Source organism: Fopius arisanus, unplaced genomic scaffold, assembly GCF_000806365.1.
Source record: "Fopius arisanus strain USDA-PBARC FA_bdor unplaced genomic scaffold, ASM80636v1 scaffold00025, whole genome shotgun sequence".
Taxonomy (NCBI): Eukaryota; Metazoa; Arthropoda; class Insecta; order Hymenoptera; family Braconidae; genus Fopius; species Fopius arisanus.
In genome coordinates this window covers 1,287,592-1,353,946 of record NW_011887764.1, presented here as the reverse complement: position 1 = coordinate 1,353,946, position 66,355 = coordinate 1,287,592, and the positions used below count along the sequence as shown (strand labels likewise).

At 37.8% G+C, this 66,355-nt stretch overlaps 4 protein-coding genes across 5 annotated transcripts in view; 3 read left to right on the top strand and 1 right to left on the bottom strand.

Moving 5' to 3' along the window:
• Positions 1 to 1,212: 1,212 nt before the first annotated feature.
• On the top strand, positions 1,213 to 2,586 carry LOC105264835 (keratin-associated protein 19-2; the record flags this gene model as incomplete). Its single annotated transcript, XM_011301982.1, is given in 2 exon segments — positions 1,213 to 1,375; positions 1,476 to 2,586. Coding segments are annotated over 2 exon segments (497 nt in total), but the record flags the coding sequence as incomplete, so codon positions are not given.
• A 30,937-nt stretch (positions 2,587 to 33,523) lies between these two features.
• LOC105264834 (esterase FE4) lies at positions 33,524 to 38,775 on the bottom strand. Its single transcript, XM_011301981.1, has 7 exons — positions 38,570 to 38,775; positions 38,066 to 38,207; positions 36,967 to 37,303; positions 36,197 to 36,559; positions 35,438 to 35,601; positions 35,053 to 35,366; positions 33,524 to 34,505 (listed from the first exon to the last, which is right to left on the bottom strand). The coding sequence occupies exons 1-7, from the start codon at positions 38,752 to 38,754 to the stop codon at positions 34,319 to 34,321; spliced, it is 1,692 nt and encodes a 563-aa protein (XP_011300283.1). The 5' UTR covers positions 38,755 to 38,775; the 3' UTR covers positions 33,524 to 34,318.
• A 6,572-nt stretch (positions 38,776 to 45,347) lies between these two features.
• On the top strand, positions 45,348 to 48,491 carry LOC105264833 (popeye domain-containing protein 3). Of its 2 annotated transcripts, none has more exons than XM_011301980.1 (7): positions 45,348 to 45,472; positions 45,543 to 45,680; positions 45,821 to 46,002; positions 46,083 to 46,322; positions 46,591 to 46,743; positions 46,827 to 46,971; positions 47,680 to 48,491. In XM_011301980.1, exons 1-7 carry the CDS (start codon positions 45,418 to 45,420, stop codon positions 47,850 to 47,852), a joined length of 1,086 nt encoding a protein of 361 aa, XP_011300282.1. In that variant the 5' UTR covers positions 45,348 to 45,417; the 3' UTR covers positions 47,853 to 48,491. The 2 variants fall into 2 exon arrangements, with proteins under 2 accessions (XP_011300282.1, XP_011300281.1); XM_011301979.1 differs by having other exon boundaries at positions 47,677 to 48,491.
• An 8,251-nt stretch (positions 48,492 to 56,742) lies between these two features.
• LOC105264830 (blood vessel epicardial substance-like) overlaps positions 56,743 to 66,355 on the top strand; it is a 30,339-nt gene continuing 20,726 nt past the window's right edge. The window contains exon 1 of the mRNA XM_011301975.1: positions 56,743 to 57,047. The gene's annotated coding sequence lies outside the window, so the exon portion shown is untranslated. The remainder of the gene's footprint in view (positions 57,048 to 66,355) is intronic.

Below are 66,355 nucleotides of genomic sequence, written 5' to 3'. Positions count from 1 at the left end.
TTCTTCCGTATTGGGGTAATATATTTCATACTCATTTGAAATCTCATTAAATAGACTTGAAAAAAAAACGTGACTTATGCCATTTTCACCAGTTGCCATCGAGTTTGAATGTAACAATATGATTTTCATGTTTAACATACATTTCAAATTTTTACTTTTAAATTTCAATAATTCGTTTGTCCGAAATAATATTTGTCTCCATAAAAAAACATTTAAGTAATAGTAACGGCGCGTAGATCATTTTGAAGGGAAAATGGAACATTGAAAAAATTTGGGGAAACAGAACAGATTTTCGAATGGAACAACAATGTTTTTGTTTTTTTAACGATCAATTAAATGTGGAAAGATCGTTCAAGCGACATTTAACCCGAATCGTGTGAATCGTTAAACTATTTTCGTTTACAAAACCAGACGCCAAAGCGTCTACAAACTGTCAAAACAAATCGAAAGTGAAACTAGATTCCCGTTATCCCGCTCTTCATAGATACTCTGCCCCACATTGGTGTTTAGTTAATGACTAATAAACATCAGTGGATCCTGACGTCATATCCGTTTCCTTAGAAAATGCAGCGTATGAGTATGAATATGGTTGTCAGTCAATGTCGGTCTCGTCAAGCTCCGGTGATTGCCGTGTGCATGTGATACGTAATATTCATGTTGTTGGGAAAATTCTACTGCGACTGATGATCACCACCAATTAACCCTTCCCATCGTTTTATTATGACCCGGGCTATTAAGAGAGACTGTTACTCCTAAATCCGCCACTCATCCTCCACAAATCAACCATTAATATCTGTGAATTTCCTCTTCTCAAATTATAATGACAAAACATTACGTTCACATTGCGGATTTTTATTTCGAATTGTAATCACAAACGGACTCGCCATAATAGTTCAATTAATAAGGTTCTCTCACGAATTTACCTAAAAAACAATTGATTATAAATATTTTTTTAGTAAAAATTGATTAAAGAATATTAAGATATTATAATAAAAGCCTGGTTAAACGAAATGAAATTGTCATAGAGGAAATCTGACGGTTGTCAGTTCAAGCTCCACCTGGGCATCTTCAATATTTAGTTAATTCAATAAAAAATTATTGTCTTTTGAACGTTCACCGAAATTTCGTAGAGATATCTCGTGTCTCATCTCTCTAGTTTCGAGCGGTTACACAACAGAAATTTGCATGTTCTTCAATGCCCTTTACTTCCAGCGTTCTTGATCGGCCGGGATTACGGGAGCAGTTACGGCGGGGGATATGGCTATGGAAATTATCCAGGAGGCATTTACAACTATAACCGTGGCTACGCTCCAAATTCCATCTACCGAGGATATTCGTCCGGGATAAATGGAATCCTGGGGGGCGGCAATGCTGGGTAAATTACATAACTGTCTCAACTTTTCTCATTTGTTCTGCAAATGACTCATACCTGAATAATCATTCTGAGATGAATCATTGTGTTGTTTTGCTTGCAGATATGGATACGGTTCGGGCTACGGTGGCTATGGATCTGGGTACGGTGGTTACGGATATGGAACCAGTGGTTATGGATATGGAAGTGGACTCTCGGGGTACGGAGGGTATGGAGGGTACGGAGGGTATGGAAGCGGTTTAGGCTATGGATATGATGATGGGCTTCTAGGAGGAAGAGGGTACAATCGCTGGAGTGGATTGGACAGCTACGGATACTCCGGACTCGGAGGCTATGGGGGTTATTCTGGTTATGGTGGATATGGCAGTTACCCATATGCCAGCAGAGGCAGCGGCTTCTATGGAGGATCGCCCTCTGGGTACAGAGGGTACTCATAAAGCGACTCATGAACTATCCATCATTCATATTCTTTATTTGACGTACAAGTCGTACGCGTCCCATAAAATTATTCTAAACAACTGAAATTTTCAATACTTTTTACAAATACATTGTTATTAAAACTATCTTCTGCTGTTTATATCGTAGGAGACAATCATGAACACCCGTTATCATACATAGCACGTATTAATGTTAACGTTAATATATACAATTATATAATTTACTTGCAGCACTGCGAATCTCGAAGATCCCCAGTTACCGTTATCTTAATAATCTCAGAGTAATGAATCATGGTAACTAACATCTAGGTAAATCTACGTAAAAGGAGAACGGACACAATGTGCTAAGAAGAAAAATCCATTTCTAGGGCCGAGTTCGGTCTTGCGATGAGAATTCATTGTTTCCCCAAAACACGTGATAAAATTTAATAGAAAACGTTGGTTCTATTAAATTTAATAAAAACTTAGAAAACATGTATTTCTCTCTGAGCGCACGATTATAAAAATCTACTTTCGAAGTTGAATGGATCGTCAGTCGGTATTAGCCCTAAACCTAAGATTACGAGTTCTCCTGAATCACCGAAATGAGCAAGTGATGTAACAAAGCTGATGGTAGAGGAAGGGAGGATAATGGTTGTACTCAGCAGCACGACGACTAAAGTACCACATTGATTTCTGTCGACCAGCCAGCAGTCGAAGTTTAATCCAATTCACTTACGATTGCGCTTGCTCCGTACACTGAGTACAAGTCTCCGTTTCCACTTCTAACGGTATTGGCGTCAAGTCGAAGAGCCGGGAAAATGTGGTACCCATCAATCGCTGCTTTTCCTCCTCTTGACTTTCCGTCTGTGGTTTCGTGATCGAGGACTTTTCACCGCAACACCTGGAACATTCAAGTAACCAAGATTTGCCTCGCTGAGCACACGCCTTATGGCTTTGATGTTGCTGAGCTGACTGAGATCGAAGTGCCTTCCACCGATTATGGGATTGTCCTGGTGACCATCGCAAACATTGCACGGATATGGTACAGGTGTTGCTGTTGGAAAAATGGCGCGAGTCATGCTTTCATCGTCAGGGTCATCACCTGGACAATAGGGGACAAAAATAACGGGGATGAAACCCAATTGACCGTACACGGGAGTTCCATTGATTTCTTTCTCTATGATTGCACTCGGTGTCGTGGTGATTGGTGCAGAGATTGATGTGTTCTTTGATTCTACGATGTAACAGGGACACATGTCGGGGTTTGGACCGACTGGAAGGGGAATTGGCTTGATTTTTATTGGCCCGGGTGGTCGGACACCAATTGTTGAGAATTCTGGACTTTCCGGCGATGTATTTACCTGGTCTATTTTCTGGGCGGGGTCACTCGGCTTTTCAGGAAGAGTTTGGAATTCACTCAATTGCTCTTGTTCGTGATGAGGTGATGGGGGAGCTTGTTTTCGACTTCCTGATTGAAATTCTCCGTAATTTTCATCATATCGAGATATCTGATGCTCTAGATCTTCGAAGGGTGGAGTATTTCGGAGATCGTAGTCGTTTGGTTCCTTCTCAATTTTTCGGTTTGAAGGCAATTGGATTGATTGGTTTACAATTACTCTCTTGTCGTTTTCGGTGTTGTCCTCTGCGTTCACCATGTTGGCTAGCATCGTGCGCTGGGAGTTACGATTTTTGTGAGATTCTGCGTAATTGTTTGGGTTTGTTTGTACGGGTGAGTTTTCTGTCAAGCTGAATGGCGCGGGTTGACGAGAATCAGGGATTTCAATTCGCTCTGCGTATGGGTAGTTCGTTTGGTCGTAGTTGTCTTGTCCGGCATAAATGTTTGGGTTCTCTGGTTGAGGATAGAAAGGTGGAGGAAGGTATTGGTTGTTTGGATACGGTGTTCTGAAGGTACCTTGAGGTGGGAAGCGAGGGTCACCGGGCCATGGTCCGCTAGGTCCTGGTGAACCTGTTGGCCATGGGCCGTCTGGTCCTGCAGGACCGATTCCTCCGTCGCCTCCGATTCCACCGTCACCTCCGATGCCTCCAATTCCACCATCACCTCCAATGCCTCCAATAGGTCCTGGATTTCCAATGCCTCCTACAGGGCCTGTACTACCAACGGGACCGCCCGGGGCTTGAGGATAATTGGGGTAATTAGGATTGTCAGGATCAGGATATCCGGGGTATGAAGGCGGAGCTGCCGTTTCTGGCTGTTGAGGATAGTCAGTTGCTGGGTAACCGATACCCGGGGAGACTGGATAGCCAGAAGATGGCGGATAACTCGGTAAGCTCGGACTGCTTGGCGATGTTGCGGGCTGACAAGGAGTTGAATCACAGCCTGGGTGAATAGGAGCACCGGAAGGAGGTAAGATCGGCCGTGCAGGACTTCCTGAATTCGATGGTGGTTCATTTCCTGGACGATTTGGACGGTGTGGAGGACGTGGATGAGGTCGACTCGGCTTCGGAGGAAGGTATCCGGGTCCATTTGGTGCATTCGGTTTATTGGGTTTTCCTGGACGAAGCGGATGGCTTGACCCAGGTTGATAACCCGGTTTTGAGGGGACGCTCGGGCGAGAAGGTTTACTAGTTTCTGGTCGGCTTGGATACCCAGACTGTGATGGTACTCCGGATGCAGGTGGACTACTTGTTCCAGGGTGACTTGGATAACCAGACTGCGATGGGTTTCCAGGCGATGATGGGATATGTGTTCCTGGCTGATTAGGGTATCCAGACTGTGATGGTATTCCGGATGCCGGTGGACTACTTGCAGGGTGACTTGGATGACTAGGCTGCGAGGGGCTTCCAGGTAATGATGGGATATGTGTTCCAGATTGCTCAGGGTAGCTTGGCTGTACTGGTGTGCTGGGTCTCGATGGACTGCTTGTTCCATGATTTGACTGATTTGGATAACCACTTGTTTCTGGTCGGCTTGGATAGCCAGACGGCGGTCTGTTGCCGGGGGATGATGGAATGTGTGTTTCTGGTTGAGTAGGATGGCCAGGCTGCGATGGGCTGTCCGGTTTTGGAGGGAAATTAGTTTCTGGCTTATTAGGATAGCCAGGCTGTACTGGTACTCCGGATGCCGGTGGACTACCCGGGGATAATGGAATATTTGTTCCTGATTGACTAGGACGGTCAGAATTTGCTGGCGCACCGGGTCTCGATGGGCTGCCCGTTCCAGGTAAACTTGGGTAACCAGACTGTGACGGTTTTCCAGGAGACGTTGGAATGTGAGTTCCTGATTGACTTGGATAGCCAGGCTGTACTGGTGTACCGGGTATCGATGGAGTGGGGTGATCGGGCTGTGTTGGCCCATTATTTTCTGGTTGGCTAGGCTGCGGAAGAGGGAAGGGTCGCGATGGAGTCGTCGATCCTGGCTGATAACTCGGTTTCGGTGGGCTTGGACGAATTGGTATACTCGATCCGGGTTGATTTGGATAATCAGGTTGGGATGGCCTTCCACCGTCCAACGGACGACTCGGTCTAGACTGATCCGGATAACCGGGATGAGACGGAGAAATAGGTCGAGCTGGAGCATTTGCGTCGGGGACCGAGGGCCGACTGGATTCCGGATATGCGGGAATGTTCGTTCCTGGTTGATGCGGGTAGCTTGGTTGTGATGGAGTTCCAGATCCTTGAGGTCCGCTAGGTTTCGATGGAGCACCCCCTGCAGGATTTGGATAGTTAGGATTTGCTGGAAATCCGGGCTGAGTAGGAGCTCCCGATGCCGGTGTTCCAGATCCGGGTGTCGAAGATGCAGGCCTCGATGGGAAAGTGGTTCCGGGTTGAACAGGACGGCCAGGTTGAGGAGAGTTGGGAGAGGAGGGTTTGTAAGAAGAACCCGGTCGCGGAGGAACTTGTCCTCCAGGTGGGTTGGGATAAGCCGGCTGAGATGGTACTCCAGGTCTGGATGAAGTACCAGTACTCGCCGGGGGAATAGGTTGTACAGATGGGCCTGAGATACCTGGATGACTGGGTTGTAGAGGAGTACTAGGTCTTGATGGAGTTCCGCCTTCGGACTGATTTGGATAACCGGGTTGGAAAGACCCTGGCAACTGTGGATTCACACCAGGCTGATTTCCATAACTAGGTTGTGACGACGAACCCGGTCGCTGTGGAGTGCTTACCCCAGGCCGATTTGGATAACTCGGTTGTGAAGGTTCCTGAGACGTACTCGTTCCGGGTCGACCTGGATAACCCTGGGGGGCTATATCTGGTCTCTGTGGTTTGCCGGTTGCAGGCCTACTGGGAATATTCGACTGCGAAGTAGATCCGGGCCGAGCCGGGTGATAACTCGGTTGGGACGGTACTCCGGGTCTTTGCACTGGTCCAGGCTGATTTGGATAACTCGGTTGTGAGGGCGTAACTGGATTCTGTTCAGTACTTATTCCTGGCTGGCCAGGGAAGCTTGGTTGGGGCGATGTTCCTGGTAATTGCACAGAGCCAGGTTGATTAGGATAGCTTCCAGGAGCCGCTATTCCAGGCTGGTTTCCATAATTAGGTTGTGACGGAGATCCAGGTCTCTGTGGCGTGCTTACTCCGGGTTGATTTCCATAACTTGGTTTTGACGGTGAACCCGGTCTCTGTGGAGTGTTTCCTCCAGACTGATTTCCATAACTAGGTTGTGGCGGCGATCCTGGTCTCTGGGGAGTGCTTCCTGCGGGCTGCCCGGGGAAACTCGGTTGTGATGATGGGCCTTGGGTAGAGCCAGGTTGATTAGGATAACCCGAAGGAGACGTTTCTACAGGTCTCTGTGGAGTGCCTACTTCTGGTTGGCCAGGAAAACTCTGCGGGACTGTTGTTCCAGGTCTCTGTTGACTTCCAGGTTGATAAGTTGGTTTGGGTGGCACCCCTGGTCTCTGTGGTGTGCTCCCTCCGGATTGACCAGGATAACTCGGCTGCGAGGGGATTTGAGACGTATCCGTTCCAGGTTGACTTGGATAACCCTGAGGTGGAATATCTGGTCTGGGAAATGCACCGGTCGCAGGCTGGTTTGGGATATTGGGCTGCGAAGCCGTTCCGGGTCTCTGAGGTGTGCCTTCTCCCGGCTGGCCGGGCTGAGGCGATTGAGAGGGGCGTCCTGGCCTCTGAGATGTACCTGTTGCAGGTTGATTTGGCTGAAGAGGGACTCCTGGTCTCTGAGGTGCGCCTGTTCCAGGCTGGTTGGGATAGGTTCCTTCAGGTTTCACAGGTTGACTCGGACCTCCGTTAGAGCTTCCGGATGAAGGAACTGTAAAAAATATGCATAATCATCTTTTGACTAAAGCAATGCCTACAAGAAAATATACATCTTGGAAATATAGGGGTTTTCTATAATCTTACATTCAGGTCTGGACGGGCGCATGGTACCTCCTTCATATCGATTACAAGTTGTCGGAAAATGTAAATCTCTCCAAGGAGTGACAACTCCGTGATGTTCATGATGATCATGGTGGTCATGATCATCATGGTCGTTGTGTTGATGATGCTCATGTTTGTGGAGGAAAATTTCGATATCCTCCCTGGGGCGAACAACTCGATAACCCCAACCATCACTTATATAGAAAATTGCCACCATTTTTCCAAATGGATCAACATATCCATAACATCCGTAGGTCACGCCGTCAGGACCAAGCGTTTCATGGTGAAACTGTTGGCCATCTGGAGTGACGTCATATCCGTAGTTATATGAATCTGATAGAAAGTAGAACCAAGCATTAGCGAAATTTCTGACGACCAAGAAGAGCATGCATAAAAAATTGACGGAAAAATGCAGCGATTTCTCTAACAAATTTTATTAAAATTCTATCTGATTTTTGCGTCATTCGTGGAGAAGCTTATGTAATTTTATGGTGTGATTTTATTGAGATATTTGATAGAATGAAATTTAATAGATTTTTACATTTCCGTAGAAATTCTTGGGCGTTAATTTTCCACGTTCTTTACGTTGTATTTCATTTTTATTGTAATTCAAACTCAAGGAACAAATGTTATTTCAATAAAATTTCAACGGAACTCAAATGGAATTTATTAGGGAAAGTGCAGGATTTTTTTTTTACAAATTGATTATACGTAAGAAGAACAATACTAACTCGTTTCGAAGTCTTGGTTTAAGTACTGGCTCTTTTGATCATCCTTGATACTGAGAAGCAGTTCCTTTCCTTGTCTGATCTGTTGTCCCTCTGCAACTTGCAGAATACCCAGTGCAATCACCTATTGACAAAGAATAAATTAGCATGTATCCGCCCTACGAGTGAACATTAACATTCAAAACGCATTTGGCTCATTGTTCTACCGTCTCTTCAATTCCAATCGCCAACGATCTGACACCGTGTGCACTTATAAGCAGCAGAACCCTTTTTTTCTGTTATTTTACAAGGGGCATCCGTGTCCAATTAAATACTACGGAATTTACGAGGCCTCGTCGATGGGATAGATTGACCACACGTTTGCCATTTGATCATATCCATACGGGTCATAAATTCTCTTAATCCGCAGGTAGTCATTATGTACGCAATATAAACGAAAAAGGTGCGAAATGTCATCGTGACATAGATCAACGGCCCATGCAACCTTCTCAGCGTCAGAGAGACCGCGGGGGTGCCGTATGGAATTATTGCGAAATTCAGTGTATCCAAGGATCCGGTTAATGAAACTATTTTGGGTCAGAGTGGTAATGAATAAAATTCGCGTAAATACTCAAGACAGCGTGAAGCCCTGACGTCCGGCGGAAGGCCCCTCATTTCGTTGCCTCTCCTCAAGGTGACTGACTATTAGGATTCATTAAGACAATTCAGGCCCAGATTTGTGAAAGTAGAATCGCATGCATTGTTAAAAATTTCTTGAAATTTTAGGTACGAAGTCATCTGAATTTTCAATTGTATGAGTTTGAATTCAACTTCAATTATAAACGGTCACTAAATTTTTCATTTTTCTTGCAACCATTGGAAATTATGTTTTTCAGATTAAATAATGATTGATTTTCGCCATTAAAGGCTAGTGAATATCTGATAGATTGAAAGTTCAACGAAATTTTTGTTTGAATTTCCCACAATTTTCCCAAAAGCCTATTATAAAACTAATAATAAAAATATATTTTCACTATTTTTATTAATATTAATTATCGGTTTATAGATCGAGAATATTCGGATTTTAACAACAAAATGAGCCAAAGTTGTATGTAAATTTCTGATTGTAAAAAATTTAGAGTATGCACTAATTTTTTTCTTGAAAGTGTGTTGAGTTTTTACTTGAAATTTCGAGAACAATTTCCAAACAGTATAATTGATGTGTGGATCTTGATTTGAGACCGTGTTTTTTGCTGTGATGAGGTTAATTTGCATGAAGTGTACCAGAAATTTCAGTGAACATTTTTTAACATTGTCCCAAATCGCGGGGAACGTTAACTACTTCGAACTGCCTGACAGCGATACTTTTGCTTTCCTTCAACCATCATTATTGCTACTCTCATTCCCCACCGATTCTACCCTCTGGCCATGGATTCTCCATCTGTGGACTCTAGTGCCAAACGAATGCCAGTTTTATGCTCGTAAAAATAATTTCTCACTCTCAAGAGAAATCTTTTATTTGTACAAGAATCCGCGATGCTTCGTGTTTTTTTCGTCCTTTGCTTTAAATTTGAAAAATTAATGACTGTTTTTTTTTTATTTCCATTCTTCGAAGTCCATAACTCCACTTGTTTAAAAGTTTTTTACATTTTCGAAGAATTCTAATTTACCATAATTTTCGATTCTTCAACCTTTTTCTTTGTAAAAGTAATGATTCCATTTTTTTTTAATCCAAAACGGCTTTTTGCGTTCGTCAAATTTCATGTTTCGAAAAGATCTGCAAAAATTCTGTATTTTTATCTACTCTGAAAATACACTCAATCTACAATCTGAAAAAAATATCTCTATATAAATTCTTTTAGTAGTGTATAAAACTTTGTATAAAACTTTTCCCCCACAAATTCTTTAAATTTGTTCATCTCCATTATGGAAAAAAACTTGGAAAAATGGGAAAAAATGCAGAGTGCATTGAATGAAGATAAAAGCATAAAATTTTTCTCGATTTTTTTTTGACATCATGAAAAAATCGGATGGCAGAATTGATCATGTTCATTATTTTTCATGCATACTTGCAATTATAGAATTGAGTGATTTTCCTTTATTCTTGCAAGTAAGCTTTTTTCGTCTCAGTATTTACCCGGGTAATATCAATTAGGCACGAAAGACGTTTATGTGACGTGTGTATAGTGTACTTAATACCCGGTAGCTCGGAAAATGCTGTCCAAATGAGGTAGAGAGAAGAAGTACTTGACCCAGCGAGTAATCGGCCCTGAAGTAATTAACTTTGTTGATTGAAATTAATACGAGTTCTCTCTACGGCCCCAAATAATTACGCAAACCGAAAGAACCCATGGTTATTCCCTCGGGATTTGATATAATTTGCGATTTCTAAAAAAGCCACTCGACGTCTGATGATGTCTTATCACGAATAAATGTTAATTCAAATATCTGGGAGAATTATCTGGGTTAATTAGCATATTTGGAAGGTAGTTTGGGATGATCGAGTGAAAGTCATCGAATTCTGGTGGGCGCGGTAGCACAGGTCAGTTCCCTTCCATCGATTGACTCTCGCCTATGAGGTCGCCATTCTACTTCATGGCCCCACGGGTTCATTAACGCGGTATCTCTGACGAATTTGATGCCATAGGCGAATTATCTAATTAGGAATGATGAAGAATGCGGGGAGGAGAAACTTGGCTCGTTGATGTAATACAAATATTGCAAAAAAATGCTAATGTTCTCAAACAGAAGTTCAAACTCATGTTGTAACCTTTCTACCGATTACGATGCCCAAAACACTGAATTATTGGAAAAAGTTTTGTTACCTAATCTTGAAATTTTTGATTTCTCGTTGGAAGCGAAAGGTCGAGCACTTCCGGGACCATTTCTATCGGATAAAAAATTATATTGAGAAGTCGTTATTCGTGTTCTTTAGGCACAATTATGTTTTTATTTTACATATATTAAAAGAAAAACTATTTTTAACAAGAATTCAATAAAAATGGTGCTGATCGTGAAAATTGAACACCAAATATCACACAATTTTCGATGTGAAATTGAGGGAAATGAAAGGTTGAATTTTTAACATTTTCACGAAAGATTTCAGGTGACAGATATTTTCGCCATCTTCGATATTTGCGAGTCCTTCTCAGTGAAGTTAGTTGAGAGAGTTGACGGCCCCTCCAATTACCCTCGGTGAGATCCTTTGATTCTGTAACAAGCCAATGATCTCACGCGCCACCCACGTAGAAGGGAAAGTAACAAAACTCATTGAAATAAGTTCGTAATGGGTTTTTGGGTGTCAATAAATATTCACGTGGGATGGATGCGCGGTTTTCGTCATTAAGAGATCGAGAAAGAATTTCTCCGACAATCGAGTGCGATAAATCACGGAGATATGGATGGTTTAATTGTTTTATTATTACGGAATGCCCTCACACGGGAACGTGGGCTAGTATGGATGCCAATTTTATTGCACAGTCGGTAGTTCATCTGTGAAAAGGTTAATTCATTCTAACGCGGCCATTCCAGACACCGTGCAATGAATCAACACTTTTCACTCAGTCAATCACTGATTATTGTGATTTGTGTCACGTAGTTCGATGCGGTGAGCATCCGGGAGGATTTTGGATATGAATGATCGACTCGATGATTTAATTTGATGGAAATTCCAGGAAACATGAGGAGTCCCCCTTCAGTCAATGGGTCGTAAGGTTTATCTGATTATTGACGCGATTCTTTCGGCTATTTTTGGATCATTGGGCTCGTCATGTCGCTAAATATATACCTATAGTCTAGACCTTTGGATCATAAACCGTTACGAGGAAACCTCTGATATTTGATGAGGAAAAAAAAATGCAATTTTGAGGTGTCATATGAAGTAATCTAAGTTTTTATTTTCGATTCCGGCGAAATTGATGAAATCCAATTTTTAGGAGAAAATTTTGATTAAATCCAATAATCCCAAGTATCTCATTCATTAAAAAATTATTTATTAACTACTTTCATGATTAAAAATAAATAAATCAATAAAAATGTATGAAAAAAGGGAGAACCAGAAATTGTTAAAGTTTTTAAATAAGAATGGGCAAAGCCAATAATGTAAGTGAAAATAATTTATTGCGATAGAAAGTGATTAACGTATTGATTCAAGTGATAAAATGATTCTCCATAATGGAACTTTTATCTGTCAAAACAGTGATGATTAATGCAGATCCGGATAGTAAATAAAAATTCCCCACCGAACTCGGTTATGGCATTCAAACGGGCCATATTTTTCTACGCGCTTGCACCCAGAGACTGCCATTAAATGTCGTTGCGCATCAGTATAACTCTCCGTAAAATCCATCACCGTTAAAATATAAAATCCATAGAAAAATAAATAAATGTGCGGTATACCGTGCTTCGGGACGCTTTCTTACCGCTCATCTAAAATTCCATGAATTCCAGCGCGTCCTCTTATGTATCAAATATTTATGCTAAGCCTTTGGAGTACAGGACAAGTGCATTTAATCCATGAATTCTCAAGACGACCCTCTGGAAATTCTCTGGAGTTGATTCATTTCTGCTTGTTGCCGCGATAAGAAGTCCAGTGGGAGGAATAATGCCAGGAAAATCCATTTGAATGTGGGAAATGATCTTAACCTTAAGGATCTCCGCATAAACGATCGCGCCAGACATTCACCTTGCGAATCGAGCGTGAGGAAAATGCAAAAGGCCAATCAATTTATTGCGCTTGCGTCGGGCGAAAAGAACGGCAGTCTCTGATGTATATACATATGTATTGATTGCTTCCATATCGATCATCAATTATTCATTAAATCGTTTGAATAGCACCTGCATTTTGACGCCTCTCGATCGTGTGCCGATTGAACACGTCGCGGTCATTGTTATTCAATGCGCGAAACGCAAGTGGTATTAATACACCTGTCGAGGACAATCGCGGCTCAGATTTTTTTCCCTTTTCAAATGCTTTATCTCAATTTTTCTCGCGGCAGCTGGAGATTTATCGAGCTCGGGGGCTCGATTTGATTGCGAAATCGCAGGCCCTTATTCATGGAAGCCGACAATGGCCTACGCCAGACGCATCATCTTTTCAGTGAAAGTACATGCCGCCATGTTATTGTTGCGTAATGAATCCATCGTGCTTGCTTGCCACCCCGGAGGCCAATGAAGGTTCCAACGGGGAACAAACGGGTTCGGTTTCCATTGGCTCCAGGATTTCGGTGACACCGTTACTCACGGTTGACCCAAATAAAAACTTGGGATCACACCCGCCAAAAATATTTATTCCAATCAAATGAATTCGCTTATTTAAGTATTCGTACGAAATTTAATAGTTTTTTTTCATGGAATGCCAATTTTTAATTGACATTTTGTTTTTATGACGCATCAAATTTTTTTGCATTAAAAAACAAATTCATTATAGGTATTATATAAATTGTTTTATTAAAGTTAATAAACATGTATTTGTATAGTACTTCACAAATTAGACGGAACAGTGATGAAAAAATGAGAAAGTCCATTTTTCGAGAGATTTATTACACGAGCCAGAAATTCGGATTTTTTTAGAGATATATTCCTATGAATTATTTATAGAAATCAGTTTTTCCCCCTTTTTCCAAATTCTAATGGATTTTCGTCCATTCAGAATAGAAAAATACCTTTTGAAAGTTCAATAAAAAAATACAAATTATTTATTTCCGAGGACTAACGTAATAAAAGAATCTTTAAGAAAAAAAATGGAATTCAAATGCCGCGAAATACTTGTGAATTCTATATATTTTTTGTAATGCAAGTTGATTAACAAATTTGCGTTTAGATTGTAACCAATATGATACAATCGTAAAAAGTGTTTTAATTTTCCGATTTTCTGACTGAAACAAATATTAGGAACGAAAATATCGGAGTATTCCTTTGAGCTATTGGAATAACAGAATATAATCCCCTAGTGCTTGACACACACCGATTATTTTCATTTGAAGGGGTTATTTTTCCAGTGAAATCACTATCGACTTTATCGGCAATTTCACCGGGTGACGCGGGATGACTGCGAACACCACCGAAATCGGGGTCAACAAGACAATAAAAATGCGCACACTGTAGTTTCTAGACCCCAAAGTGTCCATAAAAATCAAAAGAAGAATGCATCAATGATTGAGGAATAATTAAGCGGGACAAAAAACAAGGAAAAAGTTGCAGATTGCAATTCCCTTTCTACCTGGCTATTTCGCAATCATCTCGTGGTTATTTCACTAATGAAATTGTCACGTTCAGGTAACTGGCAGACGATTGAGTCTGAGTTTGGATAATTGCCGGAGCTCTGGGATCCGCGAGAAATGTTAAACGGATGATCGATAAGAATTATATAAAACAATTTAACGCGAATAAACAAGGAAATACCGGCATCGCCGATTGAAACCAGAAAATTGAGGAACAAAATTCAATCAAAAGCCTTTCTGCACTGTGAGAATTCAAAACTGCTCTTGATTCTTCATTTTTTAAATATATTTTCATGTTTCGTCCTCGAACTCTGTAGAATTACCCATCTTTTCCCGATTTTTTCTCTCAATCAATTTTCAATCAATATCTCGCAGAAAACACTTGATACCAAAAATTTGGTTAAAATCTTTTTTATAGAAGTAATTAAGAGCTACAAAAAAGGTTTTGATAAAAATTTCGCTAATACACTCGGATTCGCAGTATCCGCGTAATCGAGTATAAACTCAAGTTTATGTAAGTGGAACTTCAATCCTTCTTGGTGCGGATTTCGTTATTCATCAATTTTACCGAATTGTTCGCGTTCAAGTGAAATTAATTAAGATCTCAATTGGTGGTATTCCTTCCTTCGTACAGTGACAGCAAATCGAAATGGAAAACAATACGGGATATTGCATGTGTCTCTGAACTCATTAGAAGGTTTTACCGCAGCGCATAGCGCAGATATTCGCCGATTACTCCCCATGAAATTTCGTAGCCCCCCATTTCCAAGTGAATAGACCGACAAAAAGCCGTATTTTCCCTCCTTCAGTGTTTTTCAAACATATCGAGTAATCTAGTCCCGAGAGATTGACAACTACCGGTCTCCCAGGAGCATCCTCTTCAACCCACCATCTCCCGAAACGATCTCTCAACTTTATATTTTTGTTTTTCCTCTCTCCTTCCTTCAGCATTGCCCCGATACCATCTGGTACTTTGTACTCGGTTGATGGTACTTCTTTTTCGTTATGCCCACTACCAAACTCGGGGATTACGTTGATACGGCTAGTTAAATACAAAGCTCAACTAATTTGTTACGGTTGGCAGTTGTCCGCGTTCCACGAGACTGTCTTTCTGTCTACATAGAAAAAAAAAATAGAAACCCTTCGAACAAATTATTATCTCCTTTCAGATAAATCAATATCGATGTGGTAATCGTGATAAGTTCATTCTGACCATTGGTCAGTTGTCAATGAGCTCCTCGGAATTCACGAGATAGACGCAAATTTTTGTTGTAACCTGTTTGTTGAGGTAATTGAGAGCTTCATTAAATGAAATCTGCTCTTTCTTAGTTTTGGATCTATCCTTGATGACCTCACCGAATAGATAAGTCAACTCATTACCCTAAAATTATCAACATGCTGTTAATTGAAAGAATTCATTCAGCAAATTCAAGTTGAATTCTTGGTTTTTCTTTTAGTTCTAAGTTCTTTGGTTTCGTGTGAACGTTCGAAAACAGTATATTTTAATAAAAATTAAAGAAAAAAGAAAATTTTTGTCAGAATATCATCTAAACTCTCAATCATGAAGTTCGAATTTTATTTTAATTGAAAAAATTCGCTAAATTATGTCTTTATTCCTTGAAAATTTATAAAAATTGTCTTTTTGCTGTTAAAAAATGATCTTGAATTTGTAATATTTTTAAGGTATCTTAATATTTTTTAGACCTAAAAATGGAAGATACTTGAATATTCAAGGAATGAACTGAGTCGTCAGTGTGAAGGATTCTTTCGAAATTTGATTTCAAATTTCGTTTTCGTCGCGGAAAGTCTTCCTCTTTATGTAATTCATAAAATAATTCCGGAATCATGAATATACCGAGGCATTTGTAGTGCGGCAAAGTCGCGGCTGGCAGGTGCAGTTGTGAATGAAATGCAACGGAGTGAACGGGCAGAGATCAATGGGCAAATCGTAACTGATGGCGCCGGAAGCCGATTACATTCGCCGGTGCAGCTCTTGCACGTGCGTTAACAGTGTAATTATCTTGTACGGTGACTTTACTTATTCTCGGGATACCCACACGTTAGTCTCCCCCACTGTCTCATTTTTTTTTTTCAAAAAGATTGGTCAATATTAATCAGAGAATGTTTTATTTCTAGAGGTGAGACTTTTCGCTGACATCCGACTGTTTACTGATTGCCTAGTCATCGGACTCACGTATGCTCTCGTCATTACGCATTCGATACTGAGTTGATGTCATGACAACAAAGAGGAGTTAATGGAGTTGAATTGAGATACTTTCACTGGATTCAAAAAAATGCATACTCTTGGTTTTGAATTGCTGAGGGATTGATTGGGCACTAATAAGTGGGGAAAAATATTGAGTGGATAGTTGATGCGATCGATATTACCATTGATCTTTACTCGATAAATAATAATCGATTTCCACGGAGAATCGATGAAACGCCAATTCCAATATTGAAAATGTCGTCCCACAGTTTTTTGAATATATTTTCGAACCTGAGAGCAGTGGAGAAAATTTTGCTGGACCTTTTTTGGTGAAAAAATTGAGGGCTACAAAAAAGGTTCAACAAAAATTTTCTCATCTCCCATAGATTCAAAGATAATCCCGGTAACCTGGTCACTTCACTCCTTAAGTGTTAAAAATATGTGCTAGTACATGAGGAGACACAGAGTGGTGACAAAAACACGGGGATATAAGTAATCCTCAAGTGGACGTACCAGGGTGATGATGACCGCCCACACTCGACCGCACATTCTCGCTCCCTTCGCCAATCGGCTGGCGAAAAAAAAATCCAAAATTGAAGAATAAAAATTGAATTTCCTCTCTCGCCTTGTGATTTATCAGCAGCGCATGGTCTCCTGTCACTGAGACCCTCAAGTGTTTGGATTAAATTTAAAACTGAGCCCTATTAATTTGGGAGATTAATAACGCTGCGTTAGCGTTCAAACTGAAGACTGAAGTTGCGGCTGGCTGATGGTTGCTTTTATACAGGGTGGGGGTCACCAACCAGACCAACCGACCCAACTTGGTACCCATCGGCTCATCTCTTCTTGTCTCTGCTTATCCCCCTCCGGTCACCGATTCCTCCTCTCCCTCTTCACTTTTTTCCTTTTCTTAAACCATCAACACACGCACATTCACCTGACACGTACACCTCCCGGGTGTATTCTTCACTGGGTATCTCTTCTTATTCGTCCTTTCTTTTTTTTTAAAAGGCTTATTTATTTTTTACACTCTTTTCCACAATTCTCCTTTCTTCCCCTTTCTTCCTCTTTCTTCCTCTTTCTTCTCTCGTTACGATCATTCGTTGAATCACCCATTTTGGGATCGCAGGAAAAAAATTATCATGCTGGGGAGTCTCTAATGGTTCCAGTAATCACCATCCCCTCAAAGTACCAGTTCAGAAAACGTAAATGTTATGAAGACACTTTTTACTCTACAAGTTTTGCGCCGGTTTCGAAGGTTTAAATGGTGTTCTGAATTTTTTTTAAGGTACAATTGCGATTTACATTTTCTTTTGATTATCATTTTTTTAATTGTAATTGTTTCGTGCCCTTTAAATTCCCTTTACATTCCCGTCAACTTTCCATATCGATCTCTGTAAATTTCCGACACTTTGAAACCTGTATTTTTTTGAATCTCTGCAGAATTTCCCTAGTACGAGAAAAAAGGGAAATTAAGTAATTCACGAAATAGATGATTCAATTTTTTATTATCATTCCAATTTTTCTTCTATTTTCGTATTTAATTCTATTGTCTGTCGAAAAATTACCCCAGACTTTCCAATATTTGATTTTTCAAGCGGAATCGGAATGCAAATCCCTATAAAACAACGAATTTTCTGTTCCTTATAATTAATTAAAAAAAAAATTGCCAGCTTTCCTCACATGCTCTCGTCCTCATTGCAAACCAATGGCAGGTCCCTGGCTGTCAAAAATCCGTAAAAAAGTAAAGGTGGACCTCATGTATGATTCAACAGAGCCTGCGAAAATGTCAGAGCAAAAAAATTCCCCCCAGATCATGAGTACAGCGATTTACCAGTAGCACGTGTCACTCGATTGTTTAACTTTTTTCCGCATTCACCTGATCCATTAGTATTTATGGTACAGTTTTGAAGGTATGCCCTTATGTGTCGGGGTTAATGCGCCGGTTCGGAGTCTTCTCCAGCATTTAGAGGAGAGGACTCGTCTTCCGAGTGTCCGCGTGGCAAAAATCTCTACATACATCTCGTTACCATTCCGGTGAGGTGAATGGTATGTCCTGGGTGATATAGGAGTATGGTATTTTCGCATTCAGTACGCGAACAGCCGCAAATTCCGTGTCCGCCAGGGCGGATGAATTTATTCTCGTCATTTTGGCTTTTTTAGGTGGATCCGAAGGGGCCCCTTTTAACCTGAGGCGTTTGTTAATCCCACTACTGTTATCACTATCTCAAATCGTCATTTTTTAATTGCCCACTTCGCTACAACAACTGCTCATTTTTTATTCTGGTCTGTAACAGAAAATTTATGGAGATTACTCCCAAAAATCCCTGTTTTCACGTTAAATAGGATTTATTTGATAGCCAAAATAGAATAATTCTTTTTCAAATAGAAAAATAATTATTCTATTCACATAAATAATTTTTTCATACTGAATTAATTTGTGGTGTGAATGAAAGTTTTATTTTCTCTAACTAAATAATTTTTTTTGGTGCAATCGAAGTATTTTTATTCAAACAAATAAACACGTAAATTTATTTATGACAAATAGAGAATTCTATGAGATTCAAATCATTCATTACCCTTGAAATATGATTTAGATTTTCGTGAGGAAGGAAGGATTAAAAAAAATTTTAATGTTAATGAATGCTTGAATTTTTAACGCAAGGTCGATTGGCAAATGACAGCTGCGGCTAGGAAAAATATATGCGGCGACAATTCTCAAATGTTGAAACGACTTTCTCCGGTGCGGATACCTCCGATTAATATATTTTATCAACATCTATTATGTGTTCTGTCACGCATAATCCGAAATTCCATCAGCGATAGTCGATGGGTATTTCTTTCGATCCGAGAAAATTTCATTCCGGACTTCTTCAGAGATTTTTTTTTTTGGTAGGTGGATTCGAAATGGTCGTCCGATGATCCACCGACGATAAATTCGAATGGTCATTTATGCAATGCAGAGGAAATTTCGTTATGACATTAAGAACCTCACGGCATTTCCATTTCACCAGTGAAATGCTCTACGCGTGGATCTCAAGAAAAAAGGGGAAAGTATTTCTCCAAAATTGGGAAACCGAAATCGTAGAATTTCCCACGGGATTTGGTGATTATCTTAGAAGCTTGGTGTATCGATAATTCCTCACAGGATCGATGCTTTCGAACTAATAATCAAACTTACTCGAATTACTTTACGACTTTATAATTTGCAAATTGCGTATATATTACATTGTTTTTTTTATTTAATTACATCCTTTTTATTTATTTTATCCACTTGGTGGATTCGATTTATTTTAATGCGAACTAAAAGTATTTCTAAAGAACATGAACATAAAACTGATTAATAATTAATTGTTGAATACTGTCAAATGTGTAGATTGCCGTATTGATTTAAAAAATATTGTTACTCTGAAGGATTCTGAAAATTAACTGTTTCGGTGAAGAGGAAAATTTTTTCCAACAGAATATATATGCCAGTGGTGCGGTTATTTTCAAATCGGATTTACAAAATGGGGCTTGAAATCTCTTGATTGCTGGAACACTCAATTTTCTGATATGATTGGTGGGTAGGAGTTGTCTTGATCTGAGCGATGAAGGCAGTAAAGGTCCGTATGGACATTTATTTTGTAACGTCCGTAATAATATAAAAGTTCGGGTATACGTTCTGTGGCGTAATAACGCGTCCGGTGTAAGTCTGGAAAAGATTAACTCATAAATCCTGCGAGAGTGAAAGATGTTGAAGAAAGTTGAGTTTTAAAATTATCTAAATTTTCCTATTTTTTATTCGAGAGTCTAGTCCCTAATCCGGGGCGAAACTCGATATTCCCGAAGAAATCAATGAAGCTGTAAAATATATATAATATATATATTTTGAAGTATGTTTAGAACATGTTTTGTGAAGGAAATGAATATTACTTAAAAACTGAGCGATTGGATATTTTTTTTCCATCTTAGTTGAATTGAGATTATTTATTGATTGGTCTGACGTTCGACATGTTAAACATTCTTGAATATATTTTTTAATACGCAACAGTCGATTCCTCACACGGCAGGACTAAAAGTGCAATTTTACATTGCCTTTACGGCACTGACAATAAATATTTATAAACAATCCCAGATCCTCATCTGTAGTTTCTCGATATCCCAAACTCGATGCCAGAAGCGAATGAGAAAATTGCAATATAGGTTCGAGGCAATCCGGCAAGAATCCTCACAGATCAAATCCTTCAAGTTTCTATCATGCGGAATTCATCTCTACGTGTTTCTCCTAGAAAAGTTATAAAATAAAATGCGAAAAGCTGCAGTACAATCCGGGGAATTTTCATTCCACAAAATAGCTACGAATTTTCGCATAGCTTTCTCAAAATTAGATGAGAATAACTAAAAATAGATGAGAATAAATAAAAATAGATGGGAATTCTCTTTAAATTAACACTAGAATTTTAATCGAAAGTTTTGCAGTGAAGAAATTCCTGCGGGATAGAAAGAATGAAAAGCTGTGCTGACGGTATTATGAATGCATAAATATGTCAAGTACTCGAATGACTTAATTCAAAGCACATTCGAGGCACCTGCATGGTCGTAATAATGTACACATAATCGATAAACATCTACCAAGGTGTGAGAAGCCATACATTTTCTTCTTGGTAGGTCGGAGTGAAAAAAAAAACACTTTCACTCGGCTGATCCTCCGGGATTCCGATGAAGTATGATCGCGTGATCAACAACACATAATTGAACGCTTTTAATCCGTTGTCGGGGGACTTCCTCCGATCATTCTGTAATCTGTACAATCAGCCTTAATGGCTAGAGTTGATCTCCATCGGGGGATTATGGAGGATTCAACGCTATTTGGTTCATCCGGTCAAAACATTCACGAAAAAATGGTTCACTGACCATCAAAGCCCGTGAGAAGCTGGGCACAGTGAGAAAAAATCAGATGGATCGATTTAAAATCCCGGAAGAGCACATCTTCGCACGATTTTTATTCTAATTTCGGTCAAATGGCTCACCGGTCTTATTCAACACTTAAAACGATGATGTTAACGACTCAAGTCTCTAATTCTCACGTTTCTCCTAGCGAAAAATTCGATTTGTAGCTAAAAAAATCAGTGAAAAAGACTAATTCTCTTCCGCTCGTTCCTCACGAAATTTTCAAATCGATTTTTAATTATTCTATCGTCAACGAAAACATTTTGCTGAGGATTCATTCAATTGAGAGAAGTATCTACTAATGATCATCATATTAATCTGGAGGATGTTTATGTTGGGCATGATCTTGCATGAACTTGATCAATAATTATTAATATTAAAGAATTCCTCCGAATTTATTCGAGTCAGAAATGTGGTATTTAAAGAAAATTAATAGTAATTATAATCACACACTGAAAAAAAAGGTTATTATTGAAACTTAATCGAAATCACTTGGAGATTATTTAATTGCACGAATTGTGTTCTAAAAAATACATATTTCTTTCTCGAAAATAATTCCTTTCTTAATTGACACTGCGAACTGTTTAAACACGAAATTCGAATAATTTTAAACGATACGACTATAAAAAATGAAGAAATGAAATTTCTAGACACATGAAAATGTCGTAAAAAAAAAAATAAAATACACAATCGAAATCGACGGCGATGGCGTCAGACTGGTGTGCGGAGGATCGCGAGTTCGATTCCCGCTCGTGCCATTCCTGGCGTTTTTAATTTTTCGGTTCACGGTAAAGGCTCGTAAGGAAAAAATAAGAGATGGCTGTACCTGACCAAAGGTTTTCCCCCCAGGTGGGATTTTTCCTTGATACATGGCGAATACGGGACAGGGGATGAGGAAGTGGTATCGGTTTCGTAAAAGCCCGGAAGGGTATACGCTAAAGGAAAGGAAAAAAGAAAAAAATATATCTAACGAAATATAATGAAGTTATGACTTTTTTATTTTGATTTTCAGGAAGTGTTTCTTTTTTTTTTCGTGTCGAATACCGGATGCCACTGTTTTCGCAAAGTGACATTTAAAATCCGCAATCCATCCCCTTGAATTCATGATGCATGACACGTCTGACCCCCTGAGCATGGACTCCTGTAAATCTCCAAACTAAAACGAGGTGAATTGCTGAAGAGCAGCAAGTGAGTGCACTGACCCCATCACGTTATTATTCCGTCCTTTTTCCCCATACCTTTCATTCACACTATTTTCTCGCTCTTTTCCCGTTCACCTCTCGGCTTTATCATTTATATCGTTCACTCCGTTAGGTAAATAATGAAAACTTGTGGTTGTGAGGTCGTCGGGATGTCGATCGTGCGCATTAATTTATCGTTGAGAATTGCGTTGACAATGAACTTGCGGAAAAATGCAACGGGACTTAAAAAATTGCAATAGTCACATTGAAAAAATGAAGAAATAAAACTCAGATACGTTTAGACCTCCTGATCGTGAAGCAGCAACCGGAAGCTATCGATTTGTACCCGTTATTTATCTGCAATTAATTCCGCCGGTGTGAATTATCATGAAGTTTAACACGTGCTCAATCCTGAAGAGGTGTGTTACTCAATTCAGAAGGACAGGTAGTTCTTTGGCTTTCGGGATACGCTTGTCCAAGCGGAAATTTTCTGGGTGCGCCGGATGCTGAACACCTGATACAAATTTTCTTTTTTGGCTCATTAATGCCAATAACTGGCAGTTGATGGAGTTGTTTAATTCATTGAGAATTAACTTCATATTTTGACTGGAATTGACAGGTTTGGCTGATGTTTATCATGGGAAATTTATAGTTATTGGAGTAATTCATTTTTGGGCGTCATAGAACTGGAAAATTTACTGTCATATGTAAATACTCAATATTTATATTCACAATGTTCGCAGTAAATTCTGTTAAAATGGATTATCTATCAATTTACCAAAGTCCATGGAGAATTCGTGCTTTAGCGCAATTAATTAAATGAATTAAAGAGTCACCTCATGTTTTTCGCCATTTTGAACTCCAGAAAGGCATGTTTACGGCCGACAAAATGGCCGTAAGCATCGGGTAACTTTATTAAAAAGTGAAGAGAACAAATACGATTTAAGTATGGAACTATAAAAATGGTATATAATAAAAACTGTGGGATTATGAGGTCAATGAGTAGGAATGGAGTATTGAAAAAAAATTGACTAGTCGAAATTGAGGCAAATGAACAACCCCTTGCTTTTTTAACAAAATGGAATTTTTAAGAATTGATTAAATTCGGGGTTTGCCTGAATTTCTGAAGAAACTCAAAATCTCGTTCGGTTCTTCACTGAAATTATACACATTGCATTACCGATTGCAAATAACTAATAAATATAATATAATATAATATATAATACAATATAATATGTAATAAATTGAAAAATCCCATAATTTATGTCATTCCGCCTTTTTGGCCTAAAAACGGCGTTTATGTGAATTTTAGGAGAGGCTCCATATTCCGTTCAATTTTTCTTCTTAAATTGAATTGAAGGCGGAAAAATTGAATAAAATTTAAAAAGAGTGCACCCAGTAGTAACATCCTCCAAGGGAGGTGCCTCGTGCAGAGAATATTTCAATGAATGCCTCGGCAATGGATGTGCCTCGGTAACGCCATTGTGTACTGCGAGCTTCGTTATGCATTTAGGTTGTCTTAATTATCAACATTATTACGTATTACTCTCGACGTTAAGACAAAAGCCAACGGTAGGAGAGGGTTTGGAAATTTACGAGAGGTTTGTGCGTGTAAAAAATGAGGTGATGAAAATGGGAAAAATAATGGGAAAACGTGGACCATTAAAAATGTTCGCTTGCGTCAGCCGTTTTATCCAAGGATCAAGAGCATAATGCACCCTTGACATTGATGAAGTGGTTGTGTGCATTCCCATGTAACGATGCTCCCCTGGAGATACTCGAGATATTTATTAAACTGTGATGATATGTGTTTCCGTTTGGATCGCAATCTCATGTTGGACATGATGTGTATTTCCCGGTTCACCAAGGTTTCACTTTACTCTTCAATTCATCATTTAGAATCATCACTCTCTTCTTCATTCATTTTTTCATTCATTTTTTCATCTGATACACACAAAAAACACAATGAATGTTTTACGCAATCTTATGCAAGCTTTATGCACATCTTTCAGTACAATTACACATATTTAAGAAGTTGGAGTACTTATGCCTCGAATATATACACGAATAATGTATATTATTCCTGACAAAAAACAGTTACCGCTAATTTTAATCTTCAATTTTTAATTAATTCCTAGCTTCAGTAGTTTTCGCACACATTTTAACAGCTTTCCGCGAATTTTTCGTCCCCATGGAAATCTTGATCAAGGATTCTGATTGGCTCGAGTAAGCTGTCATTATCTCGCCGTTAATTAGCATTTTAATTAGTTAAAATTTACTCTGAAATAGAATCACGACTAATTAATTCATGGTCACATTTATACCGTAATTTTCATAGCTAATTAAGTCTATGAACTAAAAAACTTAATTAAGTGGTCACATGAGCTGATGCTCGGTTGAAATAGTTGAAGAGTCCACTAGATTAAGCGAGAGAGATTAGTAATCAGATGTATCTATTTTTTGCAATAATGAATAATATCCTGTCCTAAACTGAGTGGAAATTAAGACTGGAAAATCGAAGAAAAGCTGTGAATCTTTTCCTTTGAATATTTATTCCCTTCCGCCTATCGGAGATTAAAATCTGTTTTCTCGCAATTCTCACATCGATTATTCACGAATTGAAAAGCACTGAATGCTCCACTTTATTTTTAATGAATGACGGATTGTTATCGCAAGGGTTCTCGCCCCGAGGTGTTATCCTTAAGCCATTGGCTATCGAGATCAAGGGGGAGAAATATCGGGAGTAAAAAAAATATCGGGGCTATTGTCCCCGAGTCGAAGGAACCAGTTTTGCTCCAGGAAGTCCAGCGTCACCACGAAATTCTCTCCTTTGTTACCTTGTCCACCTCCATTATCTTCTTATTTTCTTCTCACCCCTTGGCCTTTTTTTTCTTAACGTGTTGCCTACTCGTGACATAAGTACCTGGGGGATCAGAGATATCCGAGAGCACGTGAGCGGACGACGAACTTGGAGAATTGTAAGAACTCAAGTTCACTCAACCGTTATGGAGGACATCGTTAATGTTGCTCTGGCAGGGTCATTATTTTTTTTTCTGTGGTCATATTGTAATGAGGTGAGAAATGAGGAGGCGTTTAGGGGATTATTTTGCTGGAAACGGTTTGAGTTTATCGTTGACATTCGTGGTCCGTGAGAGTCATTTTGTTATTTTTATATTTCTATATTTTCTATTAAACATCAAATGAGAGTCAAACAAGCGGATTTTCATTTCCTTGAGGGTTGATGGTGGTTGATATATATGGTGAAGCTCGGCGATGGGTTTCCAACTTTTCTGAAAACTTGTGAGATTTATGTGATCTTCACTAAAATATTACTAAAATATAGCGCGATCCACAATTATTTGTTTCAGAATATCTTTTTCTTTTTTAATTCATTGTAATAGTATATTTCCAGGCTATTGGGATGGGATTTTTTACTCGTGTGGAGTTGGCGTTCGAACCGAAGGCGAGGACTGGCTACTCACACGAGTGAAGAAAAATCCCATTCCACCAGTACATCCTTAAATATAAAGATTCATTTTATTTCAACCAACAGTTATATATTTCGTTCCTTCCACTCAAATATAAAAAAAATTCGATAATATTCCTCTTGGAAATAAGATGATAGAAAAAATGTATCTCATAATTACTGTATCCTCTCAGGTTTAATTAATATGCTCATCATGCACATTCGTTGCAGTTCATGTGAAAAAAAAAATGAAACCGTAACCTCCCGACACTCATTCATTTTGCTGATATGACAGAGATGCTTCCGCATGTCCCCCAGGAAATTTTTGTAGTATTAACATATTACGGAATTCCCCAGGTGGAGCATCATCAAGTCCCGTGAAGGATACCCAAGGAGGATATTATATACTGAGTATGTTTAATTCGTATATACGTGAAAAAGAAGATTATGTTAATCGGGAGAAATCCGATCAATATAACCCAGAATTTTTGGCACCGGGTAGTTCTTGCCGATACCCGCGATAGGATAACATAAATATTTTCGACTTATTTCACGTGGTGAAATGTAATATAACAATTTAATACATAATTTAATACGCAATACAGCATCTTTCAACATCATTATTGTGGGTGGGTGAATTATTCAGGTATTAGGAATTATTCTCAGTGCTAACTGAGGGGAGGATTACGGGGATTCGTAATAAAGATGTAAATCATGAGATACGGAATTACCACATATGGCATCCGGGCGCACACATTCTTTTTCGTTTACTTCGTGGGTGATATATACTCATCTCTTTGCGGGGAAGAGGAATTACTCATATTACGAGAAATTTATTTTAATGCTTAACGCAAACTTTAGTCCCACACAAAAATTATTATTTTTAAAATAAAAATGAATTTATTATTTTAAAGTCGTCCGAACTTTCTACTGCGAGATATTGGATAATTTTTATGGAATCGCGAAATGTACACTTTAACTTCAATAGTCTATTTTTTTTTCGACGGAGGAAAATTTATTTCTTCAGTTTTTGAATATGCTGGAATGTTGGAAATGTTGGAAATCCATCCAAGCATTATTAACCCTAAACTTTCACTCAAGCGAAAGTTTAATTGTATTTTATGTGGAATTTTTAAGATAAGCCCATGACCATTCAAGGTTTCATTGAAAAATCATGATTATATAAAAAAAATAGAATTTTCTTCAATTTACAGGATTTCATCAGAATTGAATTCATCATCGCATTGTAGAAAATTCGGATGACTTTGTGATTAAAAATACAAGAAATTTTCTACAGATTGTTTACGTTGACATTTTGCGTAAAATTTTTTATTCAATTGCCTTATCATGAGATCATGATTTAACATATTCACTGTGTCATAATATAACTTGCAGTGTCGCAGTTGTGGGTAACATAGGTCAGTTCGCAAACATCTGACAGTTGTAGTCATGACAGTTGGGACAGCTCTGGGCGAAAATCCTCCCCACGGAGATCCCAGACCTAGTGATAAATTGACCTTGATACATTCAGCCCTCGCCCTCCCTCAAGAGCTTGAAATCCTCCCTTTTTCATAGCTCCACTTTGCCAACTCTGAAGGGAATATTTATAATATCAATTCTCCGCTCACTCACCGCTTTTTCTTACACGGAGAGAAATTTCCTCGGAAAATTGTATGCAGCCCGGAAAAAGGGGTAAAGTGATAGCTAGAGAAAAATGTGTGAGGAATTTATGCAGCTTTTGTATGAATTTTTTACAAAATACCGGAAAGAGACACGCAATAAAATTCTTCCCTGGTCATAATTCTGATGCTTATATATTAATCTGCGAACTTTTACGACCTTCTAAATATGGAATGAGCAGGAGAATTGTTTTCCGCGAAGAGCTACTCGCTTCTGGAGTCACGGAACATCTCGATGATGAAATAATTTCCAAGTTACGGCGAATTCACTGGAAATTAATTAAACGAATCAAAGTAAATGGAAACCTCGCATTTTTAAAAAAATATAATTCGCATTTTGCATAGTTTGTGAAATACTTTATCTATCGTTCTTCACATACAAAGTTGAGAAATAATCTCGTTTCATGCTTTCAAAATCGGCAGATTTTGAAAATAAAAATCGGCTTTATAGCTTCTTGAATTTCATTTATTGTGAATTGAAAATTGCAGCCGATTTTATAGAAGAAGTCTCATAAAAAATTTGAACTTGAAGTTATTGATGTAATTTGGTCCCAAAGCCACTGAAATCATTGAAATAAATTTCGAACTCAGGTAAAGTCCATTTTATTTCGAAGTAATGAAGTCACTCAATCAGGGAGTCAGTAGTCGCTTCCGGTAAAATTTATTTTTTGGAAAAATAAATCAAGCAATATATAACAGACATGCAACAGATAATAAACGTATGTAAATATTTAGGTTATTTACATAACAAAAATGGTTTCTCATACATTTCTATGGGGAGTGGGATGAGGCGTTGTTGAATGAAAAAACACATCGCGAATCGTGAATCGCTGGGACGTGCAGCTTCGCGATACCGATATGCAGATTTATGTGGCCAAAAGGCATTTGGCATGCGCCTCGTAACCGATCCCCCATCCGGCTCCAACACATCGATTTACTTCATTTATTTATTCCTTTTTATTTCACCAATTACACTGAGAAGAAAAGTTATTTCAGTTAATTAAATTGACTCGTGTCAAACAAATTAGTTCGCGACATGAATTTAAATGGGAAATTTATGCAGGCATTTTAGGCATTTCTCAAATATGGTTATTTGCCAGAATATTTTTCCTTCGTGCTCATTCGTCTGTCGTTCAGAGAAAGAATGATGGTATAATTGATCTTAACGGTATTCACCACAATCCGAAAAGTTTAATAAATATTTTTGTTGCTAATAAAAAATGAATCATTCCTTAATGGATAATAATTGATACAATAATTGTTCACGTATGGAAAAATATATAATTTTCCAATTCGATATTTTTACATAGAATTGCCCGAGTATATGTAATATATTATATATATATTTTTTACAAAGTTTTCCATGGGGATTCGAAACTTTACGAATCCGAAAAATTCGAAAATTGAATCACAATGTCATCCAAATTTTTAATGATACGTTTAAATTGGATTTTAATTAAAAATGTTAATTAAATTCATCATGATTTATTAACGATAAATTACAGAAATCTCATGTCACTTTCCGAAAAGAAAAAAAATTCTCAATTCCCTAATATTTTACCGTATGCACCGCATGAATTGGCCTCCGTCAAGGATTGGCAACATAAATCATACTGAAAAGATAACGCATTCTGATTGCATTGTGATTTTTGTTTTCATGAATAAAACGTGCATTGCAAAGTATAGTTTTCATCGCATGATTTTTTTTATTCGTGGTTCCACTATCTCGGAATATGCAAAGCTTGCAGAGGTGTATTACGGCACAGTCTGAGAATGCCAATGTTCCTCAGCCCCCGGTTGTTCCCCCTATTTTACCGTAAATGTGTGCCAACTTTGGTATGAGAATAATGCGTGATGTTTTCGGTCGTTTTGTTGGGTACATGTGGGGGGAATTTGATTCTCAGCTTCTTTACATACTGTGTCGTGGTACGCATCCGATAGTGAGAGATTCAGTGGATTTCATTGGATATCCATCGGTATAAATCAGCATGAAGAGGCATTGCTGACACCTTCTCCAGGACTAATTGGTTAATCCTAAATAGATACATTTTCTCCCAGTACAACAATAAATTTTCAATCTTACATTCTCTATTTCCAATTGATGCCTCAGCTGATGATTTAAAGCTTTTTGGCACTTACGCTTGTTTGTTATTAAGCCATTGATATATTGCTCCACTCCAATGGGAGTGCAATGATGATACCTCGTTTTTTTACGCTTATGAGGCAAAACCATCCGGTAAACTTATCGACAAACTTACTCATAATTCTGAAGAAGTCGAAAAACTCCCAGGAGAGTATTCTCCTCTATTATCGTTCGCTCGAATACATCACAATACTCGCTGTGATCCTGAGTAAAGCATCTCATAAGTTCTCGGAGACTTTTCGGAGGAATTCATATTAATTAACGTCGTTCCAGGCAATCTTGAAACTCCGATGCGTCGATATTGCGGGAAGTAATTCTAGGAAAATTCTTATCATCAAGAAAGTTTTCGAACTTGGATAATTAGTTGACCGTTTACCATTATGATCTGTTGCCGTGAACGGTTCATTAGCGTGTATATTCATCTTCATTGAATGATATCAAATAATAAAAATAGAAGGACCCAAATCGAATTATCCAGTCCCAATTAACCGCCCACAAAAGTAACTCCTCTAAGGACACAAAAATTTGTTACTAAACTTATTTGTTTAAATACCACAAAATTAAGCTTTTAGAATATATAATAAATGAAATATAATAATATAATGAATGAAATTATAATTTTTCAAGACGACTGTTTGCGTGAAATGAATAAATTCTTAATTTCAGTTCAATAAATTATTTACTAAATACAAATAATACATTTTTTAGGAAATATATCAGAAAATGTTGAATGAAGTTTTTTATTTACTTTGAAAGCGGTTTTTCCTCAATTTTCGGATTTCTGGATTTTATGGCATTTTACTGTTGGAATGGCCGAGAAACAATGGCACATAAATACGGAATTCAAACCTGAGCCACATATTTATTGGACAATCAAATTTTATGAATCTTCCTGGCAATTTTCATACGTCATCAAATTTTCTAGCACTCTCCAATTTCCAATTGGCCTTTCAGCTGTTTGGCGGGTAGAATTAAATCCTGATGTAATTCCACATTCGAGTGTCCATTGAGCCTCATAAATCATGCCAACGATTTTTATAATTCATCAAGGAATATTCCCGAAAGCACTCGTATAAATTTGATCGACGAATGCGATAATTGCCGAGGGGGTCCAGCTTCCGAGGCGCATCATCCTTGACACTCTTGAGCGCAATATCCTTGGAGTTGTGTGCGCTCGCCCATAAAATTCTCCCGAAAATACCCACCAAGGTACACTACAACGTATTTCTCATACCTCTTGCGTGATTCTTCATCACTTTTTTTATGTCCCATATATATTAACTACAGTTGCATAACGCATTTGCAGCGCCGGGTGCATTTAAATCCCAGGCTCTGATAACGAAATTCGATATTTCGACGCCAGCGCAGGCGTCATTTATTAATTACATTTCCGAGGAATACGATTCTTGTACTAATATCCAAGATGCACTCCAGCAGATAAAGTAAATATGCCTTTAATAAATATCATTTATTACATTTAATAAATATGAAAATGATAAGCTTGCTGGAAGAATAATTGCATTTTCTAGACAACTAATTAGAAATTTTTTTGAGACAAAAAATAAAAAAATTAAAAATTCGCACTTGATGAAAAAAAAATCCAGCATTACTAAAATTTTGTTGTATTGAATTTTTTAATTTATCAGTTGGAAAATGAAATTGTCGAATTGATACAATTGGGCGATTACACTTGAATTTTCACGATAAACGATAAATATAGTGAGCGTTTTTAATGGAAAGTGAGTTCAAACAGAAATTTCAAACAGTTTGAACAGTGTAGAGAGGATAATTCTGGAATATTATATTTCGATCCAAGTGCAGTAAAGTGTTCTTTAGCCGGGTCTTTATAGGACGAACCCCACGCACATATATCGAACAATATTTTCCATCACAATGTGCGGATTAAATGATTTATAGGTACTTGGAGAAACGCTATAAAGTGTGCCTATAAAGTCACTTTATCCGCAAAGCGTGATGAAAAAATAGATTTCATCCCTTCAGTGGGGCATCAACTTGAGGCTTCGGATTGGAACCGTGAAACTGTGCGACAGCACCAGGCAAACAATGTTGTCTCTGAAACACTGCCCCAGGGCATAGTATCCGGATTAGCTGGGTGAATTCAGTAGCTAGATAGGAGTTAAGTTCAAGGGTATGCGCGTTCGAAAGACGGTGTCAAAGGTTGATGGTGCAATGGGGTAGCGGCCCCAGGGCTTTCAGACGGGGGAAAATGTACACCAGGCAGACACCACATAAATTGACTGTTTGACGTGAATGATGCATCAAATTACCCTTGGAGATTGCACTCAGCATACAATGTCGAACGTCGTAAAAATGACGGAGCTTGTTGTGAATATGGGTACTTCCAGGAAGATGAGTTTGCGCGTGAGGAATCGAGTATTTGACAACCAATACATCTCGCATTTCATACTTCATTGTGATAATTTTCCTGAGATGAAGTCTGAGGGTTGAAGTTATTTATTTGACCTTTAAAAGGCCGAAATTATTTATGGGATTTTTCTGAAGATTCAAATTATTTAGTTGACCTTTACAAAGATCAGAGGAATTTATTTGACCCTTCGAGGCACCAGAGAATTCATTTTATTTCCATAAAGGTCAAAATCATACATTATTTTAATATCAAATTCATATAGATTTTTGTTAGGAGTGAAATCATTTCTTTGACCGCCGTCGAGGTTAAAATCCTCCAATTACCTAAATATAGAAAAATATAAAAATTACCGGATGACGTATAAAGCTTATGAATTATGTGCAAACATTGTAATATCCTGGAGCGTTTCAACCCACGTTTGGTTAAAAAACCATTAGCATTGAAATTGACGTTGATTTGAATAACAGATTTTTCGTACTATTCGCGCTGTAGGAATGTGGCGGAGCAAATGCGCTTGATGAAACTGAATGATCAATATGGACAGTATAATTACTAATGTGGCTTGTGACGGGAGTTGGTATGGAGCAGGTTATACTTATGCAGAGAAGGCACTGAACACGTTATCGTTGAGATTAGTATGAGATGCTGTAGAGCCCCGGGGATCCGTTCAATTCACTTCGAGTGGGCGAGGATGTGCAGAAGATTGTGGAGTGAAGGGACTTGCGAGGTGGTGCCGGTTTTCAGTGGTTCCATTAGTGGGTCATTGTATCTGTATGACAGTAAATGTGGAACTGGATTATTTCGCGATACTCGAGAGACAGTATTGCGGAAACACTGGTGGACAGTTACAATTGAAATTCCAGGTTAAAAAATTGCAATTTTGAAGAATTTTTAAGAGCGGCAATATAATATGGAATTTTTGGGGAATTCTTCATTAACGAATTTGTTAATTTCTTGAATATTGGGGTAATTCTCCATTTGCAGGTCAATATGCCACGGAAAAAACAGGAAAATATTGAAATTTCAAACAATAATTTCTCTCAATTTTTTATGCATTGAGAATTTCATTGTATTTCATGTTGAATTTTTATAAAAAGTATGAAAATTCAAGCTTTCCTTTGGAACATCAATTGTCATTGAACACGAAAAATCCAATTGCCTGGAATTATCAAGATAACGAGAAATTTAGTGACGATTTTTCATTGAAATTGAATTCAAACGCATATAGTTGAAAATTCATATGACCTTGTGACTGAAATTCCGAAATTTTTTTATCACTGTAGAAAATTTATCGCGAAGGTTTTCCTCATGAAAAAGATATATGTGCAAATAATTAAATGTACGTATAATTACGTATGATGCGTATGTATTGTAAATACACGATGTTTTGCGTGTAGGTAAGTAAATGGAAATAAGTCTATTACTTAAAAGTAGTCCAAGTATTTTTATTAATTTTTTTATTTCGTAATTCAGTATCAACCTTTATTGAGTAATTTACGAACAGAAAATTCTTAGTAAAAGATATTCTTAGATGAAAAACATTAGTGCCGTGATTTGAAGGTGGGACGATATAATTTTCCTTGCAGTTTTTCACGATTTCTCATCTGGGAATGGGTACTACTTCCCAAACTCGAAAACTTGAAAATCGCTACGGAAAAATATTATCCGGACTTTTTTGATGGGATTTTTTCGCTCGTGTGGTTGACCAGTTCTCGCCAGCTGCTCTAACGCCAACTCCATAGGAGTAAAAAATCCCATTCGAACAATCTGGAAATATGCTATTCTTAAAGATCTGTTTCGGTTAAATTCTCGTGTTCTCGTCGACTCCTTCAAATTCCATCTATGTTTTGAAAATTACAAAATTACGAAACAGGTGAAATTGATGATCTCCGGGCGTAAACTTTTACCTTTCCACTCGCTAGGGAAAGCCATTGCTCGCGACCCGACCTATCAAAACTGGAAATTGTAAACAGAAAAATACGAGCCCTCAATTTTCAGAAATAAATTATCACGGCGAAAGATAAAAATCCCGTATGCCCTCGAAGAATGCGGAAGGTTTTACGGGGAAAGTATACGATTCAAATCAATTTGATAACCCGAATTTTACAGTTTTGCTGAACATGATCGCCAAGACAATTAACCTTTTTAACGGACATTTTAAATAGGTCATTTTCAAGATAAATTGATAATTATGAAAAATGCGCATTGCGACTGATCTCGTTCGACCACTTCGCGAAATAAATTAAAACCTAAATCCGCTGAATTATCGCCCGTTAAAGAGTAGTAATTTGAGGATCTCCATCGCCCAGAAGTGCATACGAGGTTCCAGAAAATGGTGAAGCAGGTCTACCCTCGCCTGAGGTCCGGATCCAATTACCAAATGTGCATTTGTCTCGTCATTATAAGTCTCCCACAAGTCCGACCTCTCTGCGTAACTCGTCGTGGGCACCCTTGATCATAGAAACATAATTTGAATGCATGTTCATTTAGGATGGCATGTTTATATGAGCCTCGCGCTGGGGCAATGATACAATAACGAGCCCACGCCGTTAGATAATGATTCGGCAATCATGAAGTGAAATGGAAAGATGAAGCGCCGATGATCCAATAGAAAGGTATCCACATGTTACCCACGCATTTCACCTCTCCACTACAATTTTTTCTCTCCACGATGTTAATCATTATCGATAAAACTCCAGGGATTTCGGTTACTAATTTATTAACGTCTTGATAGAAATAAATAAATCATTCGTTTGATGAGTACTTCCGATTTGTCGAAGAGAGTCAACAAATTTATTTGAGAGATAGATAAAAACATTTCGAATAAAAAATCGTATTGCTCTTTCCAATTCTATTTGCATGTGTTTCATTTCTAGAATTTGTTCTCGCTACAATTATTCGCGAAATATTGCGTTGCAGACAATCTGATGAGTGTAAAAAAATGATAATTATTTCCCCAATATTTTCATTTTATTTTTCTCGAGGGGATGTACTCACCCGTTAATGGCGAAGGAAGTCCACAATTCAGTGATGATATCGATCATCTTGTGATCTTCCTCACTCAAACTGTCTTCCTCCACCCCAAAAATGGTGTAATTAACCGGAAAAATGTAAATAAGTTCATCTGCATGTGTTACCCCGATGTTTTCATTGTTTTTCAAAATAATAGCGGTCTTGCTGAAGGTTCCACGATACTCGAAGCTATAGTAATAATGGGGACTTGTTAATTTCTTCGTGGCCAATTGTAACTGGAGAATTTGCGGGAAGAGAAATAACGAATCGCTGATGATATCGGTTATAGCTGACAGTATCTGAAATGTGTGGAAGCATTTACTCGTTATCAGACAATGTTCTCCATTATTGGCATGGTGGGACAACGCACTTGTGTTTTATTCTTTTCGTCGATACCGCTGATGTAAAAGTTCTTCACGTCGGCGGCCAGTCTTGATGCTCTGCTATCAATCAGAAAGGATGATGATAGGCGAGTCATAAGAGACTCTACATCACCAAGGAAGTAGTCGTACAAAGTGGAGTTTGCGTATAACACTGTCGAGGAGGATTAATAGTGCAGATTATTGGGATGAGCAAAGAGTCATAGAATAATGATGATTAATGAAGGACAATGGTCCACTTCGAGGACATCGTAGCTATAATTTTTCCGTAATTTTACCGGTATTCGTTTTATAGCCTAGTGATAGCTATTAGGAATTTTCCGAAATTTCCCTCATGAAGTTATCTGAACTTTTAATTATGTGAGGTTGAATTCAATTCTAATTAAAAATACTCCCGAAGTTAATGATTTATCTTGATAGTTCAAGGAAATCAGGGTTTTCATGGTAAATGATAACTGATTTTTTAATGACGCTTCGAATGTTTAGGTTCGACGTGAAACTTCAATAAAAATACAAACTTTCCATTTTCACTGAAAATTCAAGTAAATTCAGAGTTTTTCATTAATTGGAATTTGATTTTTAATTGACTATTTTCATACTGTAATTTTTTAATCTTGAATTCTCAGTCGCGAAAATCGTTGAAGTATAGGTGAAACTGGTGTATGACGTAATTCGAAAAAAATGTAGAGGATATTTTATTAGAAAATGAATGTATTTAATTGAATCAGGGGAAATTAAAAACAACCCACTTAGCGTGACAATGAGTCCCTCATTTTTGACAACTCCGCTGATATTAGGTAAATCCGCAAGATTGCCGTCCAAGATGAGATTAATTGGAAGATCGGTGAGGAATGCGTCATTTCCAGGAGGTTCCCGGGTTGGTATCCACGTAATGGCGGTTTCCTTTCGAAAATCATCAAATCCATTGTAATCATTGATCAACATTCCAACGTCAACATTTCGCAAGCAATCGATGAGCTCTTTCGAGGTGGTTGTGGGACACCCCAGATTTCTCCCGAGGGAAAATGAATAGTCCTTGTACGTCGTCGAGTCTTCGAACGCCCATGGACATAACGCACTTCCACTCTGCCCAATAAATTGGTGGAACAATCCTGCAATAGAAATCCGTCAGTACCTCAGGATTGATGAGCACAGTATTATGTTCACCACTGGGAAATTGGGGATATTCATTCGGGGCGATTATTGGAATAGCTTTCAGACGGGTATTCATTGCAGTACGTGAGGCACAGATAGAAATTCTTTATCGAAATTTGAACATTAGCGTCGGGAAATCATAATACATCGACTGCCAAAAAAAAAAACCAATTGACTCCACTAGGAATCATCGAAATTAGTCTGATGAGACCAAAAATTCAATTTTTACTTGAAATGTTAAATCTAATTCGTGAATAATTGATTTCTATTCTTTATAAATAGAACCTAAACTTGGAAATTTATTATATTTTTTTAATGAAGAGTTATTAGATTGTTGTAAAAGAGATTGAATGGTAAAAACCACCTCTGGATTGGCTGGATAGGACATGCAAATTCACGCTGACACTTCCTGCACTTTGGCCGAACAGTGTGACTCTCCCTGGATCACCGCCAAAGTTCTCGATGTTCTCTTGGACCCATCGCAGTGCGAGCAGTTGATCCTTTAATCCGAAATTCCCTGGCGCCACTTCATCACCTGTGCTGATAAACCCAAGAGCAGTGAGGCGATATTGCATTGCCACCAGTATGATATCGTGATCAAGGAGGAAATCAGGAGCTAAGGAACTCGAAGATATATCACCGCGGACGAAAGCCCCGCCGTGAATGAATACCATTACGGGAAGAAGATCCGCTAGATCTATCTGTACATATTTTTCTGGGATTATGTCATTGTAGAATCTTAAAAAAATTATTTTAAACATTATCATTTTTTGGTGGCACGAGAAAATTCCCGCGACGAAATTCCCACATCCATAATTCCTTTCCACAAACTTTCCAAAGTCATAATTCCATAATTCAAATTGATGGAGAATCCCCGAAAATAATAAACAAGTGTATATGTGCATTCATCGAGTCTCACAGATGATCCATTTTTATGTTTATTTTTCTGCACGATTTTTACTCAATAAATTGAATCATGTTGTGCAACTTTTGAATGTGGGTTTTTATGTACATGGAAGCCATTGATTTTGGATTCGGGTATTTCGTCATGTAACCCATTTTTCAAACTTGAGGGGAACTTCGTTATTGATTATTATATTCAAGAGGAACAAGTCGCAAAAATGTGAATTTCTCTGCAATTTCCGGAACATTGATCATTCCTAAACAGGAGGCAAACGATAAATATTCATTACTTGAATTCACTGACTCTGAAATCCACTGAAAGCTACAGGATATATTTCCTTAAGTGTTTCCTATTCAACTAAATAAACATCGAACGCCTGACCTGAAATTTAGTTTCAATTGGTTTTCACACGAAAAATTAAATTGGCAATTGGTTTAATCTTCCGTGTTAATTTCACAAATAAGACAAAAATTTCCAAAAGGTCGACCGGAAATGGTAGTCAGAAATGTTCAATAGTACATTTAACGGGTAAATTTGGTTTTTAAAAATATAGCAGTACCCTCGGCGTGTAGACACTGAGCTTGAGGCAATCCTCATTCCCAATGATATCCCCATCATCGCTGACCTGAGGACAGGGGACCGGATCCTCATTCGCACGGAATATCCCATCCCAAGGTTCAGCAGGTTCTGGACTCCGGAACCTATCAATTATAAATGCCTACTAGTGATACTGTCTTTCAAACTGTGAAAACATCGAACAATATATTTTGATAAGCCTATTCTAACATATCGCAAATTGCACCAATTCATATGAAAATCTATACATAAAATATTAATACAATATTTGGGATATTCGAAATTCTGCATAATAATGTACATATTATCACTATTATACTATTATTTTGTTTAATCAACCAAAGATGAAAAGGAAAACAGTTTATAATTTTTGTTTAGATTTTTAAATATCTGGATGGGCAATTTGTAATTTCCATCATTTACATTTGGATTATATACGATTGCAATATATATATATATTTATATATAAATGATAGAGGTTGTGCACCTGAGGGCCCCAATTGGTGCTTTGGCGTACGGTATTCCTCGAAAGGCGAAAACACCTCTTCCTCGTCGAGTGATTATCGAGGTCCCCGAAATCACCCCTGTCCTGGTGATGACTTCCGGTTCTGCCAGAGAACCCCGGCTGTACCACAATACTGTTATTACCGTCAGAAGAGATCTATATGCCATGACCAGCAAACATGCACTACCGTGTATGACACTTTCAATACTGTTTTTTTTTCGCGATAACGATTATGGATGACTGCGGTTCCGATGGATTTTCCTTGATGATAATAGTGTGCATACAGAGTAGGTTCGTCGCGTGTGGAAACTATGGAAGGTGTCTTGACTCTTTATCCTTGAATTTGAACTTCATATCGACAGTGTCATTGAAGATAATTCCCGTAAAAAAATAGTTTACCTAATTTCAGGATAAAGTCAGATCTGAGATAATGAGCATTAATGAGTGTGGAAATCTTGGGAATTAATTTCTTATCAATTTACTCGACTCTCACTATTTATCTTTATACTTTAATCTACCAATATTTCTTTATAAAAAATACTATTCATAATTATTGCTTACTAAATTCAAACTAGAAAAAAAATTGACGTTTAATAATTAATACGCTGAGATTGTAAAACGCTTTTCATGTTTTTTAATTTGAAAAAAATCGGATTGTTAAAATGAAAACCTGTTATTTCGGCGTGCTTCAGCTTACATAATTCTCAATTCATTTATAGTTATCCAAATTGTCATAATGATTATTATATAACCAAGAAATATGGATACACGTGAATAATATTTGAAAAGGAATTTTTTTCGTTATTTTAATAGTCCTTTTACGACTGTTGCAAAACTCCGTTTATATGCTGACAAATTCCAGAGCATTCGAAACACGTGTCATGTAAAATCTAAAAACCCCGGGCAATAGTTTAACATTGAAATGTTTGCTGTGAAAATTCGTGACACCGCACTACTAACCGAGAATGAAGCGATTATATTACGTGAAGTGCGAATCCGGTTTATTCCGTAGGCAGGTGCAAATCCGTGGATGATATCCATCACTTTGTGATGAATATCCTCTGCATATTCTGCCTCACAAAAAAAACCTGATGAACGCCCAGCGGCGTTGAAAGCTTAAGTTTATTAGCAGAAGATTTTTCGTAAAAATTCTGATTATATTACTATTTTCTTGTAAAACCCCGGGATCGACATAATACTTTGGACACCGAGATAATACTTTATCCTATGAACGCAATGGAGGTCATAAAAGCTGGGTATAATGTGCTTCGGTGCACGATGATAACATGTAGCAAACACAGTCACCTATCCTCCGAAGAATAGGTTTTTCCAGGTATTAATATCGCAGATACTCCCTGCAATTTTCACGAAAGAGAGGCGGATAAATAAAACGACGGGATGATCCATACGTCGGAGGGTTTTTCCACAGAAAATCCCGTACTAACAGCTGTCGATTCGTTGTATTTTTCTCCTTACAATAAATGATTTTCCGCTGAAGAAAACTGTTCTCGATTCAAGAATTACTTTTATTGAGCGATATATTCCATCCGAGATGAATTTAAAACGATTATTTATAAATAATATTAATCCTTAATACAGCCAAATGTAAAACCAAAGAAAAATATATTCGAATTATTACTTCATAATTTATTTCAAAATACAACCTGCATGCACATGAATAGATAATTAAGTTACATGTCACAATTAAATATCAAATAATTGGGTTCATATTTTTTTTCATTGCTAAGATAATTATTACGAATGTCTGAAGACTGAGTTTATTATGAAAATTTTGAGGGGAATGTATGAATTGTGGATAATTGTTTTCCGGAATCTATTTGAAGGGTAAAATGTGATATTGATACAGAAACTCTATCAATGTAATAGATTTTCTTTGTGATCGATGGAACATTCTGTAATAAGACCACCACTCTCGGATATGTGACACGATGGAGTAGAAATTCATAAGTTTCTACTCTATAGAAACTTCAGAAAAATCTGAAAGGACCATCACAATATGCCTTCGAGATCCGTTGAGCATTCCTGAAGAATGCGTGGGGGATGTACGTCATGTACCAATTCAAACAAAATTGCTTCTCGCGGAAATGGTGCACTTCATCTCACAGTTGAGAGTGCGCATATATTCTGTGCACGTGTTCCGGATATAAGAACCCTACAACAAATCCGTTAGATATCACTCTTCAATATTTTAGATATCATACTGAGGTTGGAGATCCACAGCTAGTGTCTACATGAAGTTATGAGCGATATGAAGAAATTCTGGAATTTAGTTGCGCATGGTACATACGGAGAGATACTCTTGAAAAAATATTTTGGTCAATCTTTTTTTGTTTTGCAGTTAATGAAAAAATTATGTCATTATTCTTAATTATTTTTCGTATTAGATGATTTTCTTCTGGGCCCAGTCCTAGAAAAGTCTTTAAGCATTCTCACGTTATCTATATCAACAGCAAAATATGCAAAATCAACACCTCATCAATAAAAAAATTAAATTTCGCAAAAAAGTCAGTGCCCTCCCCCAAAATTCGCAGATGGGCCTTACGGCAGGGCCAGTTTTTCATTTTTCTGTTCCCCTTTTCAGCTTTTTGAAGGCTCTATAATATAACCAGTAAATATATATGTGAAATTGACGGTTGGTCAATGAAAAGATTGGACGGTGGAGAAATAATTGTAGAGTCTGGAAATAATCCTTGAAAATGAAGCTTTGTGCTATCTATACTGTATATTACCAGTTCAATGGACTCATCAGCAATCACGTATCCTTGGATGTTCAAGATCACGTTAAACCGAAAACCCTCAAACTTTTCCCCTCTCCGTTATTGACCCCAAAACTTTTTGCCAAAGTTTCATCACAAACCTCAATTCTCCGTTCTACTTTTCCAACCTCTGAATAATTTTCCTTCGTCCATTGGTTCTCACTCTCAACGCAGCATAACAGACCACCATGAATAAAACATATTGAACCTCCAAAGAATTCATATAAAGACACGTTTGAATTTACGACAGCCGATATATATTCTCAGCGGTAGTTTTCATTAGGCCGGCCAACTTAATAAGTTTGTTATTCTCCCTCTCTGTTTCGAAGAAAAATTAGTCTAAATTTCGAGCCCCCGAGGGGTCCATCAGAGAATTACAACTGGCTAAGTTGGATAATCAACTGTTGGAGTGGACCACTCGTTCCTCGCGAAAAAGAAAGAAATGAGAAGGCAGAGGTTAACGCCATCCTAACGAGGATATGAGATATTGTTCCTGGAAGAGGCGGACATTCCTCTGGAGTTACACTGAGAACAACCATTACTAATTCAACTGTAACAGAATTGTAAAAAACATTGTAGGCATTCTTTAACAGTCTGTTGAAATTAAAATCTCTACGTTTCAGGTGATTTTAAGGAATTTGACCTTAATTGATAATTTAAATTTTCCGGAATTTCCACCAGAAGCGGAAGACCCAAAGTATGTAAAATGCAAAGGTCAAATCATAAAAACGTTTTTCTTCAATACAAAGTGGTGAAATAAAGTATTTAAGAGGTAAAAAGTAGGGGTCATAAAATGGAGGGTCGAAGAATTGAGTCCACCTCGAAGAGTTGTTTTCCCCCGAACGAGGAAAGGATGGGAGTAAATCTCCCAGTTTTGGAGAGAAAAGAATGGGAACATGGCACATGCATTTAAGAATCCTCCGACATGTTCTCAACTGGTTTGAATGAATCGACGGCGTTCTAGACCCTGAATAATATTTTATTCCCTCCTTGGTTGAGGTTAGGGAATGCGATCCTTGACCTTGTCGCTGGATAACCTTGTAACTGGGCAGCGGGGGACTGCTCATCGATCCTGAAACCCTTGGACCTGGCTCACGTGATAAATGAGCTTTATATCCATATAGGTTTCGTGTTAATGTAGGTTGAATCCTCTTTCAGCTGGGGAAATTCCGCCGTCAATGGATCCCGTGGGTAGACGTGATTGTCCCTTGGTGTTGAAGTCAACTTGATATTTCTATTTTAGAAGAAAATTTCAGGGGCAACTATCACCTAAATAATCTATTCACATCCACCATTTTTACACGAAAACCCTCGCCGAAATTGTTGGTCATCTTAAAATAAATTGGTAGCGCCCATGGTGGGTGCCACCCGTTTAGGGGCTCACAGTAATAACTTCCGGTCATTATTCTTCATATTAAATTCGATTCCTATACCTCAGGAAAAAAAACCAAAAGAATAGTTCTCATTATTACGTCGAGCGAAGAATCAAGTTAATGTGAACATAGCCAAACCAATAGATATGAATAAAATAAGAATATGACGATAAAAAATTCATTAACTCGACTCCCACGCAGAGATACACAAAAGTCGGAAAGAAAGTAATAAAAAAAACAAAATAACAAAAAAATGAATTTTTATTCCATGTCTTTTTTTGGAAAAGCTGGAGAACTAAATATTAGGAAATAAAAAAAAATCGTTACAAAAGTTTTTTTGCATTTGCTTTTACATTTTCACAGTCTTGAAAACCTATCTGCTTTTATTTGTATATATTGCTATCAGGTATACATAAAAATCTAAAGTAATATATTCGTGTCATTTTCAAGATTATTCGCATACTCCAACAGTTGTCCGCAGGAATGTTCAATTCTGAACACCTCGCATTACGGTATCAGATTCGGGTTAACCATCGCCGGGCTCCACTCGCACTCATTAGGGTAATTAAGTTGCATTGACCAGTATTAATTAACGTATTATTCAACGGACACTGGGTGTCATGTTATGCGACAAACATCCAATTATCGGAAACATGTAGACACGGTTAATTATCTTGACAAATTTTCGGTAATTTTCGGTAATGTCATAATTTCAAGGCCAATTTCGATCGGTAGAATGGGAAAAAATTTTTTTTTTCAAATAAACATAATAAACCCAATTAAGTTACTAAGTTAATTCATAAAATTCATAAAATTCATAAATTTTCCTGTCCAGTTATTCATTCGTTCATCCAAAAAGAATGAAATAGTACCTCAATGTCTTCTCTCCCACGTGCCTTCCAGATGGGTCGAATTATAAGGTGAAATGTCATATTAACATGTGTAGGTGTCCTCGTACAGCTTACAAGAATATTCCCTCAGATTTTTAGATGTAATATTTGCGGCCGCAGTGTCCCGTCGAATCGGGGATCAGAATTGATGTGATTCGATCATATGCAGATTCAAACCCCCTCGTAACGCAGCTCGAAAATCAGAAAATTTTCCACTGGACTATTCCAGAATTCGCGGGAAAATTCCACTGGGGTGTCTCTTCCAACGCAACTGTCAATATTCCAGGCTGTATCCCCCGTCAATAAAATTCATTCTGCGATCGATGTAATCTCATTGGAAGAGGATCCGCCTGAAGGTGACCGTTTTATACGGTTTTTACGATATTTCTTTGACTCCTGATTCGAATCCCAATTTGACCCAGCAGTTACCCGCTCCAGTGGATGAAAGAGGTGGATGAAAATTACCGAAAAAGGAAAAAAAAATATGTACTCGGATTCAAATGTGATTACACAGCTTCAAATTGCCCGGAGCACTTAGTGGAGAGCAAAGTAAATTATCAGTATCTTATATTTTCAATGATAATGCTCCCGCCCACGCAGAGCATTCTGGAAGTAACTTCGGGAATCCGAACATAATTATTATCATTTTATTAATCAAATTACGTAACTCGGTGGTAAATGGTAAATATCTAGTTTGGTTTTAGTTTTTTCGGGATTTTCTCATTGTGTTGTATCAGTGAATGAGTGCGTTGTAAATATTTGAGGATTGCTTCACCATTATAGTGAATACCTAGGAACTTTATCAAGCTGTACCTGATAGTTCAGTTAATTTCTCTTTTAGTTCTCATTTAGTTTCATTGTTCCCGCTCGATGGCACAGTGTAAACTCATAAAAAGGAAACATACGACTCCACGCGATCCAGTTAATTGATCTAACTAGTTGAATTGTTGTTAATTCTTAGTGGGTTCGGTATTATCAGGTAATTGGACCGTTAACACTTTCTTCAAAGCTCTAAGTCACACCTGAAGCTTGCACCATTTGTAGCGAAATACGGAAAACTTTGGGTTACCTGTAAACAACTTTAACTTTAGAAATACTGTTTCATTTCTCTCCGATCTTTTTTGGTTTCACCAAACTTGTATTACCGAACTTATATTGGGTCATGTTGACTAGAGAATTTCACAAGTCACCTAATTGAATTGTGGTTGTAGAAGCCTCGATGTTAATGGATAATAATTTATAAAATGTACCCGATTTGACGGAACAAAGACTGAAAATAAACGTAATAATGCATTAGCTCATCTCTCGATCATTCTTGAATGGTGATATAGGAAGATGAAATGAAATCAATGGATATGGCACATCGTATCATTTGTCAATGATAACTTATCATCTAAGGATGGAGAACCAACACATCTTTGATTATCGCAGGTATTTGGATACCGTCATCTCATTCCCTCCATTTCAACCACCGATTATCCCCTACCGTCACAGCAAACCTTGACTGCAGATTCTCCTTCTTATCAAAAGTCGCACTTTCTTCAACTTCTAATAGTGATAAGCGGACTCCTCTGGTAATCTACCTTCCTACGATCACCCTTTGGAATTGATCCTCGAGGGTTGAAGCCTGCGCAAAGATCCTTCATCAAGCGCGCGCAGTCTCTACCATCCCCAATCCACAAAAATTGGGTAGCAAACCCTTCCAGTCACTCGACCAAAACAAATCAGTCGAGCCAGCCATGAAGTGACCACCGGGACACGTGCACTCTTGTCCATAGCGAGATCTCAACATGACTCCTGGACTGGGTCACGATCCACTGGGGAGTTACAACAACACATACATTGGTGAGTAATCACACGAAATGAGAAATTAATCATTGAGCGGCTTTGGTAATGAATATTGACGGTGCTTTAGGTACAGCGAGTGGTTTGTGCCTTTGGCAGCAGCCCCAGCACATCCTCTTCCAACTGGCCAACTGCTGCTTCGCCTTGTCATACTCAGCACCATCGTCCAAAAAGGGAATACTCTTCATGCATTCGCTCCTCATAATTGGTAAGCTGCCATCATCAATACGAAGAACTATTTCATAAATCCTTATTTGACTAGAAGGAGTCTTCTAATTTGTACTTGATGCAGCAATTGAATAGTTAATATGGTTCCTCCCCCGCTTAACTATTTTGATTTCCAAAAAGGATTCATGTTGCTGTCTGGATGGGCTTGGCACGTGATCTGCGCTCCTGACATATTCTCTTGGAACTTCTCCTTCCTAGTACTCAACATCTGTCAATTGGTGTACATCGTCTATCAGATGAGGCCAGTTAGGTTCGATCCGGAACTCGAGGAAGTCTATCACACTCTCTTTTTCCCCTTCAAGGTGGATCTCGTTTCATCCGACTTAATACATCATCGAATAAGTCGAATGATCCAAATTTGTAATGAACTTGCGTCTTCTAGGTGTCACGCATGCAGTTCAAGCGACTCGTGTCTCCAGAATTCGCGACGATAATGTCACTCCATGCTGGTGAAGCGTATGCAATGCAAAACTTAACACGCACAGATAGATTAGGTCTATTGCTGAGTGGTAAGGTCAATGTTCTGAGTGAGACTAATTTTCTACATCCAATACTGCCATGCGAATTTCTCGATTCACCCGAGTTCGAGAGCTCTCGAGCGTCTGTAGATGATAAGTTCAAAGTGAGTGATCAAATGTTGATAAAATAGGATTAATCACCGCTGTACTCATTAAATACGCAATTTTATTGGTTCGATTAATTTTTTTTGTAATTTTATGGCGATTAATTTCTCGGTGTAAACGGGAGAATCAATTAAATTCCCATCAAATCATAAAATGCTGTTGAATAATAAAAAAAATTAAATAGTAAAATAAATTGAAATGTACGAGACAATGGTTGAGGAATATGGACTCTCTCTCAGCAACAAAATACTAAAAAATTTTATTTAGGTTTCCATTGTGGCGGCGAGTTCATGCAGGTACTTATACTGGCAGAGATCAGCTCTAGAGTACCTCCTGGTGAAAGAAGCATATCTGGCGACTGTGTTAACAACTCTCGTTGCGAGGGACATCGCAACCAAGTTATATGCCATGAATAGTAAGGTACCCGCAGATTACTCCTTAACTAATAACAGTAGGAATGTAAAGATTACGGGATAATTCACGGTTGGAAACAAAATTGGTAGATAATCACGGATAAAGGATCGCATCTGGACATACGATTACCTTCGATAAGCGCTGGCATCGGTGTCAGCTCGGAATATCGAAGTCCACGTGCGTCGAGACAAGCGCTGATTCGACGGAAGGACGCTAAACATGCCGCCAACAATGGTGAGTATGTCCATCTTACCCATTGTGACTTATATTTTGGGCCAGGGCGATCTCTTCGATAGCTCATGCAACGGAAAACATAACGGATGTTGCGCAGTCGACCATTGCGCTGGGAGGGGGACGATCCGTACATCCAAAGGAACAGCTACGGGGCTAGGGAGCAACTGGAGAAATCTTTCCATTTTTTTCCCTGATAATAAAGATCAACAACATTCCTTTTTACTGACGCATAATTTTTTTTGCATGTCAACATGATTTTTTTTTCCAATTTCTCAGAAAGCTTACTCGAAATTTCTAAAAATTTCAACAGCACTCCCATTTTCCTGCGGAGATTAATTGAGATATTCCCTTAGCGGTAATAATACTTTTTTCAAGGATTTCGGTTCGTAGTTATCCGGATGTGGACGTTTGTGGATCAAAACATGAACATTCACTTAAACAAATGATAAGATCTCAAGATTTGTCGGGTGTAAAGAAATGATTAAAAAACCATTTTATTTGTTGTAAAATCCCTCAATTTATCACTTATCGCTTATCTTAATGACCTGTTGATGATTATCACAAAATTTCAAGTGAGAGGAACCATTTCCTTGGTGACGAAATCCGTACTTTAATACATCAGTCATTACATAGAGAATTCATTTACTCATTTTAATGGATTTATCAGCTTGATGATTCGAGTATTGATGATGAATCTCCTGAAAGTAGGAGGCGCAAAACCGAAAGATCGGCCCGTGAATAATCTGACTAAACTGGGGGCCCCGAATATGGAGCCTCTACCAGAACTGCCGTCTTGCGACGATTTAGCATCGAGTGGAGTTGAGAGCTGGCTGGATTCCTCCAGCAAATACCACAGCTGCGAAGTTGTCGATGAGGAGTGAATCAAGGACTTCAGGAATATGAAATTGCGTCATTCATACTGTCTTCCTGATTATTTTTTTACACGAGTACCAGTCATCACCGGGGTCTTGCACCTTTTTAATAATAAACATGACGTTGCATTTATCATCACTAATGAAAAAATTTCACTGAGAATCTTACTTAATTCGCTAAACAATTGTATTCCATTTCTATTGAACTTTATATTAATTCCGACTCTATCGAAAAAATAACAAATTTGGAAACAAATACTATCAAATGTGAGTAGAATACCACGGACATTTTTTTTATGGAAATTGCTAGGCCCAAATTATTTAAAGTTGCTTTATTGATTTCTTTGATTTCAGTTAATGGAAGAAAGAATGAAATTGTTTTACAGGTACTACTTATTTCTACAGATGCTTTTTTATTGATCATTTCAATGGAGTTATTCAAGAACTAATAAAAAATTCAATAGAAATTCAATGAAATTTTCTAGCAAATTTGTTACGTTTTTCTATTGAATTTTCTCGTGCGTAATGTATATCAGTTGATCAGTGAAGTGTTGTACAGTTCGTAGCGATCTTTTCAATTTGTACCACCACGAGTTTTTATGAAACTCGATCCTTAGTTGAGAATATACACAATTGTATTATTCCTGTTGTAATAAACGTTTGAATAATATGGGGTGGAGTTATTTGGTGGGTGTATGGGTTTTCCTAGGGGCTCTGTTGCTTTTTTTTCATTTAATAAACCTTCCCTCACCCCTTCCGCCGCAGTGTGTCATAAACTCAGACACAGCGAAATAAAAAATTCAATGAAAAATTCAAACAAAAAAATTAATCGACTTTCTACCGAACGCGCCAGTTTTTCCGAATAAAATTTCATCACAAGTAATACAATGAAATTATATAAGATCTATTTATGACACGTTTGTTCTCATTAATTGTGAAAGACAAGGAAATGGGCGTGAAAAACTGATTTTCTGTCACTGGAAACTTACAGAGATAAACATCATTACAAAAAAAATTAATTAGAAACCTCAACATCCATCACGGAATTGGAACCGGGAGTAATTCGGCGGTGAAGGGTCACGAAACATGAAGGCATTACGGAATTTTCCCCGTCCGTTGTCGAGGTCATCGCAATATCTCTCTTATACATGAGAATGTATCTCTGGGATTGATAAAAAATCAAGCTTTCTCATCAATTGTCCCGCAATGTGTTCCAAGGTAAAGGGAGGGCTGACGCAATACATCAATTTCACTGAAGTACGCCACCCTAGGAACCATACAGGAAGTTATACCGAATTCCGGGGCAAAATGCATATTCGTAGATTGTTATCAGCGTTGCTATTATCATAAGTGACATACAAGCCCGTGCGGAACGAGGTACAGTGATATAATAGTCGAGCGTGTTACCCAGGAAATATTTTCCAGGACTTGCAGTCTCGAGGTGCCGACTAATCGTCGTATTTGTACGCTGCTGAGGCACTTATGCGCAAAATGTGGCTAGCATCCAAAGCCGAGAAAGGGTATGTTTTTCCTTTATCCTATTTTTCCTTCCCAATAGAGGCTTTGTAATCGATCATATTTTACGTTTTCTAATTCTGCCTGAAAATAAAGTGGAATATTATCAAATGTGGAAATAAGAAGTTCTGAGTAAAGGTAGGGGTGGGACAATGTAGAAAAAAAGAGTAAAATCTAGGTTGAACAGCCAGAATTTCGGGAAATAATGAGTATTTTGGGAGAATATCTCCGCGAAATTTTAGATCTGTCGGTCAAAAATTTCTCGAGATAATAATTCTTTCGTGGTCCAATGATGCGTTTGATTCCAAAATTAGCAAAAATGTAGTATTTTAAGCAATAAAAATTTCATGGAAATTAGACGTAGGTTTTTCCAATAATCACGGTCTCATGATGAAAATTAATGTTTTTGGCTCTAAAAGTGTCGTATCACGATTAATTAAAAATATGTTATATTTTTTAAATTCATTACCTAAAAATTGGCATTATATTGTACTGTATATTATATTATATTTTCGATACTTTCAAGGAAGCATATGTTAAATTTCAGAATTCTTCACGTGACTCGAGTTATTTATATGTTTATATATATTTTCCAATGGGCATTCCTTCTCCAACAAATTGTAATAAAAATAAGAAATTGGACAAAACTCGTCGGAAAGAGTACAAGAAATTTTGGCTGACCACAGCAACTATTAATGGACTTCATAAATTTTGCGAGTATAAACGAACCCGAAAGACAGAGCGAAATAAAATACAAGAAATACTGGGAATTAACTTGTGACAGTGGTGCAAAGTGAAATGTACCAGCAATTACGTTCGTCCGGCATTGGATATTCTTCTCAGGGATAGGGAATATTCTTCGTCACAGTGATTTATAATTCCTCTGTCAACATTTGGATAGAGATCAGTGTTTAGATGTATCAGGGGACTGAAGAAGAGAATGGCGTAAGTAATGCACGGCAATTAATAATGACAACAAAAATTTCAGCGATCCTACGGACGACATTATGAATGATACACTGAGAGAATTGTTGATGGTATCCTCCCAGGATTTCTCGTTCTTGTCTTTGTGATCCTATCAACATTGTCTATAGCAGGAATTTAGGAAGTTGCCTTGGCGTCAAAGAAGTTCTGTTTGCAGTTCCTCGGAGTTGCTTTTTGAATCCGTAATTGCATGCTCCGCGCGTGGCATTTAATTGCCTTAATTCGGTGCGAAATTAGTTAATTGCGTTGGAGTTGAGAAATGGAAATATGCAGGTAGTTTCTCGGGTAGAAAAACTGTATTTCAAAAAACTTGGAAATCATTTGATAAATTTTTCGGAGAATTATGCAATTATGGAATCATTAATTACTTTCATAATTACTCTCCAATACGATTTATTTGTTATGACTCTTAATTAATAACTATATATACATATAGTTACCATTTTATTATAAATCAACTCCCTTTTATAGAATAATATTTATTGATTTATTGAAAAAATGAATTAATAGTTGTGAAAGAAGAAATTATTCGCTAGATAGTTATTTAGTGAAGTATTTTTGGAGAGGCAAGAATATGATCCGCAAGATAATTTTCCAAGGAAAAGGTCTTTACCTCTGGGTAGTCTGTTATCAAGGCGACACAAGAGATTTCATGCACCGGACCATTCACAAGTTATAATGATGTCACCCCGGGCTACAAACTTGCGATAATACACACAGCCATTCTCACTGAAGCGAGCATTCAGAATCACAAAATATGCCACAGCTATAACAATAGAAGCCCCTATTACAGATACCATAACACGGGTTGACAGATATCCACGGATCATTATTATGCGGGAATGAGTATGATCGTGTGTATTTACAGTACCTCATTGAAATTAATACTATGAAAACATAGAAATACACAGAATTTTTGTTTATTTTAATGAACGGAATATTTTTCAACTACTCACTCCCGAAAATATTGAATGCCCTATTGTGAAATCAAAAATATATCAGCAATCATTGGCACTCTAAATTTCCGCATAATTGTTTCTGTCGAGTTTCAATAATGAATCGGAAATTTAGTGTAATCTGTTAATGAATATTCATGGGTACGAGGTAATTTAATGAAATAAAAGTATTTCGTCCTGCAGGAATAAATTCATGAGGTGTCTTTACTGATAAAACTCAAGTTCTCTCTTGAATCGAATTGTCCAATCGAATTCAACACCATAAATCCACAAAGATTAAATAAGCGATTGAAGTCTGTAAATCGTTCTTTGGACTGGTGAATGCCATCCCCCGATGTTCTGAAAAGAGACTAAAACATTAGATATTCTTGACACCTGCGAAGTGCTTCTTCAAATGCAAATTTATGTTAAAACGTGAGATTACTTAGAGTATTTGAGGATGAAAAGAAATGGAGAAAGTATGGTGATGCTTAAACTCCTAAAGAATATTCAGGGGAATCATATAATTGGCCCATCACGAAAGACCGCTCTATTCCGTGGTGAGAATCTGATTAAATTCCCGGTGAATTTTTGCATATCACGATGGCACACAAGATGGTAACAACTCGAGAATCGGTGGATCTGATCGATCGCGGGAGCTCGAGTCGATTTAGCCCAGCAATTAGGCCCTCAAAAATTCCAATCGCTGGTCTCGATCTCTGAGGGACTCCATTTGACCGAGAATGGACTACATTTGATGCATTTGTAGTCGTAATGGGTGTGTCAGGGATGAAAAGGGTAGAGAGAAAGCGGGAGTTGAAGAGGAAGATTGATCTTAACGGTTGGATATAACCGAAGGCCGAAGGGCCGTATCTGCAAGTGTAATCGTGGAAACAGTGCGACCTCAAGCTACCGATACTATTCTCAAGGTGTAAGTCTACTAGACGATAAATCCCAATCATTTGTTGTTCGCACTTGTCTGCATCATCGGTATTTAGTGTCCCGTTGACGTCGGAGGTGTACCTGAAATGTCACTGTTTGTACCAGCACAACTATTTCTGCTAAATATTCACAGGCTTGACAGACGTACTTGTCTTTTCCGAATCACATTTCAATTGTCCACCTTCTTGCTATGACAATGTCATCAAAGATAATTTTAAAAAAAATTCTCACTCTCCAAAACATATAGGAAAAGATTCTGGGTTCTTATGTGAGAAATGACAATTAATGAGTATGAGATCCTTCGAACAAGTTGATTTTCACTTTGACACTCACACAATCCAATTATTTTTAATAATTATTTTTAATACTGATAAGAAGGCGTTCCAGTAATGTCAAGAGTAGATAGATATTTATTCATTGACGCTGTTTTACAGTTTTAATTCGAAAAGTATTTCAGAACTATTTTTGTAGAAAAAATAGGAGAACTACGAGGGTCTATTCATTGGTGAAATCACGGTGTCAGTGTAAATCGAAATCCTTTGAATTCGCCGGAAATAATTTGAAATAATGAAACCGGGAGCACAACCTTACGAAGTCACTGGAAGTCTTTTGAAATGAAATATCCCAAGAAGTCCCTTGAAATCAGTTGGACATCTCATGAAAGCACATGAAATCAGCAATCATCAGCAATCATCAGCAATGTGCAATTATCAAAATTACTGAGTGTCTAGGATTGACGGATGTGCCTGGGGATAAGAAATATTTTTATCCATGCTCATTATAAAATCTTCTCCCTGACGAACTTAATGAAATATTGACAAAAAAATCAGTCGAACGGATGTTGATTCTTTAAATAAAAGAAAGGGATTAAATAATCAGTGCATTTAAATAAAAGAAAGGGATTAAATAATCAGTGCACCCTCAATTGAGTAAATCTCACAATTCAATTAAAACTATCGACTTTGATTCTGAAGGAGTCGAGGAAGGATCACTCAATTTTCCACCATTACTTTTTATTACGTCGAGGAGCCAAAGACCTTGGGATGTGCATTCTTATCTCCTGAGGATCGCTGGTCCAATGACTCCACAAAATTCGGGGATGACTCATGGAGCACTCGAGAAACGGTAAAGATATAAAAAAAACATCACCACAAAAGACGTCAGCGATAGACGGGGTCTACAAACTCACGGAGAGCACAGTGACACCGCTATCAGCCAATCCTATCGATCTCGCCAATTCAATTACTTAATAGCCGTATCATAGGGATGTCTTGATGACCACCAACCCTCACTCCGTAATCGCCTTGATTTATGCATCTACCCATTAGCCTTACCCTTCGCCAACAAAATAATTCCCAAATTGCCATTTCCGTTTTAAATATTCCGCCAATAGGAATTTCCTAAGAAATATAATTATTTCATACATATGAATTACATCTTATTGTATGAATATTGTGTCCATGCTATAATTTACTTTGAAACAAGGAGGATAAATAAAGTAACTCGAATTTTAGTATACATAGTAAGGCTGACGTTTGGAAAAAGTGCGAAATTGTTGAGAACGATTATAGTGGTGAGGGTTTATGAAGGTCGTAAGAAGGTTGAGAAGTTTAATGAAGGACCTCAGGCGGGTTGATAAGAGGTTATCAGTTGGAAGTGAAGATTGTTTTTAGGGGGCGATCGAATTTGTCGATGATTTTTGACGGATGCCCTCCCAGCCACCCCTTGCACTGAACTTGCACCGAAGTTGCACCGAAATTGCACTAAACAAAGCACCCGAAAGAAGGGAAGGCGAGCGGTGGTGCCCCCTTGGGGTGAGGGCGTGGCGGTGGGTCGGTGAAAGCGTCGGCTCTTAGTCGGAGTTGAGCATCGGTACGCGACGGTTTGAGAGCCGACGGAACTCGACGAGCCACAAAACCCGTATGCATGTGTGTGTGGCTGCATGTGCGACTGAGAGTGCTGTAAATCGTGCATCCCCTCTGTGTCACCCAAACCACCCAAAACCACCCCTCAGCCCCTCTAGCTCCACAGCTCATTTCATCTTATTTTTTATAACACTCATCTCGCACTTCACCGATCAACTTCGTCACTGACCGGTGGAATATTTGTATCGGGATTTTTGGGGGATGATAGAGCGCCGTTTGGCAGCGTCACGATGACATCGGCGTCGTCGCACGTGAATTCGCGACGATGCCGAGATAAACTCGAGTGCAGCATTGACGCCGGTGGCGGTCCATCGACAGCAGCACCGCCACCATTATCAGTGGCAGATAGCGAACCAACGAATGTCATGGTGGGAGGTAAACAGTCCACGACGCGTATACAAAGACTCATCGGTCACCCTGGGGTTCATCTCCTCTCTTTCACGTTTTTTTTTTCTCAATTTAGCCCTCATTCTGCAAAGGGAATGAGTAATTGATGGCCTATTTTTTGACTTTTTATTTTGAGGGGATGATTTTAATTTTTCAGGGGGTTGAAAACGTGATGGATGGGGATAGTGACTCGGGAAATTGGTTTTGGTGATGTGGACGTGATTTCGGGGGCATGAAAAGGGTTAGGCGATGCCGGATCGTGACGGGGTTTTACTACTTTGTTCGGGAATACTGGGGCCTTCGTGTTTTGTCGATATTGGAGAGCCTGTTCTTGGGGAAGGGGACTAATTACTGAAAAATTTGCACTTTTTTTATCGCAGATTATGTGGAAAATTATTAGCGTTAATGCTGAGTTCGTTCAATGGTTGGTTATTCGAGTAGCGAAGTGGTAAAGTGAGAATTTTAATAGCCACCGATTTATGTCGGAAGCTATTGATTCGAGGTGGAAACGTTAGAGAACTTTTTTGTAGCTGATTAAATTTTCGATGAAGAAAGTCATTTGATATTTTCTCCCAAATTTCATAGTTTTAGAGATAACAACCGAGCAACACAGCGGCAAAGTGGTGACGGGTAAAAAAGCGATTTAGATAATAAGTAACTTTTTCGAGAAATACCTCTTAGGCTCTATTCTATTGTAGTGTACAAAGGAGAATCCTGTGAAAAATTTCTGCATTCCTGCGAGATCCCGAGGTACAGAATTAGTTTACCTAAAACAGTACTCTGTGTAGGTCAAGCAGAATTGAGAATTTGTTATATTAGCAATCGAAAGAATATAATTGCTGGAAAACTAATTTTATCTGGTAGATTTTCCCGCTGGGATCCTCGAGTCAGTCGCGGTATTTCAGTAGTTAAATTGGACTATGGAAATGAGAAAATACGGTTGGTCGAGTTGGGTATGAAATTAGTCAGTAATGAGATTAATCTGTCCGTATTTTAATTCGGAAATTTCGAATTCAATTTGTGCGTTGTTAATTGAAAAAATGCATGGCCATTTGTTGAGTTATGAAGAATCCGAGCTCCTCAAAGTTTTATTGGATTGGGGATGATGAAGATAATTGCTGCAGACGTTTCTGAGAAGTTAGTAAACATAATAAGGCGGCAATGTGGACTTGAGGGACATTTCGTAAGAGTTGAGGGTGTCTGACTGTGGAAAATGGAAATGGAGAGAATAGGGGTGTCGACAGCGTTAATCCATTTATGGAATAGCGAGGGAGTGCCGTAAAAATGTCGAAGGAAAGGGGAGTCGATTGGGAAAGAATGGGGGAGTACCATTTCAATGGTATAATCAAATTCAGAGCGATTTTTATCGACGCAGCCACAACGTTTTTCCATTTTAGAGCCACTACCCCCGTTGTTTTTCATTTCTGGCGGTGTTTTTCGTTGGGCTATCGCGACGATAAATTTTTTAATACCAAGTCATCGTGAGTAGATAAAACCAGAAGAAGCGATGGCTGCAAAATCTATGGAAATTGCTGTCGACAGTTTCCAATGATTAGCTTACGCAGTATGTCATCTGTGCAGTTACAGAGTTGATGGGAAAAAATCACAGGGTTAAAATGTATTGAAAACTCCCCGTGAAAGCTTCCAGAGGCTCAAAGTATACTGTTGGAAAATTTCCCTTGAAATGTTAAGGAACAAAACTAGAAATTTTCAAAAAATGAGAGAGTGACATGATATTTCTGTAGAAAAGAAAGAAAATGTGAATATTTTAGTTTATATTCCGGATGCAAAGGGAAATTGTGGGTTTCAAATCGGTTTATCTAATTTTTTCTAAATTCCTAAAAATACGTCCGATCATTCCGAATGGGTTTGTTGACATTTCTTCAAGTGGATACCCACGTGGGGAGAATCTCGCGACAGTCGTAAAAAGGGTATATAAGTGAGATAAGGAGAGGAGGTGAATCCGAGCGTGCGAGATATTTTCAAACTATCCGAACTTACTCGTCGATTTTATTTCCCATTGAAAAGCGTCAACAGCGTCCGGCAAACTGCACACAATCCGCGAGTGTCTGTCCCCCACACTTTGAAAATACAACAATTGTATTACACTTGTGTAAATACAAATGAGGGTGCGTTATAAAGTGGCATGCGTCGTGCATCGGACCGTTTACCCTCGAACTAACTAGAAATTGAATCCATTGCAAAGGAAAAAAAAGGGAATATTGTTACGTTGATGATAATGTTTGTTGTTATCGTTGTATTAAACGATCGACTGAATATGACCAATTGCCTATGAAACACAATAGCCAGAGGACTGTCCACCAACAACATGAAATGTCTTAAAATACTCAACAGATGTCAATTTTGCCATGGTGTCGTACGGAATGAATTTGTGGGTGAAAAAATTCAATCGAGTTTATGTATCTCTGTCTGTGCTACCATTGACCAGTGTACCCACATAAGACTGAGCTGTATCTACCAGCATTACCAACAACATATCGCATATTCATCATAAGGTAAGTCTTAGCTACGTTGATTATAAAATTAACACCCTGCAAGCTCCAATAATCTATACCACAGTGAGAGAAAAAATATCTAGTGATAAAGAAGCTTCTCTCCATACAATAAAATATTCTCTCGTCTATTTCAAAAAATGGTAAATAATAATGGTAAATCTCCTGCTTTTTGTTATTATCACATTAGGGGCATTTTGTTTCACGCTGACATGTTTTCAATTCCGAATTTGATAAGAGAATTATTTCTTGTATCAAGCACCCCATCTGCACACAAAGACGTTTGTTCCATCCATCTGTGAAATTCTGTATTTAATATCAAGTGAATACAATTTATTATTATTATTATGGTGTAGAAATCCGGGAAAGAGCATCCTGAATACGTAACTGTGAATATCCTAATGTGTATGTACCTTGACGTAATAAATCATGAGTTCTAACTAGAACTTTGAAATTTGCCGCGGTCTTCCCTTAATTAAACCCCATGTTTCCAGCTTCAGGGATATTCTTCATTTTAAGATGTTCAACAAAATAATACAACCCTTTCATCCCAACAATCCGCGTAATCCCATATCATTAACTGGCCTTGGCATGCTCTGCAAGTCTTTGCCCCAGAAATAAACGCACGCGCTCCTCATCTTCATCACGCGTTAATTTCATGTGAAAAGGGCTGCTGATTCCGCCAGAATGTGTTACATGCGATGTTATAACATTGACCACATGCACGAGTACTAGCTGCACTCACCGGTGGTAAATGTAATCGTTTATGGAAATGGACATTACAAGTGGGTCAGGCGAGATCTGTTGTGTGACTAATTGCCAAAATTATGTAGAAAATGTAAATTCATCGTCGATAAAATCGCAATTGAAATTAATTGGTCGGAACTTATCATTTTTATCTACATGAAACTGTTCGACAATTACGTGTACCTGTTGCTCCTTCGAGACTACGCGTTTTTCTAATTGATTTAATTCCAGTTATATAATAATAATTTCAGTAATGACAGAGTGAACAGATCGGAAAAATCGATTCAACTAATCCCTTGTTTCTGGAGGAATATCCTTGGATCTGAATGAGATATCGAAATTATTTTTCAAGGTTTTCATTGTCAGGTCAGATCGGGAATCCTCGGTAGGAATCGAGACACCCTCGGTCAACAGTCATAGGAATTCAAATAAAAGAAATTATATCAGATGTCCACAGGGAACGAGTAGTAGTAGTAATAGTAATCAGGGAATCTGAATATGATAGTCATTTCGCCGTCCCATTGGCCAATCATTTGTGACAGAAAAATGTATCCACTTTTTTATTTAAAAAATAACGTTATTAATTTTATAAAAAAACAAGTTCAGACTGAAGTTATAGATCTTTCTTTCACAAAATAATTTATAATTTATTGAAATCGATTGAATGTGGCGCATTTTTTAAATAATATATAATCCCCTTAGGAATACATATTGATTGTGCTTATTTAAATAAATAAATATCGTAATATTTCATTTTTGGGAGTATTCAGAGATAAACATACACAAAGAAATATGTTTTATAATTGTTTGCTATAAACCGGATAAAAATCGGAGATATGAAAATAAAGTTGTTAATTGGACCCTATTCACTTTGAGAGCCGAAAATATCTGAAAAGAGTGGGACTCGGAAGGATTTAATTGTGATGTAATTAATGGCGCGGTGCAACCGAATCCTATGAATAATTCATGGATTTTTCAAAGGGACACTTCGATGACGACGACAAGTATAAAATCAACAGAGAATTTCGCCTATTCGAGGGCTCATTATCCTGCTATTTAGTATTCATAGGATCATTTACTTATTTAGGGATTATTTATATGGAGGTATAAGCCATCATATTTTAATTAATGTATATCGTTCTCAGGGAACGGAAGAGGCTCTCTCCAACTGAAATAATTTGTTGATCAAATCGGAAAGCTCCTGACTGAAACCTTTTTATTCGATGTTCTTATGGATTCTGTTATGCCTCTGGCCTCTCGTCGAAGAGTATACAGCAAAAATATATAGTAGCAGGTAACATGGTGCATTTCCCGAAATATACACATAATATATGTGTAATTGGACTGGTGCCAGGCACTCCACGATATATTTTCCAAAGTGGATTTTTTATATCCCCTTAACCCTGAGATCTACGATCGAAAGAAAAATGTCTATTCGAAATTTGTTACTTCTCTGAGAGTTTTATTATTATTTATGTGTACCATAAATGTGAAATCGTGAATTACCGGCTGAATGGGGATGATATATGTGGAATTTCTGATTATATGGTAAAAAATTGTGTGTGGAAAAAATTTCTTTCCTTCTCCAAAAATCTTGGATCAGGCCCCCTGCAGTAAATAATAATAATAATAATAATCCCCGACGGTAGAAATGATTTATTTGAAAATTGACTCGGCCCGATAAACTGACCGTTAATTTCCCATATGTTGGACATAAATGACAATGAAACCTCCATAAACGGCGAGGACCCGAAAATGAAATGTGAAATAACTTCCCAATATTCCAGATTTGTTTGCAATTTAATGGATGCAATTGAATATCAATATCCATACTATTGGAAATGTTCCATTCATTGAACCATGCAGCCAGAAATTGAATTAACTCCAATATTTATTAAATGGTCCATTAGAATATTGATCGAAATCGGAACATCGAAATACCGCGCAATGCGGTCTATCAATAGTACTCATATACAGCTTACTCATTCCGCCGCAATTTTACTTCTGCATTAATGATATAATTCTATTGACAATTGACAATAATTAGTCATATAAATATATAACCAATACCAAAGGTATACGAGAACAATTCATAAAAACATATCGATATTCGCGGTTAGAATCATAAGACTGACTCTATAGATCTTTTTTCCCAATCTCGAGGGAATATTTCAAGAGAATTTCCACTCGCCGATTCTCACGCAATTAGAAATTCTCCCTAGCGATCGATATTTCAATACCTGCGTTAATTCCCTCTCAACAATCCTCTTTGTCCCACCGTTAATTGAAGCATTCGCGAATCCCCATCCATCCTGGCCGATTGAACGCATTAATATTCAAATCTCCAACTCGCTGAACAAAAAAATTTTTGTTTTTTCCGAAAGATCCATTTGCGTGAAAGAAGTATGTATTTTTTCAAAACGTTATTTCTCTAATTGAGTAATTCCCAAATAATTAGGATTAGGTTTAAATTATAATCATCAAATTGCTTTACACGATGATTTTGTGAGATGTGGCTTTGAATAAACTCGACTAATTATTATTAATTTATTTCAATTCTTCGAGCGATAAGATCATGATTATTAACACCTCGTCGTGATTACCTGGAGAAATATGCTCATTATGAAAGTACATACTTCTCTCAAGTAAATGAATCCTGGACAAAATTTTTTCTCAGTATTTTTCGTAATACCCCCTTGTTGGATAATTGACCAACAAACATAAATATTCCTAAAAACGAAATTTTAAACAATCAAAATAATCCGGTACTGAATATATCCGCAGATATCCAATTCGTTTAATTAATTACCTCCATAAAATGGAAATTGGAAACAAGGGAAAATGCATATTAATTGATGATGAAAGTTTCGAAGATGATTTTATATGTTTAATTATTGATGCAGGTTGAAAAAATATGCATGGAAGTGGATAACAATGGAGTGCGATATAATTAACATGGAAATATGAATTGTTTATTTTTTTTTTGTGAAATTGTCGATGAAGGCAACTATAAGCGGCTGTACAGAGTTGGATTTCCGAGAAAATTGAGTGAATCGTGGGAGGGATTTTGAACGTGAGGGTTGTGCCACACGGGGGGTGGGTTTCTCATCCACTCAAGGATTATTTGCAGATCTCTCATAGAGAGGCCAACCGAACGAACCCCCTGAGGTTTTACGTGAAAACCCACCCAGAATTGAACTCGGTTTTTCGTGCTTCATCCACCAACCCAGATACAACTGGAGCGACATATTTTCACTGTGCAAATATGGTGTTGCGAATTCAATGGGGAATCGTCAATGCGAGGACTATATGCGCATTTGTACATGTATGTGTCGATTCAATGGTATTTGAATATTCAGGGGAAATCCACTTGTAGCTCTCAGACGTGCCTCAAAAGTTTCAGGAAAAAACGTTTAAAATATTTTAAACTGTCACAACATTTTGATGAAAGTTTGATTTTTTTTATTTATCATCTCGAAAATTATCGATTGCACGTGAAAATTTTATTGATTTTTTTCGCACAGTATTCAGCCTTTGGAAAAGGTCTTTAGATATTTTCGATTTAAATTAATTTTCGCAAAATTATATTTAAAATTTTAAGTAAAAAATTCGAATGCGAAATTTCTAACAACCACAATAAGTGTCATGAAATTTCTTTAGAATTCATTGAGAAATCAATTGATTTCTGGGATATTCAAGTAATTCTTTATTTTTCGATGAAAAATAAATTCGATCGCACTGAAAAATCGTGAAGGTTTTGTAAATTCAGGTAATAATTTTTTTGAATTTCGAATCTATTGACGATTCAAATGACTTTTTAACTGAAATTCCAATAAATTTCCAACAGTGTAATAAAACTATCGAATTACCTCAGAAAATATGGCAAATATACATTAATAATATATAGTAATTCGATATATCTTTATCTTTTGTTAAAAACATAAAACTATTCAATTTTTGGAGTAATTGAAGCATTTAAAGTAAAAATAGATTTACAATCGAAATTGTCTAGACACAATGGTTTTTTTTTGTGGAATTAATCACCCTTTTTTTTCCTCTAGGCATAACGGATACATTTTCATTAAACACTGTCTAATTACAATTGCCAATTGCAATCCAGTGCTTCTGGGACATCCGCGAGGTCAATTTCACGTCCGTTGGAACTGTAAATTCAGTCGAGGGAGGAAAAATTCGGAAAAAAGAAACGTCAACCAGTGAGAGTAATTAAATTGTCGATTCCGAATCGACAGTGGAACACCGTCGCACTTCTGCTGTAAAATATAATTGATCCCTCTTGTAGGTATATATAGAAACTGCGGTGACTAATTATCGGAGTGAAATTCACCCAGGGAACCGAGTATGTGAAAAGAGTGAGGGAAAATTCAACGGGGTGAAGGAGGAAATTATATTTGTGTGGGGTAATCAATATTGAGGGGTGAAAAATAGTGGAGAACGGGGTTTTTCAGTATTTTACCTGTCAAGGGCGGGAGTTGTTCTGTGCATCATTTGTCTGGGTACAAAAAGTGTAAAACAACCGCGAGATAAAAACCTTCTGCTGGAAATACATTTATTTTCAACAATTCGTGTTGAAGAAAAATTGCACATGTGCAAAAATAAATTGCAGATTTTTCTTCATTTGCCCTCAAAATCTTCAAATTCTACCGACTGTCACTAACTTTTACGCTGAGAGAAAAATATAGGAAAAGGTTTTTGACTATTCACGTAATCGTAGGCTGAAAAATTATTTCAGTCAATTTTATGCAAAATCATGGTAAATAAGCCACGTTCACTAAATTTTATTATTCTCTCTTCGTGTAGTCCTTTTTCCGATCTCGTTGTTCTCTCCACGTTTACGTACCAAACAGTCATTTTTACGGAACTTCTAACGTACTATTTTCCAGTATTTTTCTCTCTGTGTCCCGGAAAATCCGAATAAAATCAAATGTAAATTTTATTTTTCCAGGTGTTAACGACTAGATTTAATAATGATAAAAAAATAATTACCCCGACCTAGTCATTTGGAGAAATAACGCTTTAAGAAAGTACACACTTTATTTTCTAAAATACAAAAATAATTTTTTTCACCGTTATGTGAATATAGGAAAATATTTTCAAAAAGCCTATTTTTCGTATGGGTGCCCTCTTAATGTTGTGAATTGAATGACGAAACGAACTTGAAATCGAGGAAAGGAGGATCTGCGAGTAATTAACATAAAAGAAACCGTTGAAAGAGTCATTGTGAAGATGAATGAAATACGAAGTAGGTTATCGCTGTGAAAAAATTCATTCAGCCTCGGGGGGATAAAGGATGCTCCACAGAGTGAACTACTGGCACTTTAACTGCAGCATGAAGGGTAAGAGGAGAAAGAACTCGCAGAGACCGAGGAATATTCTGATGCAAGGAGATGATGTAATGGCTCACTCCCTTTGGCAATTTACGTGAAACTCTCCACCATTTTATTCTTTTTGTTATTCAGATTATATTCATACTTGGGGATGTCATGGGACTTCCATTCCAACCAATTGTCAAAATTTTCCACGAATAATTCCCATCGTTTTATACTGAGTTTTTCCTCTATTTGTTAAATGACGGGAAGTCTTGCGTAAACGCCAGTTGCCGGGACGGTAAAATATATGGAAATTGCTCTGGACAGTTTCCACTGATTCACTTATCCAGTATTTCAATCACGTTACAAAGTTATTGGAAATTGACGAGGGAACAATCCCAGGGCTAAAGAATATTGAAAAATTCCCATTATTATTTTTTATATTACTGTTGTTGTTATGATATCAGTCAGTACCTAGCTAATTAATATCATTCAATGAAGAATAAAGTCAAATAAATCCAAAATATACGCATAACTATTGAGAAAAATAATATTAATTGTCGATCTCTGGTTTGAAAGACTCCATGAAAAATAGGAGGAAGTCTATTTTTTGCTGAAGTATTTGAAGAATTCAGTTGGGTATGAGGTAGAGATTCGGAGAATTAATTATGTCCAGGGAAGATTAATGGATGCAACAGTTTGACAATTGAGTGATGATATCAAGAAAATGTGAATATTTCCAGATTAGGGGACATATTGTCCGTTTAAAGCCGGTTTCCCACATTTATTTCCTAATCCCAGTTGAGTCTGTTGACACTTTTTCGAGTGAATACACACGTGGAGAGAATCCCACGGCAGTCATAAAGAAGGATATATTAGTGAGATGAAGAGAAGAGATGAGTGCGAGTTTAAGAGATGCTATAAAGCTAACTGACCTAACTCGTCTATTTTATTTTCCATTGAAATGCGTTAACTGCGTCTAACAAACAGTACACAATCCCCGAGTATTCGCATCCCTCACTCTGAAAATACAACAATTGTATTAGACTTGTGTAAATACGAATGAGAGTGCGTAATAAAGTGACATGCGTCGTGCATCGAACTGTTTACTCTCGAACTAACTAGAAATTGAATACATTACAAAAAAAAAGAGAGGGGATATTGTTACGTTGAGGATAGTGTTTGTTTTTATCGTTGTATTGAACTATCGACTGAATATGACCAATTGCCTATGAAGCGCAATCGCCAGAGAATTGTTCACCAACAACATATATGAAATTAATTATGAAGTAATCAAGAAGCGTCGATATTGTGATAGGGTAGCACAGCATGAAATTGCATGTAGAAAAATCCAATCGAATTTTCAGAACAGGGCCTCACTGAATTTTCATCTGATCGAAGTGTTCCATGAATTTCCCGATTTAGCCAATTAAAAGGTATAAAAGCCGCAACCTCCGCTCCGAATTCAATTTTAATGAATGGAAATTTCTGTGAGCGTTCCAATATCAATTAAACATTCATAAGTCCCATTCATCCTCTGTGATGGCTATAAAATCTGCATTCCACAGCAATCCTTGAGAAATCCCCATTTCAACCTAACTGATGGTTATAGGCGTTTCTCACGGATTAATAGATTATTGTAATACGATTCTTCCCTAATATCCTAATTTTTTATAAACAAAACCTACGGGCAATTTTATTTAGAATTTAATTAAAAAACAATTTTTTCCAAGGATCATATGCACGGAAAATAAATATGCTTGAATCGAGTAAATTCTTGTCCTTGTCTATTCGAGTCCTCGCACAAAAAAAATACTAATAATTTTAGGGGGGCTGTGGCAAAATGAAGTGCCAGGTAAAAGTAAATAATTATTAATCTTCCACTTTCACATCTATGTTAAATATATCCTATCATTCATTACCAATTCATGCACGTGCTTTGGGATTAAAAAATCTATGAATATATATTATAATCAATATCGAAAGGATGGCAACGATTATTACTCTTATTACTCTGTGTGAACGAGGAAAACCTCGAGGAAAACCAAATGAGAAAATTCTTTGACAGTGCAAAATAAACGGTGCATAAAATCACTTTAATCTGTCACTTTGGAAGTAAAATACAAAAAATCTTGCAAATCGTGTCAGTGGTGCATTTTTCACAGAATTTCATTTTAAACCTGTCTCCCCTACGGGCCATATATCGCATTTTCAGCCGCAGATATATCAAATATATCGTATTTTTGGCCAGAATACATGGGTGTATATATTTCGATATATATATCTCGCCTATACATCGTTTTCCACGCGAAGTGTGTATATGTACATCCCGTCTACGTTTTTTTTTCATAGAAAAAATGAGAAAACTTTTTTCCTCTTCGTTTTTTAGTTGGCAAAAAACATCCCCAACATGAGCCAATTTAACTCAATACCCTTCACGACCCTCAAAGTGCCTCGGAAAACCCGGACACATGTCCAGCCCTCAGATGCCTCCGCAAAATCGTCTACCCCCGTGAAACTCGAAGCAAATCCCAGTGGACAAAACTTCTTGAAAAATTCAATGCAATTTCGCTAGACTCACTCAAGCGGCTCCAACATTGCCGCAAAATGTCATTGGTAGTTAGCAGAAGTAGCTGAGAAGTCTAACCGAGACACCCAAATGCCACTTGCTGGAGGATTTTCAATCCCTGATAAGACAACAGTGTTGCTTTTTAACCCCTGAAATTGGATTGGGCCAAGGTCGTTGCGGTGGATATCCCCTGGGGGTTTTGATAGTCGTAAAAAAAATATATCCTTTGAAAGGACGCAGGGACGACCGCATGGCTTCGCAATGTCCTGAACCTCGACACAAAGGCCAGGGGTTGATACAGGATTGTGTGGAAAGGGTCGATAGCCCTTGTGCGCACACCACTCGCGCCACCGGTGTCCTCATACTGACAGAAAAGTACTCACCATTTTAGGAAGATACACATCAAAGAGGATTGACTGAAGTAGAGGCTCAGTTCTGGGGGTTCGAGTGACCCCAGCGGCATCGTCGTACTGCACCCCAAGAGAGGGAGGGCGCCACACGCGATGGGGATGTCGTCCTGTCATGACAATCGAGGAGGTATTCACTGAAATTTGAAAATTCAAAATTTTAAAAAAAGTATCAGGGGGGCATGGAAATCGAGGAGGCATTCACTGAAATTGAAAAATTTAAAATTTTCAAAAAAGTATCAGAGGAGCATAAAAATCGAG

Excerpts from the sequence above, each read along its gene's own strand:
- LOC105264834 (XM_011301981.1), bottom strand. The coding sequence starts at position 38,754 with ATGGCATATAGATCTCTTCTGACGGTAATAACAGTATTGTGGTACAGC. Across the intron at positions 35,602-36,196 it reads GGGACTCATTGTCACGCTAA|TGTTATACGCAAACTCCACT; the intron begins GTGGGTTGTTTT and ends CCTCCTCGACAG. Across the intron at positions 34,506-35,052 it reads ACTTCCTTCGCCATTAACGG|GGTGCCCACGACGAGTTACG; the intron begins GTGAGTACATCC and ends TCTATGATCAAG.
- LOC105264833 (XM_011301979.1), top strand. The coding sequence starts at position 45,418 with ATGACTCCTGGACTGGGTCACGATCCACTGGGGAGTTACAACAACACA. Across the intron at positions 46,003-46,082 it reads CTCTCTTTTTCCCCTTCAAG|GTGTCACGCATGCAGTTCAA; the intron begins GTGGATCTCGTT and ends TGCGTCTTCTAG. Across the intron at positions 46,972-47,676 it reads TAAACATGCCGCCAACAATG|TAGGAGGCGCAAAACCGAAA; the intron begins GTGAGTATGTCC and ends ATCTCCTGAAAG.